Below are 70,933 nucleotides of genomic sequence, written 5' to 3'. Positions count from 1 at the left end.
TCTGCCGTGGGTGAGTGGACACAACCAGATCCACACTGCGCCCTGCCTGCCCGTCTGCCGTGGGTGAGTGGACACAGCCAGATCCGCACTGCGCCCTGCCTGCCCGTCTCCCGTCAGTGAGTGGACACAGCCAAATCCGCACTGCGCCCTGCCTGCCCGTCTCCAGTGGGCGAGTGGACACAGCCAGATCCGCACTGCGCCCTGCCTGCCCGTCTGTCGTGGGCGAGTGGACACAGCCAGATCCGCAATGCGCACAGCCTGACTCTCTGCCGTGGGTGAGTGGACACAGCCAGATCCGCACTGCCCGCTGCCTACCCGTCTCCCGTGGGCGAGTGGACACAGCCAGATCCGCACTGCGCCCTGCCTGCCCGTCTGTCTTGGGCGAGTGGACACAGCCAGATCCGCACTGCGCCCTGCCTGACCGTCTGCCGTTGGTGAGTGGACACAGCCAGATCCGCACTGCGCCCTGCCTGCCCGTCTGCCGTGGGTGAGTGGACACAGCCAGATCCGCACTGCGCCCTGCCTGACCGTCTGCCGTCGGTGAGTGGACACAGCCAGATCCACACTGCGCGCTGCCTACCCGTATCCCGTGGGCGAGTGGACACAGCCAGATCCGCACTGCGCGCTGCCTGCCCGTCTGTCGTGGGCGAGTGGACACAGCCAGATCCGCACTGCGCACTGCCTGACTCTCTGCCGTGGGTGAGTGGACACAGCCAGATCCGCACTGCGCCCTGCCTGCCCGTCTGCCGTGGGTGAGTGGACACAGCCAGATCCACACTGCGCCCTGCCTGCCCGTCTGCCGTGGGTGAGTGGACACAGCCAGATCCGCACTGCGCCCTGCCTGCCCGTCTCCCGTGAGTGAGTGGACACAGCCAGATCCACACTGCGCCCTGCCTGACCGTCTCCCGTGGGTGAGTGGACACAGCCAGATCCGCTCTGCGCCCTGCCTGCCCGTCTGTCGTGGGCGAGTGGACACAGCCAGATCCGCACTGCGCTCTGCCTGACGGCCTGCCGTTGGTGAGTGGACACAGCCAGATCCGCACTGCGCTCAGCCTGACCGTCTGCCGTGGGTGAGTGGACACAGCCAGATCCGCACCTCCCCTGCCTGCCCGTGTGCCGTGGGCAAGTGGACACAGCCAGATCCGCACTGCGCCCTGCCTGACCGTCTGCCGTGGGTGAGTGGACACAGCCAGATCCGCACTGCGCCCTGCCTGACCGCCTGCCATGGGTGAGTAACACAGCCAGATCCGCACTGCGCCCTGCCTGGCCATCTCCCGTGGGCGAGTGGATACAGCCAGATCCGCACTGCGGCCTGCCTGCCCGTCTGCCGTGGGTGAGTGGACACAGCCAGATCCGCACTGCGCACTGTCTGACCGTCTGCCGTGGGTGAGTCGACACAGCCAGATCCGCACTGCGCCCTGCCTGACCGCCTGCCGTGGGTGAGTGGACACAGCCAGATCCGCACTGCGCCCTGCCTGACTGTCTCCCGTGGGTGAGTGGACAGAGCCAGATCCGCACTGCGCCCTGCCTGCCCGTCTGCCGTGGGCGAGTGGACACAGCCAGATCCGCACTGCGCCCTGTCTGACCGTCTGCTGTGGGTGAGTGGACACAGCCAGATCCGCACTGCGCCCTGCCTGACCGTCTCCCGTGGGCGAGTGGACACAGCCAGATCCGCACTGCGCCCTGCCTGCCCGTCTGCCGTGGGTGAGTGGACACAGCCAGATCCGCACTGCGCCTTGCCTGCCCGTCTCCCGTCAGTGAGTGGACACAGCCAGATCCGCACTGCGCCCTGCCTGCCCGTCTGCCGTGGGTGAGTGGACACAGCCAGATCCGCACTGCGCCTTGCCTGCCCATCTCCCGTCGTTGAGTGGACACAGCCAAATCCGCACTGCGCCCTGCCTGCCCGTCTGCCGTTGGTGAGTGGACACAGCCAGATCCACACTGCGCCCTGCCTGCCCGTCTGCCGTGGGTGAGTGGACACAGCCAGATCCGCACTGCGCCCTGCCTGCCCGTCTGCCGTGGGTGAGTGGACACAGCCAGATCCGCACTGCGCCCTGCCTGACCGTCTGCCGTCGGTGAGTGGACACAGCCAGATCCACACTGCGCGCTGCCTACCCGTATCCCGTGGGCGAGTGGACACAGCCAGATCCGCACTGCGCCCTGCCTGCCCGTCTGTCGTGGGCGAGTGGATACAGCCAGATCCGCAATGCGCACTGCCTGACTCTCTGCCGAGGGTGAGTGGACACAGCCAGATCCGCACTGCGCGCTGCCTGCCCGTCTCCCGTGGCCGAGTGGACACAGCCAGATCCGCACTGCGCCCTGCCTGCACGTCTGTCGTGGGCGAGTGGACACAGCCAGATCCGCACTGCGCACTGCCTGACTCTCTGCCGTGGGTGAGTGGACACAGCCAGATCCGCACTGCGCTCTGCCTGACGGCCTGCCGTTTGTAAGTGGACACAGCCAGATCCGCACTGCGCTCAGCCTGACCGTCTGCCGTGGGTGAGTGGACACAGCCAGATCCGCACCTCGCCCTGCCTGCCCGTGTGCCGTGGGCGAGTGGACACAGCCAGATCCGCACTGCGCCCGGCCTGACCGTCTGCCGTGGGTGAGTGGACACAGCCAGATCCGCACTGCGCCCTGCCTGACCGTCTGCCGTCGGTGAGTGGACACAGCCAGATCCACACTGCGCCCTGCCTGCCCGTCTACCGTGTGTGAGTGGACACAGCCAGATCCGCACTGCGCCCTGCCTGACCGTCTGCCGTCGGTGAGTGGACACAACCAGATCAACACTGCGCGCTGCCTACCCGTCTCCCGTGGGCGAGTGGACACAGCCAGATCCGCACTGCGCGCTGCCTGCCCGTCTGACGTGGGCGAGTGGACACAGCCATATCCGCACTACGCCCTGCCTGACCGTCTGCTGTGGGTGAGTGGACACAGCCAGATCCACACTGCGCCCTGCCTGCCCGTCTGCCGTGGGCGAGCGGACACAGCCAGATCCGAACTGCGCTCTGCCTGACCATCTGCCGTGGGTGAGTGGACACAGCCAGATCCGCACTGCGCCCTGCCTGACCGCCTGTCGTGGGTGAGTGGACACAGCCAGATCCGCACTGCGCCCTGCCTGCCCGTCTGCCGTGGGTGAGTGGACACAACCAGATCCACACTGCGCCCTGCCTGCCCGTCTGCCGTGGGTGAGTGGACACAGCCAGATCCGCACTGCGCCCTGACTGCCCGTCTCCCGTCAGTGAGTGGACACAGCCAGATCCGCACTGCGCCCTGCCTGCCCGTCTCCAGTGGGCGAGTGGACACAGCCAGATCCGCACTGCGCCCTGCCTGCCCGTCTGTCGTGGGCGAGTGGACACAGCCAGATCCGCAATGCGCACAGCCTGACTCTCTGCCGTGGGTGAGTGGACACAGCCAGATCCGCACTGCGCGCTGCCTACCCGTCTCCCGTGGGCGAGTGGACACAGCCAGATCCGCACTGCGCCCTGCCTGCCCGTCTGTCTTGGGCGAGTGGACACAGCCAGATCCGCACTGCGCCCTGCCTGACCGTCTGCCGTTGGTGAGTGGACACAGCCAGATCCGCACTGCGCCCTGCCTGCCCGTCTGCCGTGGGTGAGTGGACACAGCCAGATCCGCACTGCGCCCTGCCTGACCGTCTGCCGTCGGTGAGTGGACACAGCCAGATCCACACTGCGCGCTGCCTACCCGTATCCCGTGGGCGAGTGGACACAGCCAGATCCGCACTGCGCGCTGCCTGCCCGTCTGTCGTGGGCGAGTGGACACAGCCAGATCCGCACTGCGCACTGCCTGACTCTCTGCCGTGGGTGAGTGGACACAGCCAGATCCGCACTGCGCCCTGCCTGCCCGTCTGCCGTGGGTGAGTGGACACAGCCAGATCCACACTGCGCCCTGCCTGCCCGTCTGCCGTGGGTGAGTGGACACAGCCAGATCCGCACTGCGCCCTGCCTGCCCGTCTCCCGTCAGTGAGTGGACACAGCCAGATCCACACTGCGCCCTGCCTGACCGTCTCCCGTGGGCGAGTGGACACAGCCAGATCCGCTCTGCGCCCTGCCTGCCCGTCTGTCGTGGGCGAGTGGACACAGCCAGATCCGCACTGCGCTCTGCCTGACGGCCTGCCGTTGGTGAGTGGACACAGCCAGATCCGCACTGCGCTCAGCCTGACCGTCTGCCGTGGGTGAGTGGACACAGCCAGATCCGCACCTCGCCCTGCCTGCCCGTGTGCCGTGGGCGAGTGGACACAGCCAGATCCGCACTGCGCCCTGCCTGACCGTCTGCCGTGGGTGAGTGGACACAGCCAGATCCGCACTGCGCCCTGCCTGACCGCCTGCCATGGGTGAGTAACACAGCCAGATCCGCACTGCGCCCTGCCTGGCCATCTCCCGTGGGCGAGTGGATACAGCCAGATCCGCACTGCGGCCTGCCTGCCCGTCTGCCGTGGGTGAGTGGACACAGCCAGATCCGCACTGCGCACTGTCTGACCGTCTGCCGTGGGTGAGTCGACACAGCCAGATCCGCACTGCGCCCTGCCTGACCGCCTGCCGTGGGTGAGTGGACACAGCCAGATCCGCACTGCGCCCTGCCTGACTGTCTCCCGTGGGTGAGTGGACACAGCCAGATCCGCACTGCGCCCTGCCTGCCCGTCTGCCGTGGGCGAGTGGACACAGCCAGATCCGCACTGCGCCCTGTCTGACCGTCTGCTGTGGGTGAGTGGACACAGCCAGATCCGCACTGCGCCCTGCCTGACCGTCTCCCGTGGGCGAGTGGACACAGCCAGATCCGCACTGCGCCCTGCCTGCCCGTCTGCCGTGGGTGAGTGGACACAGCCAGATCCGCACTGCGCCTTGCCTGCCCGTCTCCCGTCAGTGAGTGGACACAGCAAGATCCGCACTGCGCCCTGCCTGCCCGTCTGCCGTGGGTGAGTGGACACAGCCAGATCCGCACTGCGCCTTGCCTGCCCGTCTCCCGTCGTTGAGTGGACACAGCCAAATCCGCACTGCGCCCTGCCTGCCCGTCTGCCGTTGGTGAGTGGACACAGCCAGATCCACACTGCGCCCTGCCTGCCCGTCTGCCGTGGGTGAGTGGACACAGCCAGATCCGCACTGCGCCCTGCCTGCCCGTCTGCCGTGGGTGAGTGGACACAGCCAGATCCGCACTGCGCCCTGCCTGACCGTCTGCCGTCGGTGAGTGGACACAGCCAGATCCACACTGCGCGCTGCCTACCCGTATCCCGTGGGCGAGTGGACACAGCCAGATCCGCACTGCGCGCTGCCTGCCCGTCTGTCGTGGGCGAGTGGACACAGCCAGATCCGCAATGCGCACTGCCTGACTCTCTGCCGAGGGTGAGTGGACACAGCCAGATCCGCACTGCGCGCTGCCTGCCCGTCTCCCGTGGGCGAGTGGACACAGCCAGATCCGCACTGCGCCCTGCCTGCCCGTCTGTCGTGGGCGAGTGGACACAGCCAGATCCGCACTGCGCACTGCCTGACTCTCTGCCGTGGGTGAGTGGACACAGCCAGATCCGCACTGCGCTCTGCCTGACGGCCTGCCGTTGGTAAGTGGACACAGCCAGATCCGCACTGCGCTCAGCCTGACCGTCTGCCGTGGGTGAGTGGACACAGCCAGATCCGCACCTCGCCCTGCCTGCCCGTGTGCCGTGGGCGAGTGGACACAGCCAGATCCGCACTGCGCCCGGCCTGACCGTCTGCCGTGGGTGAGTGGACACAGCCAGATCCGCACTGCGCCCTGCCTGACCGCCTGCCGTGGGTGAGTAACACAGCCAGATCCACACTGCGCCCTGCCTGGCCATCTCCCGTGGGCGAGTGGATCCAGCCAGATCCGCACTGCGCCCTGCCTGCCCGTCTGCCGTGGGTGAGTGGACACAGCCAGATCCGCACTGCGCACTGTCTGACCGTCTGCCGTGGGTGAGTCGACACAGCCAGATCCGAACTGAGCCCTGCCTGACCGTCTGCCGTGGGTGAGTGGACACAGCCAGATCCGCACTGCGCCCTGCCTGACCGTCTCCCGTTTGTGAGTGGACACAGCCAGATCCGCACTGCGCCCTGCCTGCCCGTCTGCCGTGGGCGAGTGGACACAGCCAGATCCGCACTGCGCCCTGTATGACCGTCTGCTGTGGGTGAGTGGACACAGCCAGATCCGCACTGCGCCCTACCTGACCGTCTCCCGTGGGCGAGTGGACACAGCCAGATCCGCACTGCGCCCTGCCTGCCCGTCTGCCGTGGGTGAGTGGACACAGCCAGATCCGCACTGCGCCTTGCCTGCCCGTCTCCCGTCAGTGAGTGGACACAGCCAGATCCGCACTGCGCCCTGCCTGCCCGTCTGCCGTGGGTGAGTGGACACAGCCAGATCCGCACTGCGCCCTGCCTGCCCGTCTCCCGTCGGTGAGTGGACACAGCCAGATCCGCACTGCGCCCTGCCTGCCCGTCTGTCGTGGGCGAGTGGACACAGCCAGATCCGCAATGCGCACTGCCTGACTCTCTGCCGAGGGTGAGTGGACACAGCCAGATCCGCACTGCGCGCTGCCTGCCCGTCTCCCGTGGGCGAGTGGATACAGCCAGATCCGCACTGCGGCCTGCCTGCTCGTCTGCCGTGGGTGAGTGGACACAGCCAGATACGCACTGCGCACTGTCTGACCGTCTGCCGTGGGTGAGTCGACACAGCCAGATCCGCACTGCGCCCTGCCTGACCGCCTGCCGTGGGTGAGTGGACACAGCCAGATCCGCACTGCGCCCTGCCTGCCCGTCTGTCGTGGGCGAGTGGACACAGCCAGATCCGCACTGCGCACTGCCTGACTCTCTGCCGTGGGTGAGTGGACACAGCCAGATCCGCACTGCGCTCTGCCTGACGGCCTGCCGTTGGTAAGTGGACACAGCCAGATCCGCACTGCTCTCAGCCTGACCGTCTGCCGTGGGTGAGTGGACACAGCCAGATCCGCACCTCGCCCTGCCTGCCCGTGTGCCGTGGGCGAGTGGACACAGCCAGATCCGCACTGCGCCCGGCCTGACCGTCTGCCGTGGGTGAGTGGACACAGCCAGATCCGCACTGCGCCCTGCCTGACCGCCTGCCGTGGGTGAGTAACACAGCCAGATCCACACTGCGCCCTGCCTGGCCATCTCCCGTGGGCGAGTGGATCCAGCCAGATCCGCACTGCGCCCTGCCTGCCCGTCTGCCGTGGGTGAGTGGACACAGCCAGATCCGCACTGCGCACTGTCTGACCGTCTGCCGTGGGTGAGTCGACACAGCCAGATCCGCACTGCGCCCTGCCTGACCGTCTGCCGTGGGTGAGTGGACACAGCCAGATCCGCACTGCGCCCTGCCTGACCGTCTCCCGTTTGTGAGTGGACACAGCCAGATCCGCACTGCGCCCTGCCTGCCCGTCTGCCGTGGGCGAGTGGACACAGCCAGATCCGCACTGCGCCCTGTATGACCGTCTGCTGTGGGTGAGTGGACACAGCCAGATCCGCACTGCGCCCTACCTGACCGTCTCCCGTGGGCGAGTGGACACAGCCAGATCCGCACTGCGCCCTGCCTGCCCGTCTGCCGTGGGTGAGTGGACACAGCCAGATCCGCACTGCGCCTTGCCTGCCCGTCTCCCGTCAGTGAGTGGACACAGCCAGATCCGCACTGCGCCCTGCCTGCCCGTCTGCCGTGGGTGAGTGGACACAGCCAGATCCGCACTGCGCCCTGCCTGCCCGTCTCCCGTCGGTGAGTGGACACAGCCAGATCCGCACTGCGCCCTGCCTGCCCGTCTGTCGTGGGCGAGTGGACACAGCCAGATCCGCAATGCGCACTGCCTGACTCTCTGCCGAGGGTGAGTGGACACAGCCAGATCCGCACTGCGCGCTGCCTGCCCGTCTCCCGTGGGCGAGTGGATACAGCCAGATCCGCACTGCGGCCTGCCTGCTCGTCTGCCGTGGGTGAGTGGACACAGCCAGATACGCACTGCGCACTGTCTGACCGTCTGCCGTGGGTGAGTCGACACAGCCAGATCCGCACTGCGCCCTGCCTGACCGCCTGCCGTGGGTGAGTGGACACAGCCAGATCCGCACTGCGCCCTGCCTGCCCGTCTGCCGTGGGCGAGTGGACACAGCCAGATCCGCACTGCGCCCTGTCTGACCGTCTGCTGTGGGTGAGTGGACACAGCCAGATCCGCACTGCGCCCTGCCTGACCGTCTCCCGTGGGCGAGTGGACACAGCCAGATCCGCACTGCGCCCTGCCTGCCCGTCTGCCGTGGGTGAGTGGACACAGCCAGATCCGCACTGCGCCTTGCCTGCCCATCTCCCGTCGTTGAGTGGACACAGCCAAATCCGCACTGCGCCCTGCCTGCCCGTCTGCCGTTGGTGAGTGGACACAGCCAGATCCACACTGCTCCCTGCCTGCCCGTCTGCCGTGGGTGAGTGGACACAGCCAGATCCGCACTGCACCCTGCCTGCCCGTCTGCCGTGGGTGAGTGGACACAGCCAGATCCGCACTGCGCCCTGCCTGACCGTCTGCCGTCGGTGAGTGGACACAGCCAGATCCACACTGCGCGCTGCCTACCCGTATCCCGTGGGCGAGTGGACACAGCCAGATCCGCACTGCGCGCTGCCTGCCCGTCTGTCGTGGGCGAGTGGACACAGCCAGATCCGCAATGCGCACTGCCTGACTCTCTGCCGAGGGTGAGTGGACACAGCCAGATCCGCACTGCGCGCTGCCTGCCCGTCTCCCGTGGGCGAGTGGACACAGCCAGATCCGCACTGCGCCCTGCCTGCCCGTCTGTCGTGGGCGAGTGGACACAGCCAGATCCGCACTGCGCACTGCCTGACTCTCTGCCGTGGGTGAGTGGACACAGCCAGATCTGCACTGCGCTCTGCCTGACGGCCTGCCGTTGGTGAGTGGACACAGCCAGATCCGCACTGCGCTCAGCCTGACCGTCTGCCGTGGGTGAGTGGACACAGCCAGATCCGCACCTCGCCCTGCCTGCCCGTGTGCCGTGGGCGAGTGGACACAGCCAGATCCGCACTGCGCCCTGCCTGACCGTCTGCCGTGGGTGAGTGGACACAGCCAGATCCGCACTGCGCCCTGCCTGACCGCCTGCCGTGGGTGAGTAACACAGCCAGATCCGCACTGCGCCCTGCCTGGCCATCTCCCGTGGGCGAGTGGATCCAGCCAGATCCGCACTGCGCCCTGCCTGCCCGTCTGCCGTGGGTGAGTGGACACAGCCAGATCCGCACTGCGCACTGTCTGACCGTCTGCCGTGGGTGAGTCGACACAGCCAGATCCGCACTGCGCCCTGCCTGACCGTCTGCCGTGGGTGAGTGGACACAGCCAGATCCGCACTGCGCCCTGCCTGACCGTCTCCCGTGGGTGAGTGGACACAGCCAGATCCGCACTGCGCCCTGCCTGCCCGTCTGCCGTGGGCGAGTGGACACAGCCAGATCCGCACTGCGCCCTGTCTGACCGTCTGCCGTGGGTGAGTGGACACAGCCAGATCCGCACTGCGCCCTGCCTGACCGTCTCCCGTGGGCGAGTGGACACAGCCAGATCCGCACTGCGCCCTGCATGCCCGTCTGCCGTGGGTGAGTGGACACAGCCAGATCCGCACTGCGCCTTGCCTGCCCGTCTCCCGTCAGTGAGTGGACACAGCCAGATCCGCACTGCGCCCTGCCTGCCCGTCTGCCGTGGGTGAGTGGACACAGCCAGATCCGCACTGCGCCCTGCCTGCCCGACTCCCGTCGGTGAGTGGACACAGCCAGATCCGCACTGCGCCCTGCCTGCCCGTCTCCCGTGGGCGAGTGGACACAGCCAGATCCGCACTGCGCCCTGCCTGACCGTCTGCCGTCGGTGAGTGGATACAGCCAGATCCACACTGCGCCCTGCCTGCCCGTCTACCGTGTGTGAGTGGACACAGCCAGATCCGCACTGCGCCCTGCCTGACCGTCTGCCGTCGGTGAGTGGACACAACCAGATCAACACTGCGCGCTGCCTACCCGTCTCCCGTGGGCGAGTGGACACAGCCAGATCCGCACTGCGCGCTGCCTGCCCGTCTGACGTGGGCGAGTGGACACAGCCATATCCGCACTACGCCCTGCCTGACCGTCTGCTGTGGGTGAGTGGACACAGCCAGATCCACACTGCGCCCTGCCTGCCCGTCTGCCGTGGGCGAGCGGACACAGCCAGATCCGAACTGCGCTCTGCCTGACCGTCTGCCGTGGGTGAGTGGACACAGCCAGATCCGCACTGCGCCCTGCCTGACCGCCTGTCGTGTGTGAGTGGACACAGCCAGATCCGCACTGCGCCCTGCCTGCCCGTCTGCCGTGGGTGAGTGGACACAACCAGATCCACACTGCGCCCTGCCTGCCCGTCTGCCGTGGGTGAGTGGACACAGCCAGATCCGCACTGCGCCCTGCCTGCCCGTCTCCCGTCAGTGAGTGGACACAGCCAGATCCGCACTGCGCCCTGCCTGCCCGTCTCCAGTGGGCGAGTGGACACAGCCAGATCCGCACTGCGCCCTGCCTGCCCGTCTGTCGTGGGCGAGTGGACACAACCAGATCCGCAATGCGCACAGCCTGACTCTCTGCCGTGGGTGAGTGGACACAACCAGATCAACACTGCGCGCTGCCTACCCGTATCCCGTGGGCGAGTGGACACAGCCAGATCCGCACTGCGCCCTGCCTGCCCGTCTGCCGTGGGTGAGTGGACACAGCCAGATCCGCACTGCGCACTGTCTGACCGTCTGCCGTGGGTGAGTCGACACAGCCAGATCCGCACTGCGCCCTGCCTGACCGCCTGCCGTGGGTGAGTGGACACAGCCAGATCCGCACTGCGCCCTGCCTGACCGTCTCCCGTGGGTGAGTGGACACAGCCAGATCCGCACTGCGCCCTGCCTGCCCGTCTGCCGTGGGCGAGTGGACACAGCCAGATCCGCACTGCGCCCTGTCTGACCGTCTGCTGTGGGTGAGTGGACACAGCCAGATCCGCACTGCGCCCTGCCTGACCGTCTCCCGTGGGCGAGTGGACACAGCCAGATCCGCACTGCGCCCTGCCTGCCCGTCTGCCGTGGGTGAGTGGACACAGCCAGATCCGCACTGCGCCCTGCCTGCCCATCTCCCGTCGTTGAGTGGACACAGCCAAATCCGCACTGCGCCCTGCCTGCCCGTCTGCCGTTGGTGAGTGGACACAGCCAGATCCACACTGCGCCCTGCCTGCCCGTCTGCCGTGGGTGAGTGGACACAGCCAGATCCGCACTGCACCCTGCCTGCCCGTCTGCCGTGGGTGAGTGGACACAGCCAGATCCGCACTGCGCCCTGCCTGACCGTCTGCCGTCGGTGAGTGGACACAGCCAGATCCGCACTGCGCCTTGCCTGCCCGTCTCCCGTCAGTGAGTGGAAACAGCCAGATCCGCACTGCGCCCTGCCTGCCCGTCTGCCGTGGGTGGGTGGACACAGCCAGATCCGCACTGCGCACTGTCTGACCGTCTGCCGTGGGTGAGTCGACACAGCCAGATCCGCACTGCGCCCTGCCTGACCGTCTGCCGTGGGTGAGTGGACACAGCCAGATCCGCACTGCGCCCTGCCTGACCGTCTCCCGTGGGTGAGTGGACACAGCCAGATCCGCACTGCGCCCTGCCTGCCCGTCTGCCGTGGGCGAGTGGACACAGCCAGATCCGCACTGCGCCCTGTCTGACCGTCTGCTGTGGGTGAGTGGACACAGCCAGATCCGCACTGCGCCCTGCCTGACCGTCTCCCGTGGGCGAGTGGACACAGCCAGATCCGCACTGCGCCCTGCCTGCCCGTCTGCCGTGGGTGAGTGGACACAGCCAGATCCGCACTGCGCCCTGCCTGCCCGTCTGCCGTGGGCGAGTGGACACAGCCAGATCCGCACTGCGCCCTGTCTGACCGTCTGCTGTGGGTGAGTGGACACAGCCAGATCCGCACTGCGCCCTGCCTGACCGTCTCCCGTGGGCGAGTGGACACAGCCAGATCCGCACTGCGCCCTGCCTGCCCGTCTGCCGTGGGTGAGTGGACACAGCCAGATCCGCACTGCGCACTGTCTGACCGTCTGCCGTGGGTGAGTCGACACAGCCAGATCCGCACTGCGCCCTGCCTGACCGTCTGCCGTGGGTGAGTGGACACAGCCAGATCCGCACTGCGCCCTGCCTGACCGTCTCCCGTTTGTGAGTGGACACAGCCAGATCCGCACTGCGCCCTGCCTGCCCGTCTGCCGTGGGCGAGTGGACACAGCCAGATCCGCACTGCGCCCTGTATGACCGTCTGCTGTGGGTGAGTGGACACAGCCAGATCCGCACTGCGCCCTGCCTGACCGTCTCCCGTGGGCGAGTGGACACAGCCAGATCCGCACTGCGCCCTGCCTGCCCGTCTGCCGTGGGTGAGTGGACACAGCCAGATCCGCACTGCGCCTTGCCTGCCCGTCTCCCGTCAGTGAGTGGACACAGCCAGATCCGCACTGCGCCCTGCCTGCCCGTCTGCCGTGGGTGAGTGGACACAGCCAGATCCGCACTGCGCCCTGCCTGCCCGTCTCCCGTCGGTGAGTGGACACAGCCAGATCCGCACTGCGCCCTGCCTGCCCGTCTGTCGTGGATGAGTGGACACAGCCAGATCCGCACTGCGCCCTGCCTGACCGCCTGCCGTGGGTGAGTAACACAGCCAGATCCGCACTGCGCCCTGCCTGGCCATCTCCCGTGGGCGAGTGGATACAGCCAGATCCGCACTGCGGCCTGCCTGCCCGTCTGCCGTGGGTGAGTGGACACAGCCAGATACGCACTGCGCACTGTCTGACCGTCTGCCGTGGGTGAGTCGACACAGCCAGATCCGCACTGCGCCCTGCCTGACCGCCTGCCGTGGGTGAGTGGACACAGCCAGATCCGCACTGCGCCCTGCCTGCCCGTCTGCCGTGGGCGAGTGGACACAGCCAGATCCGCACTGCGCCCTGTCTGACCGTCTGCTGTGGGTGAGTGGACACAGCCAGATCCGCACTGCGCCCTGCCTGACCGTCTCCCGTGGGCGAGTGGACACAGCCAGATCCGCACTGCGCCCTGCCTGCCCGTCTGCCGTGGGTGAGTGGACACAGCCAGATCCGCACTGCGCCTTGCCTGCCCATCTCCCGTCGTTGAGTGGACACAGCCAAATCCGCACTGCGCCCTGCCTGCCCGTCTGCCGTTGGTGAGTGGACACAGCCAGATCCACACTGCGCCCTGCCTGCCCGTCTGCCGTGGGTGAGTGGACACAGCCAGATCCGCACTGCACCCTGCCTGCCCGTCTGCCGTGGGTGAGTGGACACAGCCAGATCCGCACTGCGCCCTGCCTGACCGTCTGCCGTCGGTGAGTGGACACAGCCAGATCCGCACTGCGCCCTGCCTGACCGTCTGCCGTCGGTGAGTGGACAAAGCCAGATCCACACTGCGCGCTGCCTACCCGTATCCCGTGGGCGAGTGGACACAGCCAGATCCGCACTGCGCGCTGCCTGCCCGTCTGTCGTGGGCGAGTGGACACAGCCAGATCCGCAATGCGCACTGCCTGACTCTCTGCCGAGGGTGAGTGGACACAGCCAGATCTGCACTGCGCGCTGCCTGCCCGTCTCCCGTGGGCGAGTGGACACAGCCAGATCCGCACTGCGCCCTGCCTGCCCGTCTGTCGTGGGCGAGTGGACACAGCCAGATCCGCACTGCGCACTGCCTGACTCTCTGCCGTGGGTGAGTGGACACAGCCAGATCCGCACTGCGCTCTGCCTGACGGCCTGCCGTTGGTGAGTGGACACAGCCAGATCCGCACTGCGCTCAGCCTGACCGTCTGCCGTGGGTGAGTGGACACAGCCAGATCCGCACCTCGCCCTGCCTGCCCGTGTGCCGTGGGCGAGTGGACACAGCCAGATCCGCACTGCGCCCTGCCTGACCGTCTGCCGTGGGTGAGTGGACACAGCCAGATCCGCACTGCGCCCTGCCTGACCGCCTGCCGTGGGTGAGTAACACAGCCAGATCCGCACTGCGCCCTGCCTGGCCATCTCCCGTGGGCGAGTGGATCCAGCCAGATCCGCACTGCGCCCTGCCTGCCCGTCTGCCGTGGGTGAGTGGACACAGCCAGATCCGCACTGCGCACTGTCTGACCGTCTGCCGTGGGTGAGTCGACACAGCCAGATCCGCACTGCGCCCTGCCTGACCGTCTGCCGTGGGTGAGTGGACACAGCCAGATCCGCACTGCGCCCTGCCTGACCGTCTCCCGTGGGTGAGTGGACACAGCCAGATCCGCACTGCGCCCTGCCTGCCCGTCTGCCGTGGGCGAGTGGACACAGCCAGATCCGCACTGCGCCCTGTCTGACCGTCTGCTGTGGGTGAGTGGACACAGCCAGATCCGCACTGCGCCCTGCCTGACCGTCTCCCGTGGGCGAGTGGACACAGCCAGATCCGCACTGCGCCCTGCCTGCCCGTCTGCCGTGGGTGAGTGGACACAGCCAGATCCGCACTGCGCCTTGCCTGCCCGTCTCCCGTCAGTGAGTGGACACAGCCAGATCCGCACTGCGCCCTGCCTGCCCGTCTGCCGTGGGTGAGTGGACACAGCCAGATCCGCACTGCGCCCTGCCTGCCCGTCTCCCGTCGGTGAGTGGACACAGCCAGATCCGCACTGCGCCCTGCCTGCCCGTCTCCCGTGGGCGAGTGGACACAGCCAGATCCGCACTGCGCCCTGCCTGACCGTCTGCCGTCGGTGAGTGGATACAGCCAGATCCACACTGCGCCCTGCCTGCCCGTCTACCGTGTGTGAGTGGACACAGCCAGATCCGCACTGCGCCCTGCCTGACCGTCTGCCGTCGGTGAGTGGACACAACCAGATCAACACTGCGCGCTGCCTACCCGTCTCCCGTGGGCGAGTGGACACAGCCAGATCCGCACTGCGCGCTTCCTGCCCGTCTGACGTGGGCGAGTGGACACAGCCATATCCGCACTACGCCCTGCCTGACCGTCTGCTGTGGGTGAGTGGACACAGCCAGATCCACACTGCGCCCTGCCTGCCCGTCTGCCGTGGGCGAGCGGACACAGCCAGATCCGAACTGCGCTCTGCCTGACCGTCTGCCGTGGGTGAGTGGACACAGCCAGATCCGCACTGCGCCCTGCCTGACCGCCTGTCGTGTGTGAGTGGACACAGCCAGATCCGCACTGCGCCCTGCCTGCCCGTCTGCCGTGGGTGAGTGGACACAACCAGATCCACACTGCGCCCTGCCTGCCCGTCTGCCGTGGGTGAGTGGACACAGCCAGATCCGCACTGCGCCCTGCCTGCCCGTCTCCCGTCAGTGAGTGGACACAGCCAGATCCGCACTGCGCCCTGCCTGCCCGTCTCCAGTGGGCGAGTGGACACAGCCAGATCAGCACTGCGCCCTGCCTGCCCGTCTGTCGTGGGCGAGTGGACACAGCCAGATCCGCAATGCGCACAGCCTGACTCTCTGCCGTGGGTGAGTGGACACAGCCAGATCCGCACTGCGCGCTGCCTACCCGTCTCCCGTGGGCGAGTGGACACAGCCAGATCCGCACTGCGCCCTGCCTGCCCGTCTGTCTTGGGCGAGTGGACACAGCCAGATCCGCACTGCGCCCTGCCTGACCGTCTGCCGTTGGTGAGTGGACACAGCCAGATCCGCACTGCGCCCTGCCTGACCGCCTGCCGTGGGTGAGTAACACAGCCAGATCCGCACTGCGCCCTGCCTGGCCATCTCCCGTGGGCGAGTGGATACAGCCAGATCCGCACTGCGGCCTGCCTGCCCGTCTGCCGTGGGTGAGTGGACACAGCCAGATACGCACTGCGCACTGTCTGACCGTCTGCCGTGGGTGAGTCGACACAGCCAGATCCGCACTGCGCCCTGCCTGACCGCCTGCCGTGGGTGAGTGGACACAGCCAGATCCGCACTGCGCCCTGCCTGCCCGTCTGCCGTGGGCGAGTGGACACAGCCAGATCCGCACTGCGCCCTGTCTGACCGTCTGCTGTGGGTGAGTGGACACAGCCAGATCCGCACTGCGCCCTGCCTGACCGTCTCCCGTGGGCGAGTGGACACAGCCAGATCCGCACTGCGCCCTGCCTGCCCGTCTGCCGTGGGTGAGTGGACACAGCCAGATCCGCACTGCGCCTTGCCTGCCCATCTCCCGTCGTTGAGTGGACACAGCCAAATCCGCACTGCGCCCTGCCTGCCCGTCTGCCGTTGGTGAGTGGACACAGCCAGATCCACACTGCGCCCTGCCTGCCCGTCTGCCGTGGGTGAGTGGACACAGCCAGATCCGCACTGCACCCTGCCTGCCCGTCTGCCGTGGGTGAGTGGACACAGCCAGATCCGCACTGCGCCCTGCCTGACCGTCTGCCGTCGGTGAGTGGACACAGCCAGATCCGCACTGCGCCCTGCCTGACCGTCTGCCGTCGGTGAGTGGACAAAGCCAGATCCACACTGCGCGCTGCCTACCCGTATCCCGTGGGCGAGTGGACACAGCCAGATCCGCACTGCGCGCTGCCTGCCCGTCTGTCGTGGGCGAGTGGACACAGCCAGATCCGCAATGCGCACTGCCTGACTCTCTGCCGAGGGTGAGTGGACACAGCCAGATCTGCACTGCGCGCTGCCTGCCCGTCTCCCGTGGGCGAGTGGACACAGCCAGATCCGCACTGCGCCCTGCCTGCCCGTCTGTCGTGGGCGAGTGGACACAGCCAGATCCGCACTGCGCACTGCCTGACTCTCTGCCGTGGGTGAGTGGACACAGCCAGATCCGCACTGCGCTCTGCCTGACGGCCTGCCGTTGGTGAGTGGACACAGCCAGATCCGCACTGCGCTCAGCCTGACCGTCTGCCGTGGGTGAGTGGACACAGCCAGATCCGCACCTCGCCCTGCCTGCCCGTGTGCCGTGGGCGAGTGGACACAGCCAGATCCGCACTGCGCCCTGCCTGACCGTCTGCCGTGGGTGAGTGGACACAGCCAGATCCGCACTGCGCCCTGCCTGACCGCCTGCCGTGGGTGAGTAACACAGCCAGATCCGCACTGCGCCCTGCCTGGCCATCTCCCGTGGGCGAGTGGATCCAGCCAGATCCGCACTGCGCCCTGCCTGCCCGTCTGCCGTGGGTGAGTGGACACAGCCAGATCCGCACTGCGCACTGTCTGACCGTCTGCCGTGGGTGAGTCGACACAGCCAGATCCGCACTGCGCCCTGCCTGACCGTCTGCCGTGGGTGAGTGGACACAGCCAGATCCGCACTGCGCCCTGCCTGACCGTCTCCCGTGGGTGAGTGGACACAGCCAGATCCGCACTGCGCCCTGCCTGCCCGTCTGCCGTGGGCGAGTGGACACAGCCAGATCCGCACTGCGCCCTGTCTGACCGTCTGCTGTGGGTGAGTGGACACAGCCAGATCCGCACTGCGCCCTGCCTGACCGTCTCCCGTGGGCGAGTGGACACAGCCAGATCCGCACTGCGCCCTGCCTGCCCGTCTGCCGTGGGTGAGTGGACACAGCCAGATCCGCACTGCGCCTTGCCTGCCCGTCTCCCGTCAGTGAGTGGACACAGCCAGATCCGCACTGCGCCCTGCCTGCCCGTCTGCCGTGGGTGAGTGGACACAGCCAGATCCGCACTGCGCCCTGCCTGCCCGTCTCCCGTCGGTGAGTGGACACAGCCAGATCCGCACTGCGCCCTGCCTGCCCGTCTCCCGTGGGCGAGTGGACACAGCCAGATCCGCACTGCGCCCTGCCTGACCGTCTGCCGTCGGTGAGTGGATACAGCCAGATCCACACTGCGCCCTGCCTGCCCGTCTACCGTGTGTGAGTGGACACAGCCAGATCCGCACTGCGCCCTGCCTGACCGTCTGCCGTCGGTGAGTGGACACAACCAGATCAACACTGCGCGCTGCCTACCCGTCTCCCGTGGGCGAGTGGACACAGCCAGATCCGCACTGCGCGCTTCCTGCCCGTCTGACGTGGGCGAGTGGACACAGCCATATCCGCACTACGCCCTGCCTGACCGTCTGCTGTGGGTGAGTGGACACAGCCAGATCCACACTGCGCCCTGCCTGCCCGTCTGCCGTGGGCGAGCGGACACAGCCAGATCCGAACTGCGCTCTGCCTGACCGTCTGCCGTGGGTGAGTGGACACAGCCAGATCCGCACTGCGCCCTGCCTGACCGCCTGTCGTGTGTGAGTGGACACAGCCAGATCCGCACTGCGCCCTGCCTGCCCGTCTGCCGTGGGTGAGTGGACACAACCAGATCCACACTGCGCCCTGCCTGCCCGTCTGCCGTGGGTGAGTGGACACAGCCAGATCCGCACTGCGCCCTGCCTGCCCGTCTCCCGTCAGTGAGTGGACACAGCCAGATCCGCACTGCGCCCTGCCTGCCCGTCTCCAGTGGGCGAGTGGACACAGCCAGATCCGCACTGCGCCCTGCCTGCCCGTCTGTCGTGGGCGAGTGGACACAGCCAGATCCGCAATGCGCACAGCCTGACTCTCTGCCGTGGGTGAGTGGACACAGCCAGATCCGCACTGCGCGCTGCCTACCCGTCTCCCGTGGGCGAGTGGACACAGCCAGATCCGCACTGCGCCCTGCCTGCCCGTCTGTCTTGGGCGAGTGGACACAGCCAGATCCGCACTGCGCCCTGCCTGACCGTCTGCCGTTGGTGAGTGGACACAGCCAGATCCGCACTGCGCCCTGCCTGCCCGTCTGCCGTGGGTGAGTGGACACAGCCAGATCCGCACTGCGCCCTGCCTGACCGTCTGCCGTCGGTGAGTGGACACAGCCAGATCCACACTGCGCGCTGCCTACCCGTATCCCGTGGGCGAGTGGACACAGCCAGATCCGCACTGCGCCCTGCCTGCCCGTCTCCAGTGGGCGAGTGGACACAGCCAGATCCGCACTGCGCCCTGCCTGCCCGTCTGTCTTGGGCGAGTGGACACAGCCAGATCCGCACTGCGCCCTGCCTGACCGTCTGCCGTTGGTGAGTGGACACAGCCAGATCCGCACTGCGCCCTGCCTGCCCGTCTGCCGTGGGTGAGTGGACACAGCCAGATCCGCACTGCGCCCTGCCTGACCGTCTGCCGTCGGTGAGTGGACACAGCCAGATCCACACTGCGCGCTGCCTACCCGTATCCCGTGGGCGAGTGGACACAGCCAGATCCGCACTGCGCCCTGCCTGCCCGTCTGCCGTGGGTGAGTGGACACAGCCAGATCCGCACTGCGCACTGTCTGACCGTCTGCCGTGGGTGAGTCGACACAGCCAGATCCGCACTGCGCCCTGCCTGACCGCCTGCCGTGGGTGAGTGGACACAGCCAGATCCGCACTGCGCCCTGCCTGACCGTCTCCCGTGGGTGAGTGGACACAGCCAGATACGCACTGCGCACTGTCTGACCGTCTGCCGTGGGTGAGTCGACACAGCCAGATCCGCACTGCGCCCTGCCTGACCGCCTGCCGTGGGTGAGTGGACACAGCCAGATCCGCACTGCGCCCTGCCTGCCCGTCTGCCGTGGGCGAGTGGACACAGCCAGATCCGCACTGCGCCCTGTCTGACCGTCTGCTGTGGGTGAGTGGACACAGCCAGATCCGCACTGCGCCCTGCCTGACCGTCTCCCGTGGGCGAGTGGACACAGCCAGATCCGCACTGCGCCCTGCCTGCCTGTCTGCCGTGGGTGAGTGGACACAGCCAGATCCGCACTGCGCCTTGCCTGCCCATCTCCCGTCGTTGAGTGGACACAGCCAAATCCGCACTGCGCCCTGCCTGCCCGTCTGCCGTTGGTGAGTGGACACAGCTAGATCCACACTGCGCCCTGCCTGCCCGTCTGCCGTGGGTGAGTGGACACAGCCAGATCCGCACTGCACCCTGCCTGCCCGTCTGCCGTGGGTGAGTGGACACAGCCAGATCCGCACTGCGCCCTGCCTGACCGTCTGCCGTCGGTGAGTGGACACAGCCAGATCCACACTGCGCGCTGCCTACCCGTATCCCGTGGGCGAGTGGACACAGCCAGATCCGCACTGCGCGCTGCCTGCCCGTCTGTCGTGGGCGAGTGGACACAGCCAGATCCGCAATGCGCACTGCCTGACTCTCTGCCGAGGGTGAGTGGACACAGCCAGATCCGCACTGCGCGCTGCCTGCCCGTCTCCCGTGGGCGAGTGGACACAGCCAGATCCGCACTGCGCCCTGCCTGCCCGTCTGTCGTGGGCGAGTGGACACAGCCAGATCCGCACTGCGCACTGCCTGACTCTCTGCCGTGGGTAAGTGGACACAGCCAGATCCGCACTGCGCTCTGCCTGACGGCCTGCCGTTGGTGAGTGGACACAGCCAGATCCGCACTGCGCTCAGCCTGACCATCTGCCGTGGGTGAGTGGACACAGCCAGATCCGCACCTCGCCCTGCCTGCCCGTGTGCCGTGGGCGAGTGGACACAGCCAGATCCGCACTGCGCCCTGCCTGACCGTCTGCCGTGGGTGAGTGGACACAGCCAGATCCGCACTGCGCCCTGCCTGACCGCCTGCCGTGGGTGAGTAACACAGCCAGATCCGCACTGCGCCCTGCCTGGCCATCTCCCGTGGGCGAGTGGATCCAGCCAGATCCGCACTGCGCCCTGCCTGCCCGTCTGCCGTGGGTGAGTGGACACAGCCAGATCCGCACTGCGCACTGTCTGACCGTCTGCCGTGGGTGAGTCGACACAGCCAGATCCGCACTGCGCCCTGCCTGACCGTCTGCCGTGGGTGAGTGGACACAGCCAGATCCGCACTGCGCCCTGCCTGACCGTCTCCCGTGGGTGAGTGGACACAGCCAGATCCGCACTGCGCCCTGCCTGCCCGTCTGCCGTGGGCGAGTGGACACAGCCAGATCCGCACTGCGCCCTGTCTGACCGTCTGCTGTGGGTGAGTGGACACAGCCAGATCCGCACTGCGCCCTGCCTGACCGTCTCCCGTGGGCGAGTGGACACAGCCAGATCCGCACTGCGCCCTGCCTGCCCGTCTGCCGTGGGTGAGTGGACACAGCCAGATCCGCACTGCGCCTTGCCTGCCCGTCTCCCGTCAGTGAGTGGACACAGCCAGATCCGCACTGCGCCCTGCCTGCCCGTCTGCCGTGGGTGAGTGGACACAGCCAGATCCGCACTGCGCACTGCCTGACTCTCTGCCGTGGGTGAGTGGACACAGCCAGATCCGCACTGCGCTCTGCCTGACGGCCTGCCGTTGGTAAGTGGACACAGCCAGATCCGCACTGCGCTCAGCCTGACCGTCTGCCGTGGGTCAGTGGACACAGCCAGATCCACACCTCGCCCTGCCTGCCCGTGTGCCGTGGGCGAGTGGACACAGCCAGATCCGCACTGCGCCCGGCCTGACCGTCTGCCGTGGGTGAGTGGACACAGCCAGATCCGCACTGCGCCCTGCCTGACCGCCTGCCGTGGGTGAGTAACACAGCCAGATCCGCACTGCGCCCTGCCTGGCCATCTCCCGTGGGCGAGTGGATCCAGCCAGATCCGCACTGCGCCCTGCCTGCCCGTCTGCCGTGGGTGAGTGGACACAGCCAGATCCGCACTGCGCACTGTCTGACCGTCTGCCGTGGGTGAGTCGACACAGCCAGATCCGCACTGCGCCCTGCCTGACCGTCTGCCGTGGGTGAGTGGACACAGCCAGATCCGCACTGCGCCCTGCCTGACCGTCTCCCGTTTGTGAGTGGACACAGCCAGATCCGCACTGCGCCCTGCCTGCCCGTCTGCCGTGGGCGAGTGGACACAGCCAGATCCGCACTGCGCCCTGTATGACCGTCTGCTGTGGGTGAGTGGACACAGCCAGATCCGCACTGCGCCCTGCCTGACCGTCTCCCGTGGGCGAGTGGACACAGCCAGATCCGCACTGCGCCCTGCCTGCCCGTCTGCCGTGGGTGAGTGGACACAGCCAGATCCGCACTGCGCCTTGCCTGCCCGTCTCCCGTCAGTGAGTGGACACAGCCAGATCCGCACTGCGCCCTGCCTGCCCGTCTGCCGTGGGTGAGTGGACACAGCCAGATCCGCACTGCGCCCTGCCTGCCCGTCTCCCGTCGATGAGTGGACACAGCCAGATCCGCACTGCGCCCTGCCTGCCCGTCTGTCGTGGGTGAGTGGACACAGCCAGATCCGCACTGCGCCCTGCCTGACCGCCTGCCGTGGGTGAGTAACACAGCCAGATCCGCACTGCGCCCTGCCTGGCCACCTCCCGTGGGCGAGTGGATACAGCCAGATCCGCACTGCGGCCTGCCTGCCCGTCTGCCGTGGGTGAGTGGACACAGCCAGATACGCACTGCGCACTGTCTGACCGTCTGCCGTGGGTGAGTCGACACAGCCAGATCCGCACTGCGCCCTGCCTGACCGCCTGCCGTGGGTGAGTGGACACAGCCAGATCCGCACTGCGCCCTGCCTGCCCGTCTGCCGTGGGCGAGTGGACACAGCCAGATCCGCACTGCGCCCTGTCTGACCGTCTGCTGTGGGTGAGTGGACACAGCCAGATCCGCACTGCGCCCTGCCTGACCGTCTCCCGTGGGTGAGTGGACACAGCCAGATCCGCACTGCGCCCTGCCTGCCCGTCTGCCGTGGGTGAGTGGACACAGCCAGATCCGCACTGCGCCTTGCCTGCCCATCTCCCGTCGTTGAGTGGACACAGCCAAATCCGCACTGCGCCCTGCCTGCCCGTCTGCCGTTGGTGAGTGGACACAGCCAGATCCACACTGCGCCCTGCCTGCCCGTCTGCCGTGGGTGAGTGGACACAGCCAGATCCGCACTGCGCCCTGCCTGCCCGTCTGCCGTGGGTGAGTGGACACAGCCAGTCCGCACTGCGCCCTGCCTGACCGTCTGCCGTCGGTGAGTGGACACAGCCAGATCCACACTGCGCGCTGCCTACCCGTATCCCGTGGGCGAGTGGACACAGCCAGATCCGCACTGCGCGCTGCCTGCCCGTCTGTCGTGGGCGAGTGGACACAGCCAGATCCGCAATGCGCACTGCCTGACTCTCTGCCGAGGGTGAGTGGACACAGCCAGATCCGCACTGCGCGCTGCCTGCCCGTCTCCCGTGGGCGAGTGGACACAGCCAGATCCGCACTGCGCCCTGCCTGCCCGTCTGTCGTGGGCGAGTGGACACAGCCAGATCCGCACTGCGCACTGCCTGACTCTCTGCCGTGGGTGACTGGACACAGCCAGATCCGCACTGCGCTCTGCCTGACGGCCTGCCGTTGGTGAGTGGACACAGCCAGATCCGCACTGCGCTCAGCCTGACCGTCTGCCGTGGGTGAGTGGACACAGCCAGATCCGCACCTCGCCCTGCCTGCCCGTGTGCCGTGGGCGAGTGGACACAGCCAGATCCGCACTGCGCCCTGCCTGACCGTCTGCCGTGGGTGAGTGGACACAGCCAGATCCGCACTGCGCCCTGCCTGACCGCCTGCCGTGGGTGAGTAACACAGCCAGATCCGCACTGCGCCCTGCCTGGCCATCTCCCGTGGGCGAGTGGATCCAGCCAGATCCGCACTGCGCCCTGCCTGCCCGTCTGCCGTGGGTGAGTGGACACAGCCAGATCCGCACTGCGCACTGTCTGACCGTCTGCCGTGGGTGAGTCGACACAGCCAGATCCGCACTGCGCCCTGCCTGACCGTCTGCCGTGGGTGAGTGGACACAGCCAGATCCGCACTGCGCCCTGCCTGACCGTCTCCCGTTTGTGAGTGGACACAGCCAGATCCGCACTGCGCCCTGCCTGCCCGTCTGCCGTAGGCGAGTGGACACAGCCAGATCCGCACTGCGCCCTGTCTGACCATCTGCTGTGGGTGAGTGGACACAGCCAGATCCGCACTGCGCCCTGCCTGACCGTCTCCCGTGGGCGAGTGGACACAGCCAGATCCGCACTGCGCCCTGCCTGCCCGTCTGCCGTGGGTGAGTGGACACAGCCAGATCCGCACTGCGCCTTGCCTGCCCGTCTCCCGTCAGTGAGTGGACACAGCCAGATCCGCACTGCGCCCTGCCTGCCCGTCTGCCGTGGGTGAGTGGACACAGCCAGATCCGCACTGCGCACTGCCTGACTCTCTGCCGTGGGTGAGTGGACACAGCCAGATCCGCACTGCGCTCTGCCTGACGGCCTGCCGTTGGTAAGTGGACACAGCCAGATCCGCACTGCGCTCAGCCTGACCGTCTGCCGTGGGTGAGTGGACACAGCCAGATCCGCACCTCGCCCTGCCTGCCCGTGTGCCGTGGGCGAGTGGACACAGCCAGATCCGCACTGCGCCCGGCCTGACCGTCTGCCGTGGGTGAGTGGACACAGCCAGATCCGCACTGCGCCCTGCCTGACCGCCTGCCGTGGGTGAGTAACACAGCCAGATCCGCACTGCGCCCTGCCTGGCCATCTCCCGTGGGCGAGTGGATCCAGCCAGATCCGCACTGCGCCCTGCCTGCCCGTCTGCCGTGGGTGAGTGGACACAGCCAGATCCGCACTGCGCACTGTCTGACCATCTGCCGTGGGTGAGTCGACACAGCCAGATCCGCACTGCGCCCTGCCTGACCGTCTGCCGTGGGTGAGTGGACACAGCCAGATCCGCACTGCGCCCTGCCTGACCGTCTCCCGTTTGTGAGTGGACACAGCCAGATCCGCACTGCGCCCTGCCTGCCCGTCTGCCGTGGGCGAGTGGACACAGCCAGATCCGCACTGCGCCCTGTATGACCGTCTGCTGTGGGTGAGTGGACACAGCCAGATCCGCACTGCGCCCTGCCTGACCGTCTCCCGTGGGCGAGTGGACACAGCCAGATCCGCACTGCGCCCTGCCTGCCCGTCTGCTGTGGGTGAGTGGAAACAGCCAGATCCGCACTGCGCCTTGCCTGCCCGTCTCCCGTCAGTGAGTGGACACAGCCAGATCCGCACTGCGCCCTGCCTGCCCGTCTGCCGTGGGTGAGTGGACACAGCCAGATCCGCACTGCGCCCTGCCTGCCCGTCTCCCGTCGGTGAGTGGACACAGCCAGATCCGCACTGCGCCCTGCCTGCCCGTCTGTCGTGGGTGAGTGGACACAGCCAGATCCGCACTGCGCCCTGCCTGACCGCCTGCCGTGGGTGAGTAACACAGCCAGATCCGCACTGCGCCCTGCCTGGCCATCTCCCGTGGGCGAGTGGATACAGCCAGATCCGCACTGCGGCCTGCCTGCCCGTCTGCCGTGGGTGAGTGGACACAGCCAGATACGCACTGCGCACTGTCTGACCGTCTGCCGTGGGTGAGTCGACACAGCCAGATCCGCACTGCGCCCTGCCTGACCGCCTGCCGTGGGTGAGTGGACACAGCCAGATCCGCACTGCGCCCTGCCTGCCCGTCTGCCGTGGGCGAGTGGACACAGCCAGATCCGCACTGCGCCCTGTCTGACCGTCTGCTGTGGGTGAGTGGACACAGCCAGATCCGCACTGCGCCCTGCCTGACCGTCTCCCGTGGGCGAGTGGACACAGCCAGATCCTCACTGCGCCCTGCCTGCCCGTCTGCCGTGGGTGAGTGGACACAGCCAGATCCGCACTGCGCCTTGCCTGCCCGTCTCCCGTCGTTGAGTGGACACAGCCAAATCCGCACTGCGCCCTGCCTGCCCGTCTGCCGTTGGTGAGTGGACACAGCCAGATCCACACTGCGCCCTGCCTGCCCGTCTGCCGTGGGTGAGTGGACACAGCCAGATCCGCACTGCACCCTGCCTGCCCGTCTGCCGTGGGTGAGTGGACACAGCCAGATCCGCACTGCGCCCTGCCTGACCGTCTGCCGTCGGTGAGTGGACACAGCCAGATCCACACTGCGCGCTGCCTACCCGTATCCCGTGGGCGAGTGGACACAGCCAGATCCGCACTGCGCGCTGCCTGCCCGTCTGTCGTGGGCGAGTGGACACCGCCAGATCCGCAATGCGCACTGCCTGACTCTCTGCCGAGGGTGAGTGGACACAGCCAGATCCGCACTGCGCGCTGCCTGCCCGTCTCCCGTGGGCGAGTGGACACAGCCAGATCCGCACTGCGCCCTGCCTGCCCGTCTGTCGTGGGCGAGTGGACACAGCCAGATCCGCACTGCGCACTGCCTGACTCTCTGCCGTGGGTGAGTGGACACAGCCAGATCCGCACTGCGCTCTGCCTGACGGCCTGCCGTTGGTGAGTGGACACAGCCAGATCCGCACTGCGCTCAGCCTGACCGTCTGCCGTGGGTGAGTGGACACAGCCAGATCCGCACCTCGCCCTGCCTGCCCGTGTGCCGTGGGCGAGTGGACACAGCCAGATCCGCACTGCGCCCTGCCTGACCGTCTGCCGTGGGTGAGTGGACACAGCCAGATCCGCACTGCGCCCTGCCTGACCGCCTGCCGTGGGTGAGTAACACAGCCAGATCCGCACTGCGCCCTGCCTGGCCATCTCCCGTGGGCGAGTGGATCCAGCCAGATCCGCACTGCGCCCTGCCTGCCCGTCTGCCGTGGGTGAGTGGACACAGCCAGATCCGCACTGCGCACTGTCTGACCGTCTGCCGTGGGTGAGTCGACACAGCCAGATCCGCACTGCGCCCTGCCTGACCGTCTGCCGTGGGTGAGTGGACACAGCCAGATCCGCACTGCGCCCTGCCTGACCGTCTCCCGTGGGTGAGTGGACACAGCCAGATCCGCACTGCGCCCTGCCTGCCCGTCTGCCGTGGGCGAGTGGACACAGCCAGATCCGCACTGCGCCCTGTCTGACCGTCTGCTGTGGGTGAGTGGACACAGCCAGATCCGCACTGCGCCCTGCCTGACCGTCTCCCGTGGGCGAGTGGACACAGCCAGATCCGCACTGCGCCCTGCCTGCCCGTCTGCCGTGGGTGAGTGGACACAGCCAGATCCGCACTGCGCCTTGCCTGCCCGTCTCCCGTCAGTGAGTGGACACAGCCAGATCCGCACTGCGCCCTGCCTGCCCGTCTGCCGTGGGTGAGTGGACACAGCCAGATCCGCACTGCGCCTTGCCTGCCCATCTCCCGTCGTTGAGTGGACACAGTCAAATCCGCACTGCGCCCTGCCTGCCCGTCTGCCGTTGGTGAGTGGACACAGCCAGATCCACACTGCGCCCTGCCTGCCCGTCTGCCGTGGGTGAGTGGACACAGCCAGATCCGCACTGCGCCCTGCCTGCCCGTCTGCCGTGGATGAGTGGACACAGCCAGTCCGCACTGCGCCCTGCCTGACCGTCTGCCGTCGGTGAGTGGACACAGCCAGATCCACACTGCGCGCTGCCTACCCGTATCCCGTGGGCGAGTGGACACAGCCAGATCCGCACTGCGCGCTGCCTGCCCGTCTGTCGTGGGCGAGTGGACACAGCCAGATCCGCAATGCGCACTGCCTGACTCTCTGCCGAGGGTGAGTGGACACAGCCAGATCCGCACTGCGCGCTGCCTGCCCGTCTCCCGTGGGCGAGTTGACACAGCCAGATCCGCACTGCGCCCTGCCTGCCCGTCTGTCGTGGGCGAGTGGACACAGCCAGATCCGCACTGCGCACTGCCTGACTCTCTGCCGTGGGTGAGTGGACACAGCCAGATCCGCACTGCGCTCTGCCTGACGGCCTGCCGTTGGTAAGTGGACACAGCCAGATCCGCACTGCGCTCAGCCTGACCGTCTGCCGTGGGTGAGTGGACACAGCCAGATCCGCACCTCGCCCTGCCTGCCCGTGTGCCGTGGGCGAGTGGACACAGCCAGATCCGCACTGCGCCCTGCCTGACCGTCTGCCGTGGGTGAGTGGACACAGCCAGATCCGCACTGCGCCCTGCCTGACCGCCTGCCGTGGGTGAGTAACACAGCCAGATCCGCACTGCGCCCTGCCTGGCCAACTCCCGTGGGCGAGTGGATCCAGCCAGATCCGCACTGCGCCCTGCCTGCCCGTCTGCCGTGGGTGAGTGGACACAGCCAGATCCGCACTGCGCACTGTCTGACCGTCTGCCGTGGGTGAGTCGACACAGCCAGATCCGCACTGCGCCCTGCCTGACCGTCTGCCGTGGGTGAGTGGACACAGCCAGATCCGCACTGCGCCCTGCCTGACCGTCTCCCGTTTGTGAGTGGACACAGCCAGATCCGCACTGCGCCCTGCCTGCCCGTCTGCCGTGGGCGAGTGGACACAGCCAGATCCGCACTGCGCCCTGTATGACCGTCTGCTGTGGGTGAGTGGACACAGCCAGATCCGCACTGCGCCCTGCCTGACCGTCTCCCGTGGGCGAGTGGACACAGCCAGATCCGCACTGCGCCCTGCCTGCCCGTCTGCCGTGGGTGAGTGGACACAGCCAGATCCGCACTGCGCCTTGCCTGCCCGTCTCCCGTCAGTGAGTGGACACAGCCAGATCCGCACTGCGCCCTGCCTGCCCGTCTGCCGTGGGTGAGTGGACACAGCCAGATCCGCACTGCGCCCTGCCTGCCCGTCTCCCGTCGGTGAGTGGACACAGCCAGATCCGCACTGCGCCCTGCCTGCCCGTCTGTCGTGGGTGAGTGGACACAGGCAGATCCGCACTGCGCCCTGCCTGACCGCCTGCCGTGGGTGAGTAACACAGCCAGATCCGCACTGCGCCCTGCCTGGCCATCTCCCGTGGGCGAGTGGATACAGCCAGATCCGCACTGCGGCCTGCCTGCCCGTCTGCCGTGGGTGAGTGGACACAGCCAGATACGCACTGCGCCTTGCCTGCCCATCTCCCGTCGTTGAGTGGACACAGCCAAATCCGCACTGCGCCCTGCCTGCCCGTCTGCCGTTGGTGAGTGGACACAGCCAGATCCACACTGTGCCCTGCCTGCCCGTCTGCCGTGGGTCAGTGGACACAGCCAGATCCGCACTGCACCCTGCCTGCCCGTCTGCCGTGGGCGAGTGGACACAGCCAGATCCGCACTGCGCCCTGTCTGACCGTCTGCCGTGGGTGAGTGGACACAGCCAGATCCGCACTGCACCCTGCCCTCCCGTCTGCCGTGGGTGAGTGGACACAGCCAGATCCGCACTGCGCCCTGCCTGACCGTCTGCCGTCGGTGAGTGGACACAGCCAGATCCACACTGCGCGCTGCCTACCCGTATCCCGTGGGCGAGTGGACACAGCCAGATCCGCACTGCGCGCTGCCTGCCCGTCTGTCGTGGGCGAGTGGACACAGCCAGATCCGCAATGCGCACTGCCTGACTCTCTGCCGAGGGTGAGTGGACACAGCCAGATCCGCACTGCGCGCTGCCTGCCCGTCTCCCGTGGGCGAGTGGACACAGCCAGATCCGCACTGCGCCCTGCCTGCCCGTCTGTCGTGGGCGAGTGGACACAGCCAGATCCGCACTGCGCACTGCCTGACTCTCTGCCGTGGGTGAGTGGACACAGCCAGATCCGCACTGCGCTCTGCCTGACGGCCTGCCGTTGGTGAGTGGACACAGCCAGATCCGCACTGCGCTCAGCCTGACCGTCTGCCGTGGGTGAGTGGACACAGCCAGATCCGCACCTCGCCCTGCCTGCCCGTGTGCCGTGGGCGAGTGGACACAGCCAGATCCGCACTGCGCCCTGCCTGACCGTCTGCCGTGGGTGAGTGGACACAGCCAGATCCGCACTGCGCCCTGCCTGACCGTCTGCCGTGGGTGAGTGGACACAGCCAGATCCGCACCTCGCCCTGCCTGCCCGTGTGCCGTGGGCGAGTGGACACAGCCAGATCCGCACTGCGCCCTGCCTGCCCGTCTGCCGTGGGTGAGTGGACACAGCCAGATCCGCACTGCACCCTGCCTGCCCGTCTGCCGTGGGTGAGTGGACACAGCCAGATCCGCACTGCGCCCTGCCTGACCGTCTGCCGTCGGTGAGTGGACACAGCCAGATCCACACTGCGCGCTGCCTACCCGTATCCCGTGGGCGAGTGGACACAGCCAGATCCGCACTGCGCGCTGCCTGCCCGTCTGTCGTGGGCGAGTGGACACAGCCAGATCCGCAATGCGCACTGCCTGACTCTCTGCCGAGGGTGAGTGGACACAGCCAGATCCGCACTACTCGCTGCCTGCCCGTCTCCCGTGGGCGAGTGGACACAGCCAGATCCGCACTGCGCCCTGCCTGCCCGTCTGTCGTGGGCGAGTGGACACAGCCAGATCCGCACTGCGCACTGCCTGACTCTCTGCCGTGGGTGAGTGGACACAGCCAGATCCGCACTGCGCTCTGCCTGACGGCCTGCCGTTGGTGAGTGGACACAGCCAGATCCGCACTGCGCTCAGCCTGACCGTCTGCCGTGGGTGAGTGGACACAGCCAGATCCGCACCTCGCCCTGCCTGCCCGTGTGCCGTGGGCGAGTGGACACAGCCAGATCCGCACTGCGCCCTGCCTGACCGTCTGCCGTGGGTGAGTGGACACAGCCAGATCCGCACTGCGCCCTGCCTGACCGCCTGCCGTGGGTGAGTAACACAGCCAGATCCGCACTGCGCCCTGCCTGGCCATCTCCCGTGGGCGAGTGGATCCAGCCAGATCCGCACTGCGCCCTGCCTGCCCGTCTGCCGTGGGTGAGTGGACACAGCCAGATCCGCACTGCGCACTGTCTGACCGTCTGCCGTGGGTGAGTCGACACAGCCAGATCCGCACTGCGCCCTGCCTGACCGTCTGCCGTGGGTGAGTGGACACAGCCAGATCCGCACTGCGCCCTGCCTGACCGTCTCCCGTGGGTGAGTGGACACAGCCAGATCCGCACTGCGCCCTGCCTGCCCGTCTGCCGTGGGCGAGTGGACACAGCCAGATCCGCACTGCGCCCTGTCTGACCGTCTGCTGTGGGTGAGTGGACACAGCCAGATCCGCACTGCGCCCTGCCTGACCGTCTCCCGTGGGCGAGTGGACACAGCCAGATCCGCACTGCGCCCTGCCTGCCCGTCTGCCGTGGGTGAGTGGACACAGCCAGATCCGCACTGCGCCTTGCCTGCCCGTCTCCCGTCAGTGAGTGGACACAGCCAGATCCGCACTGCGCCCTGCCTGCCCGTCTGCCGTGGGTGAGTGGACACAGCCAGATCCGCACTGCGCCTTGCCTGCCCATCTCCCGTCGTTGAGTGGACACAGCCAAATCCGCACTGCGCCCTGCCTGCCCGTCTGCCGTTGGTGAGTGGACACAGCCAGATCCACACTGCGCCCTGCCTGCCCGTCTGCCGTGGGTGAGTGGACACAGCCAGATCCGCACCTCGCCCTGCCTGCCCGTGTGCCGTGGGCGAGTGGACACAGCCAGATCCGCACTGCGCCCTGCCTGACCGTCTGCCGTGGGTGAGTGGACACAGCCAGATCCGCACTGCGCCCTGCCTGACCGCCTGCCGTGGGTGAGTAACACAGCCAGATCCGCACTGCGCCCTGCCTGGCCATCTCCCGTGGGCGAGTGGATCCAGCCAGATCCGCACTGCGCCCTGCCTGCCCGTCTCCCGTGGGTGAGTGGACACAGCCAGATCCGCACTGCGCACTGTCTGACCGTCTGCCGTGGGTGAGTCGACACAGCCAGATCCGCACTGCGCCCTGCCTGACCGTCTGCCGTGGGTGAGTGGACACAGCCAGATCCGCACTGCGCCCTGCCTGACCGTCTCCCGTTTGTGAGTGGACACAGCCAGATCCGCACTGCGCCCTGCCTGCCCGTCTGCCGTGGGCGAGTGGACACAGCCAGATCCGCACTGCGCCCTGTATGACCGTCTGCTGTGGGTGAGTGGACACAGCCAGATCCGCACTGCGCCCTGCCTGACCGTCTCCCGTGGGCGAGTGGACACAGCCAGATCCGCACTGCGCCCTGCCTGCCCGTCTGCCGTGGGTGAGTGGACACAGCCAGATCCGCACTGCGCCTTGCCTGCCCGTCTCCCGTCAGTGAGTGGACACAGCCAGATCCGCACTGCGCCCTGCCTGCCCGTCTGCCGTGGGTGAGTGGACACAGCCAGATCCGCACTGCGCCCTGCCTGCCCGTCTCCCGTCGGTGAGTGGACACAGCCAGATCCGCACTGCGCCCTGCCTGCCCGTCTGTCGTGGGTGAGTGGACACAGGCAGATCCGCACTGCGCCCTGCCTGACCGCCTGCCGTGGGTGAGTAACACAGCCAGATCCGCACTGCGCCCTGCCTGGCCATCTCCCGTGGGCGAGTGGATACAGCCAGATCCGCACTGCGGCCTGCCTGCCCGTCTGCCGTGGGTGAGTGGACACAGCCAGATACGCACTGCGCACTGTCTGACCGTCTGCCGTGGGTGAGTCGACACAGCCAGATCCGCACTGCGCCCTGCCTGACCGCCTGCCGTGGGTGAGTGGACACAGCCAGATCCGCACTGCGCCCTGCCTGCCCGTCTGCCGTGGGCGAGTGGACACAGCCAGATCCGCACTGCGCCCTGTCTGACCGTCTGCTGTGGGTGAGTGGACACAGCCAGATCCGCACTGCGCCCTGCCTGACCGTCTGCCGTGGGTGAGTGGACACAGCCAGATCCGCACTGCGCCTTGCCTGCCCATCTCCCGTCGTTGAGTGGACACAGCCAAATCCGCACTGCGCCCTGCCTGCCCGTCTGCCGTTGGTGAGTGGACACAGCCAGATCCACACTGTGCCCTGCCTGCCCGTCTGCCGTGGGTCAGTGGACACAGCCAGATCCGCACTGCACCCTGCCTGCCCGTCAGCCGTGGGCGAGTGGACACAGCCAGATCCGCACTGCGCCCTGTCTGACCGTCTGCCGTGGGTGAGTGGACACAGCCAGATCCGCACTGCACCCTGCCCTCCCGTCTGCCGTGGGTGAGTGGACACAGCCAGATCCGCACTGCGCCCTGCCTGACCGTCTGCCGTCGGTGAGTGGACACAGCCAGATCCACACTGCGCGCTGCCTACCCGTATCCCGTGGGCGAGTGGACACAGCCAGATCCGCACTGCGCGCTGCCTGCCCGTCTGTCGTGGGCGAGTGGACACAGCCAGATCCGCAATGCGCACTGCCTGACTCTCTGCCGAGGGTGAGTGGACACAGCCAGATCCGCACTGCGCGCTGCCTGCCCGTCTCCCGTGGGCGAGTGGACACAGCCAGATCCGCACTGCGCCCTGCCTGCCCGTCTGTCGTGGGCGAGTGGACACAGCCAGATCCGCACTGCGCACTGCCTGACTCTCTGCCGTGGGTGAGTGGACACAGCCAGATCCGCACTGCGCTCTGCCTGACGGCCTGCCGTTGGTGAGTGGACACAGCCAGATCCGCACTGCGCTCAGCCTGACCGTCTGCCGTGGGTGAGTGGACACAGCCAGATCCGCACCTCGCCCTGCCTGCCCGTGTGCCGTGGGCGAGTGGACACAGCCAGATCCGCACTGCGCCCTGCCTGACCGTCTGCCGTGGGTGAGTGGACACAGCCAGATCCGCACTGCGCCCTGCCTGACCGCCTGCCGTGGGTGAGTAACACAGCCAGATCCGCACTGCGCCCTGCCTGGCCATCTCCCGTGGGCGAGTGGATCCAGCCAGATCCGCACTGCGCCCTGCCTGCCCGTCTGCCGTGGGTGAGTGGACACAGCCAGATCCGCACTGCGCACTGTCTGACCGTCTGCCGTGGGTGAGTCGACACAGCCAGATCCGCACTGCGCCCTGCCTGACAGTCTGCCGTGGGTGAGTGGACACAGCCATATCCGCACTGCGCCCTGCCTGACCGTCTCCCGTGGGTGAGTGGACACAGCCAGATCCGCACTGCGCCCTGCCTGCCCGTCTGCCGTGGGCGAGTGGACACAGCCAGATCCGCACTGCGCCCTGTCTGACCGTCTGCTGTGGGTGAGTGGACACAGCCAGATCCGCACTGCGCCCTGCCTGACCGTCTCCCGTGGGCGAGTGGACACAGCCAGATCCGCACTGCGCCCTGCCTGCCCGTCTGCCGTGGGTGAGTGGACACAGCCAGATCCGCACTGCGCCTTGCCTGCCCGTCTCCCGTCAGTGAGTGGACACAGCCAGATCCGCACTGCGCCCTGCCTGCCCGTCTGCCGTGGGTGAGTGGACACAGCCAGATCCGCACTGCGCCCTGCCTGCCCGTCTCCCGTCGGTGAGTGGACACAGCCAGATCCGCACTGCGCCCTGCCTGCCCGTCTCCCGTGGGCGAGTGGACACAGCCAGATCCGCACTGCGCCCTGCCTGACCGTCTGCCGTCGGTGAGTGGACACAGCCAGATCCACACTGCGCCCTGCCTGCCCGTCTACCGTGTGTGAGTGGACACAGCCAGATCCGCACTGCGCCCTGCCTGACCGTCTGCCGTCGGTGAGTGGACACAACCAGATCAACACTGCGCGCTGCCTACCCGTCTCCCGTGGGCGAGTGGACACAGCCAGATCCGCACTGCGCGCTGCCTGCCCGTCTGACGTGGGCGAGTGGACACAGCCATATCCGCACTACGCCCTGCCTGACCGTCTGCTGTGGGTGAGTGGACACAGCCAGATCCACACTGCGCCCTGCCTGCCCGTCTGCCGTGGGTGAGTGGACACAGCCAGATCCGCACTGCGCCCTGCCTGCCCGTCTCCCGTCAGTGAGTGGACACAGCCAGATCCGCACTGCGCCCTGCCTGCCCGTCTCCAGTGGGCGAGTGGACACAGCCAGATCCGCACTGCGCCCTGCCTGCCCGTCTGTCGTGGGCGAGTGGACACAGCCAGATCCGCAATGCGCACAGCCTGACTCTCTGCCGTGGGTGAGTGGACACAGCCAGATCCGCACTGCGCGCTGCCTACCCGTCTCCCGTGGGCGAGTGGACACAGCCAGATCCGCACTGCGCCCTGCCTGCCCGTCTGTCGTGGGCGAGTGGACACAGCCAGATCCGCACTGCGCACTGCCTGACTCTCTGCCGTGGGTGAGTGGACACAGCCAGATCCGCACTGCGCTCTGCCTGACCGCCTGCCGTTGGTGAGTGGACACAGCCAGATCCGCACTGCGCTCTGCCTGACCGTCTGCCGTGGGTGAGTGGACACAGCCAGATCCGCACCTCGCCCTGCCTGCCCGTCTGCCGTGGCGAGTGGACACAGCCAGATCCGCACTGCGCCCTGCCTGACCGCCTGCCGTGGGTGAGTGGACACAGCCAGATCCGCACTGCGCCCTGCCTGACCGCCTGCCGTGGGTGAGTGGACACAGCCAGATCCGCACTGCGCCCTGCCTGCCCGTCTCCCGTGGGCGAGTGGACACAGCCAGATCCGCACTGCGCCCTGCCTGCCCGTCTGCCATGGGTGAGTGGACACAGCCAGATCCACACTGCGCCCTGCCTGCCCCTCTGCCGTGGGCGAGTGGACACAGCCAGATCCACACTGCGCCCTGCCTGCCCGTCTGCCGTGGGTGAGTGGACACAGCCAGATCCGCACTGCGCCCTGCCTGACCGTCTCCCGTGAGTGAGTGGACACAGCCAGCTCCGCACTGCGCCTTACCTGCCCGGCTCACCTGGGTGAGTAGACACAGCCAGATCCGCACTGCGCCCTACCTGCCCGTCTCCCGTGGGTGAGTGGACACAGCCAGATCTGCACTGCACCCTGCCTGACCGTCCTTCGTGGGTGAGTGGACACCGCCAGATCTGCACTGCGCCCTGCCTGCCCGTCTCCCGTGTGTGAGTGGACACAGCCAGATCCGCACTGCGCCTGCCTGCCCGTCTCCCGTCAGTGAGTGGACACAGCCAGATCCGCATTGCGCCCTGCCTGACCGCCTGCCGTGGGCGAGTGGACTCAGCCAGATCCGAACTGCGCCCTGCCTGACCGTCTGCCGTGGGTGAGTGGACACAGCCAGATCCGCACTGCGCCCTGCCTAACCGCCTTCCGTGGGTGGGTGGACACAGCCAGATCCGCCCTGCGCCCTGCCTGCCCGTCTCCCCTGGGCGAGTGGACACAGCCAGATCCGCACTGCGCTCTGCCTGCCCGTCTGCCGTGGGCGAGTGGACACAGCCAGATCCGCACTGCGCCCTGCCTGCCCGTCTCCCGGGGGCGAGTGGACACAGCCAGATCCGCACTGCGCCCTGCCTGCCCTTCTGCCGTGGGTGAGTGGACACAGCCAGATCCGCACTGCGCCCTTCCTGATCGTCTGCCGTCGGTGAGTGGACACAGCCAGATCCGCACTGCGCCCTGCCTGCCCGTCTGCCGTGGGCGATTGGACACAGCCCGATCCGCACTGCGCCCTGCCTGACTGTCTGCCGTGGGTGAGTGGACACAGCCAGATCCGCACTGCGCCCTGCCTGCCCGTCTGCCGTGGGCGAGTGGACACAGCCAGATCCGCACTGCGCCCTGCCTGACGGTCTGCCATGGGTGAGTGGACACAGCCAGATCGACACAGCGCCCTGCCTGCCCCTCTGCCGTGGGCGAGTGGACACAGCCAGATCCGCACTGTGCCCTGCCTGACCGTCTGCCGTGGGTGAGTGGACACAGCCAGAACCGCACTGCGCCCTGCCTGCCCGTCTCCCGTGGGCGAGTGGACACAGCCAGATCCGCACTGCGCCCTGCCTGCCCGTCTGCCGTGGGTGAGTGGACACAGCCAGATACGCACTGCGCACTGTCTGACCGTCTGCCGTGGGTGAGTCGACACAGCCAGATCCGCACTGCGCCCTGCCTGACCGCCTGCCGTGGGTGAGTGGACACAGCCAGATCTGCACTGCGCCCTGCCTGCCCGTCTCCAGTGGGCGAGTGGACACAGCCAGATCCGCACTGCGCTCTGCCTGCCCGTCTGCCGTGGGCGAGTGGACACAGCCAGATCCGCACTGCGCCCTGCCTGCCCGTCTCCCGGGGACGAGTGGACACAGCCAGATCCGCACTGCGCCCTGCCTGCCCTTCTGCCATGGGTGAGTGGACACAGCCAGATCCGCACTGCGCCCTGCCTGACAGTCTGCCGTCGGTGAGTGGACACAGCCAGATCCGCACTGCGCCCTGCCTTCCCGTCTGCCATGGGCGATTGGACACAGCCCGATCCGCACTGCGCCCTGCCTGACCGTCTGCCGTGGGTGAGTGGACACAGCCAGATCCGCACTGCGCCCTGCCTGCCCGTCTGCCGTGGGCGAGTGGACACAGCCAGATCCGCACTGCGCCCTGCCTGACGGTCTGCCGTGGGTGAGTGGACACAGCCAGATCCACACAGCGCCCTGCCTGCCCCTCTGCCGTGGGCGAGTGGACACAGCCAGATCCGCACTGCGCCCTGCCAGACCGTCTCCCGTGGGTGATTGAACACAGCCAGAACCGCACTGCGCCCTGCCTGCCCGTCTCCCGTGGGCGAGTGGACACAGCCAGATCCGCACTGCGCCCTGCCTGCCCGTCTCCAGTGGGCGAGTGGACACAACCAGATCCGGACTGCGGCCTGCCTGACCGTCTGCCGTGGGTGAGTGGACACAGCCAGATCCGCACTGCGCCCTGCCTGACCGCCTGCCGTGGGTGAGTGGACACAGCCAGATCCGCACTGCGCCCTGCATGCCCGTCACCCGTGGGCGAGTGGACACAGCCAGATCCGCACTGCGCCCTGCCGGACCGCCTGCCGTGGGTGAGTGGACACAGCCAGATCCGCACTGCGCCCTGCCTGGCCATCTCAGGTGGGCGAGTGGACACAGCCAGATCCGCACTGCGCCCTGCCTGCCCGTCTCCCGTCGGTGAGTGGACACAGCCAGATCCGCACTGCGCCCTGCCTGCCCGTCTCCCGTGGGCGAGTGGACACAGCCAGATCCGCACTGCGCCCTGCCTGACCGTCTGCCGTCGGTGAGTGGACACAGCCAGATCCGCACTGCGCCTTGCCTGCCCGTCTGCCGTGGGTGAGTGGACACAGCCAGATCCGCACTGCGCCCTGCCTGACCGTCTCCCGTGGGCGAGTGGACACAGCCAGATCCGCACTGCGCCCTGCCTGCCCGTCTGCCGTGGGTGAGTGGACACAGCCAGATCCGCACTGCGCCTTGCCTGCCCGCCTCCCGTCAGTGAGTGGACACAGCCAGATCCGCACTGCGCCCTGCCTGCCCGTCTGCCGTGGGTGAGTGGACACAGCCAGATCCGCACTGCGCCTTGCCTGCCCATCTCCCGTCGTTGAGTGGACACAGCCAAATCCGCACTGCGCCCTGCCTGCCCGTCTGCCGTTGGTGAGTGGACACAGCCAGATCCACACTGCGCCCTGCCTGCCCGTCTGCCGTGGGTGAGTGGACACAGCCAGATCCGCACTGCGCCCTGCCTGCCCGTCTGCCGTGGGTGAGTGGACACAGCCAGATCCGCACTGCGCCCTGCCTGACCGTCTGCCGTCGGTGAGTGGACACAGCCAGATCCACACTGCGCGCTGCCTACCCGTATCCCGTGGGCGAGTGGACACAGCCAGATCCGCACTGCGCGCTGCCTGCCCGTCTGTCGTGGGCGAGTGGACACAGCCAGATCCGCAATGCGCACTGCCTGACTCTCTGCCGAGGGTGAGTGGACACAGCCAGATCCGCACTGCGCGCTGCCTGCCCGTCTCCCGTGGGCGAGTGGACACAGCCAGATCCGCACTGCGCCCTGCCTGCCCGTCTGTCGTGGGCGAGTGGACACAGCCAGATCCGCACTGCGCACTGCCTGACTCTCTGCCGTGGGTGAGTGGACACAGCCAGATCCGCACTGCGCTCTGCCTGACGGCCTGCCGTTGGTAAGTGGACACAGCCAGATCCGCACTGCGCTCAGCCTGACCGTCTGCCGTGGGTGAGTGGACACAGCCAGATCCGCACCTCGCCCTGCCTGCCCGTGTGCCGTGGGCGAGTGGACACAGCCAGATCCGCACTGCGCCCGGCCTGACCGTCTGCCGTGGGTGAGTGGACACAGCCAGATCCGCACTGCGCCCTGCCTGACCGCCTGCCGTGGGTGAGTAACACAGCCAGATCCGCACTGCGCCCTGCCTGGCCATATCCCGTGGGCGAGTGGATCCAGCCAGATCCGCACTGCGCCCTGCCTGCCCGTCTGCCGTGTGTGAGTGGACACAGCCAGATCCGCACTGCGCACTGTCTGACCGTCTGCCGTGGGTGAGTCGACACAGCCAGATCCGCACTGCGCCCTGCCTGACCGTCTGCCGTGGGTGAGTGGACACAGCCAGATCCGCACTGCGCCCTGCCTGACCGTCTCCCGTTTGTGAGTGGACACAGCCAGATCCGCACTGCGCCCTGCCTGCCCGTCTGCCGTGGGCGAGTGGACACAGCCAGATCCGCACTGCGCCCTGTATGACCGTCTGCTGTGGGTGAGTGGACACAGCCAGATCCGCACTGCGCCCTGCCTGACCGTCTCCCGTGGGCGAGTGGACACAGCCAGATCCGCACTGCGCCCTGCCTGCCCGTCTGCCGTGGGTGAGTGGACACAGCCAGATCCGCACTGCGCCTTGCCTGCCCGTCTCCCGTCAGTGAGTGGACACAGCCAGATCCGCACTGCGCCCTGCCTGCCCGTCTGCCGTGGGTGAGTGGACACAGCCAGATCCGCACTGCGCCCTGCCTGCCCGTCTCCCGTCGGTGAGTGGACACAGCCAGATCCGCACTGCGCCCTGCCTGCCCGTCTGTCGTGGGTGAGTGGACACAGCCAGATCCGCACTGCGCCCTGCCTGACCGCCTGCCGTGGGTGAGTAACACAGCCAGATCCGCACTGCGCCCTGCCTGGCCATCTCCCGTGGGCGAGTGGATACAGCCAGATCCGCACTGCGGCCTGCCTGCCCGTCTGCCGTGGGTGAGTGGACACAGCCAGATACGCACTGCGCACTGTCTGACCGTCTGCCGTGGGTGAGTCGACACAGCCAGATCCGCACTGCGCCCTGCCTGACCGCCTGCCGTGGGTGAGTGGACACAGCCAGATCCGCACTGCGCCCTGCCTGCCCGTCTGCCGTGGGCGAGTGGACACAGCCAGATCCGCACTGCGCCCTGTCTGACCGTCTGCTGTGGGTGAGTGGACACAGCCAGATCCGCACTGCGCCCTGCCTGACCGTCTCCCGTGGGCGAGTGGACACAGCCAGATCCGCACTGCGCCCTGCCTGCCCGTCTGCCGTGGGTGAGTGGACACAGCCAGATCCGCACTGCGCCTTGCCTGCCCATCTCCCGTCGTTGAGTGGACACAGCCAAATCCGCACTGCGCCCTGCCTGCCCGTCTGCCGTTGGTGAGTGGACACAGCCAGATCCACACTGCGCCCTGCCTGCCCGTCTGCCGTGGGTGAGTGGACACAGCCAGATCCGCACTGCACCCTGCCTGCCCGTCTGCCGTGGGTGAGTGGACACAGCCAGATCCGCACTGCGCCCTGCCTGACCGTCTGCCGTCGGTGAGTGGACACAGCCAGATCCACACTGCGCGCTGCCTACCCGTATCCCGTGGGCGAGTGGACACAGCCAGATCCGCACTGCGCGCTGCCTGCCCGTCTGTCGTGGGCGAGTGGACACAGCCAGATCCGCAATGCGCACTGCCTGACTCTCTGCCGAGGGTGAGTGGACACAGCCAGATCCGCACTACGCGCTGCCTGCCCGTCTCCCGTGGGCGAGTGGACACAGCCAGATCCGCACTGCGCCCTGCCTGCCCGTCTGTCGTGGGCGAGTGGACACAGCCAGATCCGCACTGCGCACTGCCTGACTCTCTGCCGTGGGTGAGTGGACACAGCCAGATCCGCACTGCGCTCTGCCTGACGGCCTGCCGTTGGTGAGTGGACACAGCCAGATCCGCACTGCGCTCAGCCTGACCGTCTGCCGTGGGTGAGTGGACACAGCCAGATCCGCACCTCGCCCTGCCTGCCCGTGTGCCGTGGGCGAGTGGACACAGCCAGATCCGCACTGCGCCCTGCCTGACCGTCTGCCGTGGGTGAGTGGACACAGCCAGATCCGCACTGCGCCCTGCCTGACCGCCTGCCGTGGGTGAGTAACACAGCCAGATCCGCACTGCGCCCTGCCTGGCCATCTCCCGTGGGCGAGTGGATCCAGCCAGATCCGCACTGCGCCCTGCCTTCCCGTCTGCCGTGGGTGAGTGGACACAGCCAGATCCGCACTGCGCACTGTCTGACCGTCTGCCGTGGGTGAGTCGACACAGCCAGATCCGCACTGCGCCCTGCCTGACCGTCTGCCGTGGGTGAGTGGACACAGCCAGATCCGCACTGTGCCCTGCCTGACCGTCTCCCGTGGGTGAGTGGACACAGCCAGATCCGCACTGCGCCCTGCCTGCCCGTCTGCCGTGGGCGAGTGGACACAGCCAGATCCGCACTGCGCCCTGTCTGACCGTCTGCTGTGGGTGAGTGGACACAGCCAGATCCGCACTGCGCCCTGCCTGACCGTCTCCCGTGGGCGAGTGGACACAGCCAGATCCGCACTGCGCCCTGCCTGCCCGTCTGCCGTGGGTGAGTGGACACAGCCAGATCCGCACTGCGCCTTGCCTGCCCGTCTCCCGTCAGTGAGTGGACACAGCCAGATCCGCACTGCGCCCTGCCTGCCCGTCTGCCGTGGGTGAGTGGACACAGCCAGATCCGCACTGCGCCTTGCCTGCCCATCTCCCGTCGTTGAGTGGACACAGCCAAATCCGCACTGCGCCCTGCCTGCCCGTCTGCCGTTGGTGAGTGGACACAGCCAGATCCACACTGCGCCCTGCCTGCCCGTCTGCCGTGGGTGAGTGGACACAGCCAGATCCGCACTGCGCCCTGCCTGCCCGTCTGCCGTGGGTGAGTGGACACAGCCAGTCCGCACTGCGCCCTGCCTGACCGTCTGCCGTCGGTGAGTGGACACAGCCAGATCCACACTGCGCGCTGCCTACCCGTATCCCGTGGGCGAGTGGACACAGCCAGATCCGCACTGCGCGCTGCCTGCCCGTCTGTCGTGGGCGAGTGGACACAGCCAGATCCGCAATGCGCACTGCCTGACTCTCTGCCGAGGGTGAGTGGACACAGCCAGATCCGCACTGCGCGCTGCCTGCCCGTCTCCCGTGGGCGAGTGGACACAGCCAGATCCGCACTGCGCCCTGCCTGCCCGTCTGTCGTGGGCGAGTGGACACAGCCAGATCCGCACTGCGCACTGCCTGACTCTCTGCCGTGGGTGAGTGGACACAGCCAGATCCGCACTGCGCTCTGCCTGACGGCCTGCCGTTGGTGAGTGGACACAGCCAGATCCGCACTGCGCTCAGCCTGACCGTCTGCCGTGGGTGAGTGGACACAGCCAGATCCGCACCTCGCCCTGCCTGCCCGTGTGCCGTGGGCGAGTGGACACAGCCAGATCCGCACTGCGCCCTGCCTGACCGTCTGCCGTGGGTGAGTGGACACAGCCAGATCCGCACTGCGCCCTGCCTGACCGCCTGCCGTGGGTGAGTAACACAGCCAGATCCGCACTGCGCCCTGCCTGGCCATCTCCCGTGGGCGAGTGGATCCAGCCAGATCCGCACTGCGCCCTGCCTGCCCGTCTGCCGTGGGTGAGTGGACACAGCCAGATCCGCACTGCGCACTGTCTGACCGTCTGCCGTGGGTGAGTCGACACAGCCAGATCCGCACTGCGCCCTGCCTGACCGTCTGCCGTGGGTGAGTGGACACAGCCAGATCCGCACTGCGCCCTGCCTGACCGTCTCCCGTGGGTGAGTGGACACAGCCAGATCCGCACTGCGCCCTGCCTGCCCGTCTGCCGTGGGCGAGTGGACACAGCCAGATCCGCACTGCGCCCTGTCTGACAGTCTGCTGTGGGTGAGTGGACACAGCCAGATCCGCACTGCGCCCTGCCTGACCGTCTCCCGTGGGCGAGTGGACACAGCCAGATCCGCACTGCGCCCTGCCTGCCCGTCTGCCGTGGGTGAGTGGACACAGCCAGATCCGCACTGCGCCTTGCCTGCCCGTCTCCCGTCAGTGAGTGGACACAGCCAGATCCGCACTGCGCCCTGCCTGCCCGTCTGCCGTGGGTGAGTGGACACAGCCAGATCCGCACTGCGCCTTGCCTGCCCATCTCCCGTCATTGAGTGGACACAGCCAAATCCGCACTGCGCCCTGCCTGCCCGTCTGCCGTTGGTGAGTGGACACAGCCAGATCCACACTGCGCCCTGCCTGCCCGTCTGCCGTGGGTGAGTGGACACAGCCAGATCCGCACTGCGCCCTGCCTGCCCGTCTGCCGTGGGTGAGTGGACACAGCCAGTCCGCACTGCGCCCTGCCTGACCGTCTGCCGTCGGTGAGTGGACACAGCCAGATCCACACTGCGCGCTGCCTACCCGTATCCCGTGGGCGAGTGGACACAGCCAGATCCGCACTGCGCGCTGCCTGCCCGTCTGTCGTGGGCGAGTGGACACAGCCAGATCCGCAATGCGCACTGCCTGACTCTCTGCCGAGGGTGAGTGGACACAGCCAGATCCGCACTGCGCGCTGCCTGCCCGTCTCCCGTGGGCGAGTGGACACAGCCAGATCCGCACTGCGCCCTGCCTGCCCGTCTGTCGTGGGCGAGTGGACACAGCCAGATCCGCACTGCGCACTGCCTGACTCTCTGCCGTGGGTGAGTGGACACAGCCAGATCCGCACTGCGCTCTGCCTGACGGCCTGCCGTTGGTAAGTGGACACAGCCAGATCCGCACTGCGCCCAGCCTGACCGTCTGCCGTGGGTGAGTGGACACAGCCAGTTCCGCACCTCGCCCTGCCTGCCCGTGTGCCGTGGGCGAGTGGACACAGCCAGATCCGCACTGCGCCCTGCCTGACCGTCTGCCGTGGGTGAGTGGACACAGCCAGATCCGCACTGCGCCCTGCCTGACCGCCTGCCGTGGGTGAGTAACACAGCCAGATCCCCACTGCGCCCTGCCTGGCCATCTCCCGTGGGCGAGTGGATCCAGCCAGATCCGCACTGCGCCCTGCCTGCCGGTCTGCCGTGGGTGAGTGGACACAGCCAGATCCGCACTGCGCACTGTCTGACCGTCTGCCGTGGGTGAGTCGACACAGCCAGATCCGCACTGCGCCCTGCCTGACCGTCTGCCGTGGGTGAGTGGACACAGCCAGATCCGCACTGCGCCCTGCCTGACCGTCTCCCGTGGGTGAGTGGACACAGCCAGATCCGCACTGCGCCCTGCCTGCCCGTCTGCCGTGGGCGAGTGGACACAGCCAGATCCGCACTGCGCCCTGTCTGACCGTCTGCTGTGGGTGAGTGGACACAGCCAGATCCGCACTGCGCCCTGCCTGACCGTCTCCCGTGGGCGAGTGGACACAGCCAGATCCGCACTGCGCCCTGCCTGCCCGTCTGCCGTGGGTGAGTGGACACAGCCAGATCCGCACTGCGCCTTGCCTGCCCGTCTCCCGTCAGTGAGTGGACACAGCCAGATCCGCACTGCGCCCTGCCTGCCCGTCTGCCGTGGGTGAGTGGACACAGCCAGATCCGCACTGCGCCTTGCCTGCCCATCTCCCGTCGTTGAGTGGACACAGCCAAATCCGCACTGCGCCCTGCCTGCCCGTCTGCCGTTGGTGAGTGGACACAGCCAGATCCACACTGCGCCCTGCCTGCCCGTCTGCCGTGGGTGAGTGGACACAGCCAGATCCGCACTGCGCCCTGCCTGCCCGTCTGCCGTGGGTGAGTGGACACAGCCAGTCCGCACTGCGCCCTGCCTGACCGTCTGCCGTCGGTGAGTGGACACAGCCAGATCCACACTGCGCGCTGCCTACCCGTATACCGTGGGCGAGTGGACACAGCCAGATCCGCACTGCGCGCTGCCTGCCCGTCTGTCGTGGGCGAGTGGACACAGCCAGATCCGCAATGCGCACTGCCTGACTCTCTGCCGAGGGTGAGTGGACACAGCCAGATCCGCACTGCGCGCTGCCTGCCCGTCTCCCGTGGGCGAGTGGACACAGCCAGATCCGCACTGCGCCCTGCCTGCCCGTCTGTCGTGGGCGAGTGGACACAGCCAGATCCGCACTGCGCACTGCCTGACTCTCTGCCGTGGGTGAGTGGACACAGCCAGATCCGCACTGCGCTCTGCCTGACGGCCTGCCGTTGGTAAGTGGACACAGCCAGATCCGCACTGCGCTCAGCCTGACCGTCTGCCGTGGGTGAGTGGACACAGCCAGATCCGCACCTCGCCCTTCCTGCCCGTGTGCCGTGGCCGAGTGCACACAGCCAGATCCGCACTGCGCCCTGCCTGACCGTCTGCCGTGGGTGAGTGGACACAGCCAGATCCGCACTGCGCCCTGCCTGACCGCCTGCCGTGGGTGAGTAACACAGCCAGATCCGCACTGCGCCCTGCCTGGCCATCTCCCGTGGGCGTGTGGATCCAGCCAGATCCGCACTGCGCCCTGCCTGCCCGTCTGCCGTGGGTGAGTGGACACAGCCAGATCCACACTGCGCACTGTCTGACCGTCTGCCGTGGGTGAGTCGACACAGCCAGATCCGCACTGCGCCCTGCCTGACCGTCTGCCGTGGGTGAGTGGACACAGCCAGATCCGCACTGCGCCCTGCCTGACCGTCTCCCGTTTGTGAGTGGACACAGCCAGATCCGCACTGCTCCCTGCCTGCCCGTCTGCCGTAGGCGAGTGGACACAGCCAGATCCGCACTGCGCCCTGTATGACCGTCTGCTGTGGGTGAGTGGACACAGCCAGATCCGCACTGCGCCCTGCCTGACCGTCTCCCGTGGGCGAGTGGACACAGCCAGATCCGCACTGCGCCCTGCCTGCCCGTCTGCCGTGGGTGAGTGGACACAGCCAGATCCGCACTGCGCCTTGCCTGCCCGTCTCCCGTCAGTGAGTGGACACAGCCAGATCCGCACTGCGCCCTGCCTGCCTGTCTGCCGTGGGTGAGTGGACACAGCCAGATCCGCACTGCGCCTTGCCTGCCCATCTCCCGTCGTTGAGTGGACACAGCCAAATCCGCACTGCGCCCTGCCTGCCCGTCTGCCGTTGGTGAGTGGACACAGCTAGATCCACACTGCGCCCTGCCTGCCCGTCTGCCGTGGGTGAGTGGACACAGCCAGATCCGCACTGCACCCTGCCTGCCCGTCTGCCGTGGGTGAGTGGACACAGCCAGATCCGCACTGCGCCCTGCCTGACCGTCTGCCGTCGGTGAGTGGACACAGCCAGATCCACACTGCGCGCTGCCTACCCGTATCCCGTGGGCGAGTGGACACAGCCAGATCCGCACTGCGCGCTGCCTGCCCGTCTGTCGTGGGCGAGTGGACACAGCCAGATCCGCAATGCGCACTGCCTGACTCTCTGCCGAGGGTGAGTGGACACAGCCAGATCCGCACTGCGCGCTGCCTGCCCGTCTCCCGTGGGCGAGTGGACACAGCCAGATCCGCACTGCGCCCTGCCTGCCCGTCTGTCGTGGGCGAGTGGACACAGCCAGATCCGCACTGCGCACTGCCTGACTCTCTGCCGTGGGTGAGTGGACACAGTCAGATCCGCACTGCGCTCTGCCTGACGGCCTGCCGTTGGTGAGTGGACACAGCCAGATCCGCACTGCGCTCAGCCTGACCGTCTGCCGTGGGTGAGTGGACACAGCCAGATCCGCACCTCGCCCTGCCTGCCCGTGTGCCGTGGGCGAGTGGACACAGCCAGATCCGCACTGCGCCCTGCCTGACCGTCTGCCGTGGGTGAGTGGACACAGCCAGATCCGCACTGCGCCCTGCCTGACCGCCTGCCGTGGGTGAGTAACACAGCCAGATCCGCACTGCGCCCTGCCTGGCCATCTCCCGTGGGCGAGTGGATCCAGCCAGATCCGCACTGCGCCCTGCCTGCCCGTCTGCCGTGGGTGAGTGGACACAGCCAGATCCGCACTGCGCACTGTCTGACCGTCTGCCGTGGGTGAGTCGACACAGCCAGATCCGCACTGCGCCCTGCCTGACCGTCTGCCGTGGGTGAGTGGACACAGCCAGATCCGCACTGCGCCCTGCCTGACCGTCTCCCGTGGGTGAGTGGACACAGCCAGATCCGCACTGCGCCCTGCCTGCCCGTCTGCCGTGGGCGAGTGGACACAGCCAGATCCGCACTGCGCCCTGTCTGACCGTCTGCTGTGGGTGAGTGGACACAGCCAGATCCGCACTGCGCCCTGCCTGACCGTCTCCCGTGGGCGAGTGGACACAGCCAGATCCGCACTGCGCCCTGCCTGCCCGTCTGCCGTGGGTGAGTGGACACAGCCAGATCCGCACTGCGCCTTGCCTGCCCGTCTCCCGTCAGTGAGTGGACACAGCCAGATCCGCACTGCGCCCTGCCTGCCCGTCTGCCGTGGGTGAGTGGACACAGCCAGATCCGCACTGCGCACTGCCTGACTCTCTGCCGTGGGTGAGTGGACACAGCCAGATCCGCACTGCGCTCTGCCTGACGGCCTGCCGTTGGTAAGTGGACACAGCCAGATCCGCACTGCGCTCAGCCTGACCGTCTGCCGTGGGTGAGTGGACACAGCCAGATCCACACCTCGCCCTGCCTGCCCGTGTGCCGTGGGCGAGTGGACACAGCCAGATCCGCACTGCGCCCGGCCTGACCGTCTGCCGTGGGTGAGTGGACACAGCCAGATCCGCACTGCGCCCTGCCTGACCGCCTGCCGTGGGTGAGTAACACAGCCAGATCCGCACTGCGCCCTGCCTGGCCATCTCCCGTGGGCGAGTGGATCCAGCCAGATCCGCACTGCGCCCTGCCTGCCCGTCTGCCGTGGGTGAGTGGACACAGCCAGATCCGCACTGCGCACTGTCTGACCGTCTGCCGTGGGTGAGTCGACACAGCCAGATCCGCACTGCGCCCTGCCTGACCGTCTGCCGTGGGTGAGTGGACACAGCCAGATCCGCACTGCGCCCTGCCTGACCGTCTCCCGTTTGTGAGTGGACACAGCCAGATCCGCACTGCGCCCTGCCTGCCCGTCTGCCGTGGGCGAGTGGACACAGCCAGATCCGCACTGCGCCCTGTATGACCGTCTGCTGTGGGTGAGTGGACACAGCCAGATCCGCACTGCGCCCTGCCTGACCGTCTCCCGTGGGCGAGTGGACACAGCCAGATCCACACTGCGCCCTGCCTGCCCGTCTGCCGTGGGTGAGTGGACACAGCCAGATCCGCACTGCGCCTTGCCTGCCCGTCTCCCGTCAGTGAGTGGACACAGCCAGATCCGCACTGCGCCCTGCCTGCCCGTCTGCCGTGGGTGAGTGGACACAGCCAGATCCGCACCTCGCCCTGCCTGCCCGTGTGCCGTGGGCGAGTGGACACAGCCAGATCCGCACTGCGCCCTGCCTGACCGTCTGCCGTGGGTGAGTGGACACAGCCAGATCCGCACTGCGCCCTGCCTGACCGCCTGCCGTGGGTGAGTAACACAGCCAGATCCGCACTGCGCCCTGCCTGGCCATCTCCCGTGGGCGAGTGGATCCAGCCAGATCCGCACTGCGCCCTGCCTGCCCGTCTGCCGTGGGTGAGTGGACACAGCCAGATCCGCACTGCGCACTGTCTGACCGTCTGCCGTGGGTGAGTCGACACAGCCAGATCCGCACTGCGCCCTGCCTGACCGTCTGCCGTGGGTGAGTGGACACAGCCAGATCCGCACTGCGCCCTGCCTGACCGTCTCCCGTGGGTGAGTGGACACAGCCAGATCCGCACTGCGCCCTGCCTGCCCGTCTGCCGTGGGCGAGTGGACACAGCCAGATCCGCACTGCGCCCTGTCTGACCGTCTGCTGTGGGTGAGTGGACACAGCCAGATCCGCACTGCGCCCTGCCTGACCGTCTCCCGTGGGCGAGTGGACACAGCCAGATCCGCACTGCGCCCTGCCTGCCCGTCTGCCGTGGGTGAGTGGACACAGCCAGATCCGCACTGCGCCTTGCCTGCCCGTCTCCCGTCAGTGAGTGGACACAGCCAGATCCGCACTGCGCCCTGCCTGCCCGTCTGCCGTGGGTGAGTGGACACAGCCAGATCCGCACTGCGCCTTGCCTGCCCATCTCCCGTCGTTGAGTGGACACAGCCAAATCCGCACTGCGCCCTGCCTGCCCGTCTGCCGTTGGTGAGTGGACACAGCCAGATCCACACTGCGCCCTGCCTGCCCGTCTGCCGTGGGTGAGTGGACACAGCCAGATCCGCACTGCGCCCTGCCTGCCCGTCTGCCGTGGGTGAGTGGACACAGCCAGTCCGCACTGCGCCCTGCCTGACCGTCTGCCGTCGGTGAGTGGACACAGCCAGATCCACACTGCGCGCTGCCTACCCGTATCCCGTGGGCGAGTGGACACAGCCAGATCCGCACTGCGCGCTGCCTGCCCGTCTGTCGTGGGCGAGTGGACACAGCCAGATCCGCAATGCGCACTGCCTGACTCTCTGCCGAGGGTGAGTGGACACAGCCAGATCCGCACTGCGCGCTGCCTGCCCGTCTCCCATGGGCGAGTGGACACAGCCAGATCCGCACTGCGCCCTGCCTGCCCGTCTGTCGTGGGCGAGTGGACACAGCCAGATCCGCACTGCGCACTGCCTGACTCTCTGCCGTGGGTGAGTGGACACAGCCAGATCCGCACTGCGCTCTGCCTGACGGCCTGCCGTTGGTAAGTGGACACAGCCAGATCCGCACTGCGCTCAGCCTGACCGTCTGCCGTGGGTGAGTGGACACAGCCAGATCCGCACCTCGCCCTGCCTGCCCGTGTGCCGTGGGCGAGTGGACACAGCCAGATCCGCACTGCGCCCTGCCTGACCGTCTGCCGTGGGTGAGTGGACACAGCCAGATCCGCACTGCGCCCTGCCTGACCGCCTGCCGTGGGTGAGTAACACAGCCAGATCCGCACTGCGCCCTGCCTGGCCATCTCCCGTGGGCGAGTGGATCCAGCCAGATCCGCACTGCGCCCTGCCTGCCCGTCTGCCGTGGGTGAGTGGACACAGCCAGATCCGCACTGCGCACTGTCTGACCGTCTGCCGTGGGTGAGTCGACACAGCCAGATCCGCACTGCGCCCTGCCTGACCGTCTGCCGTGGGTGAGTGGACACAGCCAGATCCGCACTGCGCCCTGCCTGACCGTCTCCCGTTTGTGAGTGGACACAGCCAGATCCGCACTGCGCCCTGCCTGCCCGTCTGCCGTAGGCGAGTGGACACAGCCAGATCCGCACTGCGCCCTGTATGACCGTCTGCTGTGGGTGAGTGGACACAGCCAGATCCGCACTGCGCCCTGCCTGACCGTCTCCCGTTTGTGAGTGGACACAGCCAGATCCGCACTGCGCCCTGCCTGCCCGTCTGCCGTTGGCGAGTGGACACAGCCAGATCCGCACTGCGCCCTGTATGACCGTCTGCTGTGGGTGAGTGGACACAGCCAGATCCGCACTGCGCCCTGCCTGACCGTCTCCCGTGGGCGAGTGGACACAGCCAGATCCGCACTGCGCCCTGCCTGCCCGTCTGCCGTGGGTGAGTGGACACAGCCAGATCCGCACTGCGCCTTGCCTGCCCGTCTCCCGTCAGTGAGTGGACACAGCCAGATCCGCACTGCGCCCTGCCTGCCCGTATGCCGTGGGTGAGTGGACACAGCTAGATCCGCACTGCGCCCTGCCTGCCCGTCTGCCGTGGGTGAGTGGACACAGCCAGATCCGCACTGCGCCTTGCCTGCCCGTCTCCCGTCAGTGAGTGGACACAGCCAGATCCGCACTGCGCCCTGCCTGACCGCCTGCCGTGGGTGAGTAACACAGCCAGATCCGCACTGCGCCCTGCCTGGCCATCTCCCGTGGGCGAGTGGATACAGCCAGATCCGCACTGCGGCCTGCCTGCCCGTCTGCCGTGGGTGAGTGGACACAGCCAGATACGCACTGCGCACTGTCTGACCGTCTGCCGTGGGTGAGTCGACACAGCCAGATCCGCACTGCGCCCTGCCTGACCGCCTGCCGTGGGTGAGTGGACACAGCCAGATCCGCACTGCGCCCTGCCTGCCCGTCTGCCGTGGGCGAGTGGACACAGCCAGATCCGCACTGCGCCCTGTCTGACCGTCTGCTGTGGGTGAGTGGACACAGCCAGATCCGCACTGCGCCCTGCCTGACCGTCTCCCGTGGGCGAGTGGACACAGCCAGATCCGCACTGCGCCCTGCCTGCCCGTCTGCCGTGGGTGAGTGGACACAGCCAGATCCGCACTGCGCCTTGCCTGCCCATCTCCCGTCGTTGAGTGGACACAGCCAAATCCGCACTGCGCCCTGCCTGCCCGTCTGCCGTTGGTGAGTGGACACAGCTAGATCCACACTGCGCCCTGCCTGCCCGTCTGCCGTGGGTGAGTGGACACAGCCAGATCCGCACTGCACCCTGCCTGCCCGTCTGCCGTGGGTGAGTGGACACAGCCAGATCCGCACTGCGCCCTGCCTGACCGTCTGCCGTCGGTGAGTGGACACAGCCAGATCCACACTGCGCGCTGCCTACCCGTATCCCGTGGGCGAGTGGACACAGCCAGATCCGCACTGCGCGCTGCCTGCCCGTCTGTCGTGGGCGAGTGGACACAGCCAGATCCGCAATGCGCACTGCCTGACTCTCTGCCGAGGGTGAGTGGACACAGCCAGATCCGCACTGCGCGCTGCCTGCCCGTCTCCCGTGGGCGAGTGGACACAGCCAGATCCGCACTGCGCCCTGCCTGCCCGTCTGTCGTGGACGAGTGGACACAGCCAGATCCGCACTGCGCACTGCCTGACTCTCTGCCGTGGGTGAGTGGACACAGCCAGATCCGCACTGCGCTCTGCCTGACGGCCTGCAGTTGGTGAGTGGACACAGCCAGATCCGCACTGCGCTCAGCCTGACCGTCTGCCGTGGGTGAGTGGACACAGCCAGATCCGCACCTCGCCCTGCCTGCCCATGTGCCGTGGGCGAGTGGACACAGCCAGATCCGCACTGCGCCCTGCCTGACCGTCTGCCGTGGGTGAGTGGACACAGCCAGATCCGCACTGCGCCCTGCCTGACCGCCTGCCGTGGGTGAGTAACACAGCCAGATCCGCACTGCGCCCTGCCTGGCCATCTCCCGTGGGCGAGTGGATCCAGCCAGATCCGCACTGCGCCCTGCCTGCCCGTCTGCCGTGGGTGAGTGGACACAGCCAGATCCGCACTGCGCACTGTCTGACCGTCTGCCGTGGGTGAGTCGACACAGCCAGATCCGCACTGCGCCCTGCCTGACCGTCTGCCGTGGGTGAGTGGACACAGCCAGATCCGCACTGCGCCCTGCCTGACCGTCTCACGTGGGTGAGTGGACACAGCCAGATCCGCACTGCGCCCTGCCTGCCCGTCTGCCGTGGGCGAGTGGACACAGCCAGATCCGCACTGCGCCCTGTCTGACCGTCTGCTGTGGGTGAGTGGACACAGCCAGATCCGCACTGCGCCCTGCCTGACCGTCTCCCGTGGGCGAGTGGACACAGCCAGATCCGCACTGCGCCCTGCCTGCCCGTCTGCCGTGGGTGAGTGGACACAGCCAGATCCGCACTGCGCCTTGCCTGCCCGTCTCCCGTCAGTGAGTGGACACAGCCAGATCCGCACTGCGGCCTGCCTGCCCGTCTGCCGTGGGTGAGTGGACACAGCCAGATCCGCACTGCGCACTGCCTGACTCTCTGCCGTGGGTGAGTGGACACAGCCAGATCCGCACTGCGCTCTGCCTGACGGCCTGCCGTTGGTAAGTGGACACAGCCAGATCCGCACTGCGCTCAGCCTGACCGTCTGCCGTGGGTCAGTGGACACAGCCAGATCCACACCTCGCCCTGCCTGCCCGTGTGCCGTGGGCGAGTGGACACAGCCAGATCCGCACTGCGCCCGGCCTGACCGTCTGCCGTGGGTGAGTGGACACAGCCAGATCCGCACTGCGCCCTGCCTGACCGCCTGCCGTGGGTGAGTAACACAGCCAGATCCGCACTGCGCCCTGCCTGGCCATCTCCCGTGGGCGAGTGGATCCAGCCAGATCCGCACTGCGCCCTGCCTGCCCGTCTGCCGTGGGTGAGTGGACACAGCCAGATCCGCACTGCGCACTGTCTGACCGTCTGCCGTGGGTGAGTCGACACAGCCAGATCCGCACTGCGCCCTGCCTGACCGTCTGCCGTGGGTGAGTGGACACAGCCAGATCCGCACTGCGCCCTGCCTGACCGTCTCCCGTTTGTGAGTGGACACAGCCAGATCCGCACTGCGCCCTGCCTGCCCGTCTGCCGTGGGCGAGTGGACACAGCCAGATCCGCACTGCGCCCTGTATGACCGTCTGCTGTGGGTGAGTGGACACAGCCAGATCCGCACTGCGCCCTGCCTGACCGTCTCCCGTGGGCGAGTGGACACAGCCAGATCCGCACTGCGCCCTGCCTGCCCGTCTGCCGTGGGTGAGTGGACACAGCCAGATCCGCACTGCGCCTTGCCTGCCCGTCTCCCGTCAGTGAGTGGACACAGCCAGATCCGCACTGCGCCCTGCCTGCCCGTCTGCCGTGGGTGAGTGGACACAGCTAGATCCGCACTGCGCCCTGCCTGCCCGTCTCCCGTCGGTGAGTGGACACAGCCAGATCCGCACTGCGCCCTGCCTGCCCGTCTGTCGTGGGTGAGTGGACACAGCCAGATCCGCACTGCGCCCTGCCTGACCGCCTGCCGTGGGTGAGTAACACAGCCAGATCCGCACTGCGCCCTGCCTGGCCATCTCCCGTGGGCGAGTGGATACAGCCAGATCCGCACTGCGGCCTGCCTGCCCGTCTGCCGTGGGTGAGTGGACACAGCCAGATACGCACTGCGCACTGTCTGACCGTCTGCCGTGGGTGAGTCGACACAGCCAGATCCGCACTGCGCCCTGCCTGACCGCCTGCCGTGGGTGAGTGGACACAGCCAGATCCGCACTGCGCCCTGCCTGCCCGTCTGCCGTGGGAGAGTGGACACAGCCAGATCCGCACTGCGCCCTGTCTGACCGTCTGCTGTGGGTGAGTGGACACAGCCAGATCCGCACTGCGCCCTGCCTGACCGTCTCCCGTGGGCGAGTGGACACAGCCAGATCCGCACTGCGCCCTGCCTGCCCGTCTGCCGTGGGTGAGTGGACACAGCCAGATCCGCACTGCGCCTTGCCTGCCCGTCTCCCGTCGTTGAGTGGACACAGCCAAATCCGCACTGCGCCCTGCCTGCCCGTCTGCCGTTGGTGAGTGGACACAGCCAGATCCACACTGCGCCCTGCCTGCCCGTCTGCCGTGGGTGAGTGGACACAGCCAGATCCGCACTGCACCCTGCCTGCCCGTCTGCCGTGGGTGAGTGGACACAGCCAGATCCGCACTGCGCCCTGCCTGACCGTCTGCCGTCGGTGAGTGGACACAGCCAGATCCGCACTGCGCGCTGCCTACCCGTATCCCGTGGGCGAGTGGACACAGCCAGATCCGCACTGCGCGCTGCCTGCCCGTCTGTCGTGGGCGAGTGGACACAGCCAGATCCGCAATGCGCACTGCCTGACTCTCTGCCGAGGGTGAGTGGACACAGCCAGATCCGCACTGCGCGCTGCCTGCCCGTCTCCCGTGGGCGAGTGGACACAGCCAGATCCGCACTGCGCCCTGCCTGCCCGTCTGTCGTGGGCGAGTGGACACAGCCAGATCCGCACTGCGCACTGCCTGACTCTCTGCCGTGGGTGAGTGGACACAGCCAGATCCGCACTGCGGTCTGCCTGACGGCCTGCCGTTGGTGAGTGGACACAGCCAGATCCGCACTGCGCTCAGCCTGACCGTCTGCCGTGGGTGAGTGGACACAGCCAGATCCGCACCTCGCCCTGCCTGCCCGTGTGCCGTGGGCGAGTGGACACAGCCAGATCCGCACTGCGCCCTGCCTGACCGTCTGCCGTGGGTGAGTGGACACAGCCAGATCCGCACTGCGCCCTGCCTGACCGCCTGCCGTGGGTGAGTAACACAGCCAGATCCGCACTGCGCCCTGCCTGGCCATCTCCCGTGGGCGAGTGGATCCAGCCAGATCCGCACTGCGCCCTGCCTGCCCGTCTGCCGTGGGTGAGTGGACACAGCCAGATCCGCACTGCGCACTGTCTGACCGTCTGCCGTGGGTGAGTCGACACAGCCAGATCCGCACTGCGCCCTGCCTGACCGTCTGCCGTGGGTGAGTGGACACAGCCAGATCCGCACTGCGCCCTGCCTGACCGTCTCCCGTGGGTGAGTGGACACAGCCAGATCCGCACTGCGCCCTGCCTGCCCGTCTGCCGTGGGCGAGTGGACACAGCCAGATCCGCACTGCGCCCTGTCTGACCGTCTGCTGTGGGTGAGTGGACACAGCCAGATCCGCACTGCGCCCTGCCTGACCGTCTCCCGTGGGCGAGTGGACACAGCCAGATCCGCACTGCGCCCTGCCTGCCCGTCTGCCGTGGGTGAGTGGACACAGCCAGATCCGCACTGCGCCTTGCCTGCCCGTCTCCCGTCAGTGAGTGGACACAGCCAGATCCGCACTGCGCCCTGCCTGCCCGTCTGCCGTGGGTGAGTGGACACAGCCAGATCCGCACTGCGCCTTGCCTGCCCATCTCCCGTCGTTGAGTGGACACAGCCAAATCCGCACTGCGCCCTGCCTGCCCGTCTGCCGTTGGTGAGTGGACACAGCCAGATCCACACTGCGCCCTGCCTGCCCGTCTGCCGTGGGTGAGTGGACACAGCCAGATCCGCACTACGCCCTGCCTCCCCGTCTGCCGTGGGTGAGTGGACACAGCCAGTCCGCACTGCGCCCTGCCTGACCGTCTGCCGTCAGTGAGTGGACACAGCCAGATCCACACTGCGCGCTGCCTACCCGTATCCCTTGGGCGAGTGGACACAGCCAGATCCGCACTGCGCGCTGCCTGCCCGTCTGTCGTGGGCGAGTGGACACAGCCAGATCCGCAATGCGCACTGCCTGACTCTCTGCCGAGTGTGAGTGGACACAGCCAGATCCGCACTGCGCGCTGCCTGCCCGTCTCCCGTGGGCGAGTGGACACAGCCAGATCCGCACTGCGCCCTGCCTGCCCGTCTGTCGTGGGCGAGTGGACACAGCCAGATCCGCACTGCGCACAGCCTGACTCTCTGCCGTGGGTGAGTGGACACAGCCAGATCCGCACTGCGCTCTGCCTGACGGCCTGCCGTTGGTAAGTGGACACAGCCAGATCCGCACTGCGCTCAGCCTGACCGTCTGCCGTGGGTGAGTGGACACAGCCAGATCCGCACCTCGCCCTGCCTGCCCGTGTGCCGTGGGCGAGTGGACACAGCCAGATCTGCACTGCGCCCTGCCTGACCGTCTGCCGTGGGTGAGTGGACACAGCCAGATCCGCACTGCGCCCTGCCTGACCGCCTGCCGTGGGTGAGTAACACAGCCAGATCCGCACTGCGCCCTGCCTGGCCATCTCCCGTGGGCGAGTGGATCCAGCCAGATCCGCACTGCGCCCTGCCTGCCCGTCTGCCGTGGGTGAGGGGACACAGCCAGATCCGCACTGCGCACTGTCTGACCGTCTGCCGTGGGTGAGTCGACACAGCCAGATCCGCACTGCGCCCTGCCTGACCGTCTGCCGTGGGTGAGTGGACACAGCCAGATCCGCACTGCGCCCTGCCTGACCGTCTCCCGTTTGTGAGTGGACACAGCCAGATCCGCACTGCGCCCTGCCTGCCCGTCTGCCGTGGGCGAGTGGACACAGCCAGATCCGCACTGCGCCCTGTATGACCGTCTGCTGTGGGTGAGTGGACACAGCCAGATCCGCACTGCGCCCTGCCTGACCGTCTCCCGTGGGCGAGTGGACACAGCCAGATCCGCACTGCGCCCTGCCTGCCCGTCTGCCGTGGGTGAGTGGACACAGCCAGATCCGAACTGCGCCTTGCCTGCCCGTCTCCCGTCAGTGAGTGGACACAGCCAGATCCGCACTGCGCCCTGCCTGCCCGTCTGCCGTGGGTGAGTGGACACAGCCAGATCCGCACTGCGCCCTGCCTGCCCGTCTCCCGTCGGTGAGTGGACACAGCCAGATCCGCACTGCGCCCTGCCTGCCCGTCTGTCGTGGGTGAGTGGACACAGCCAGATCCGCACTGCGCCCTGCCTGCCCGTCTGTCGTGGGCGAGTGGACACAGCCAGATCCGCACTGCGCACAGCCTGACTCTCTGCCGTGGGTGAGTGGACACAGCCAGATCCGCACTGCGCTCTGCCTGACGGCCTGCCGTTGGTAAGTGGACACAGCCAGATCCGCACTGCGCTCAGCCTGACCGTCTGCCGTGGGTGAGTGGACACAGCCAGATCCGCACCTCGCCCTGCCTGCCCGTGTGCCGTGGGCGAGTGGACACAGCCAGATCTGCACTGCGCCCTGCCTGACCGTCTGCCGTGGGTGAGTGGACACAGCCAGATCCGCACTGCGCCCTGCCTGACCGCCTGCCGTGGGTGAGTAACACAGCCAGATCCGCACTGCGCCCTGCCTGGCCATCTCCCGTGGGCGAGTGGATCCAGCCAGATCCGCACTGCGCCCTGCCTGCCCGTCTGCCGTGGGTGAGGGGACACAGCCAGATCCGCACTGCGCACTGTCTGACCGTCTGCCGTGGGTGAGTCGACACAGCCAGATCCGCACTGCGCCCTGCCTGACCGTCTGCCGTGGGTGAGTGGACACAGCCAGATCCGCACTGCGCCCTGCCTGACCGTCTCCCGTTTGTGAGTGGACACAGCCAGATCCGCACTGCGCCCTGCCTGCCCGTCTGCCGTGGGCGAGTGGACACAGCCAGATCCGCACTGCGCCCTGTATGACCGTCTGCTGTGGGTGAGTGGACACAGCCAGATCCGCACTGCGCCCTGCCTGACCGTCTCCCGTGGGCGAGTGGACACAGCCAGATCCGCACTGCGCCCTGCCTGCCCGTCTGCCGTGGGTGAGTGGACACAGCCAGATCCGAACTGCGCCTTGCCTGCCCGTCTCCCGTCAGTGAGTGGACACAGCCAGATCCGCACTGCGCCCTGCCTGCCCGTCTGCCGTGGGTGAGTGGACACAGCCAGATCCGCACTGCGCCCTGCCTGCCCGTCTCCCGTCGGTGAGTGGACACAGCCAGATCCGCACTGCGCCCTGCCTGCCCGTCTGTCGTGGGTGAGTGGACACAGCCAGATCCGCACTGCGCCCTGCCTGACCGCCTGCCGTGGGTGAGTAACACAGCCAGATCCGCACTGCGCCCTGCCTGGCCATCTCCCGTGGGCGAGTGGATACAGCCAGATCCGCACTGCGGCCTGCCTGCCCGTCTGCCGTGGGTGAGTGGACACAGCCAGATACGCACTGCGCACTGTCTGACCGTCTGCCGTGGGTGAGTCGACACAGCCAGATCCGCACTGCGCCCTGCCTGACCGCCTGCCGTGGGTGAGTGGACACAGCCAGATCCGCACTGCGCCCTGCCTGCCCGTCTGCCGTGGGAGAGTGGACACAGCCAGATCCGCACTGCGCCCTGTCTGACCGTCTGCTGTGGGTGAGTGGACACAGCCAGATCCGCACTGCGCCCTGCCTGACCGTCTCCCGTGGGCGAGTGGACACAGCCAGATCCGCACTGCGCCCTGCCTGCCCGTCTGCCGTGGGTGAGTGGACACAGCCAGATCCGCACTGCGCCTTGCCTGCCCGTCTCCCGTCGTTGAGTGGACACAGCCAAATCCGCACTGCGCCCTGCCTGCCCGTCTGCCGTTGGTGAGTGGACACAGCCAGATCCACACTGCGCCCTGCCTGCCCGTCTGCCGTGGGTGAGTGGACACAGCCAGATCCGCACTGCACCCTGCCTGCCCGTCTGCCGTGGGTGAGTGGACACAGCCAGATCCGCACTGCGCCCTGCCTGACCGTCTGCCGTCGGTGAGTGGACACAGCCAGATCCACACTGCGCGCTGCCTACCCGTATCCCGTGGGCGAGTGGACACAGCCAGATCCGCACTGCGCGCTGCCTGCCCGTCTGTCGTGGGCGAGTGGACACAGCCAGATCCGCAATGCGCACTGCCTGACTCTCTGCCGAGGGTGAGTGGACACAGCCAGATCCGCACTGCGCGCTGCCTGCCCGTCTCCCGTGGGCGAGTGGACACAGCCAGATCCGCACTGCGCCCTGCCTGCCCGTCTGTCGTGGGCGAGTGGACACAGCCAGATCCGCACTGCGCACTGCCTGACTCTCTGCCGTGGGTGAGTGGACACAGCCAGATCCGCACTGCGGTCTGCCTGACGGCCTGCCGTTGGTGAGTGGACACAGCCAGATCCGCACTGCGCTCAGCCTGACCGTCTGCCGTGGGTGAGTGGACACAGCCAGATCCGCACCTCGCCCTGCCTGCCCGTGTGCCGTGGGCGAGTGGACACAGCCAGATCCGCACTGCGCCCTGCCTGACCGTCTGCCGTGGGTGAGTGGACACAGCCAGATCCGCACTGCGCCCTGCCTGACCGCCTGCCGTGGGTGAGTAACACAGCCAGATCCGCACTGCGCCCTGCCTGGCCATCTCCCGTGGGCGAGTGGATCCAGCCAGATCCGCACTGCGCCCTGCCTGCCCGTCTGCCGTGGGTGAGTGGACACAGCCAGATCCGCACTGCGCACTGTCTGACCGTCTGCCGTGGGTGAGTCGACACAGCCAGATCCGCACTGCGCCCTGCCTGACCGTCTGCCGTGGGTGAGTGGACACAGCCAGATCCGCACTGCGCCCTGCCTGACCGTCTCCCGTGGGTGAGTGGACACAGCCAGATCCGCACTGCGCCCTGCCTGCCCGTCTGCCGTGGGCGAGTGGACACAGCCAGATCCGCACTGCGCCCTGTCTGACCGTCTGCTGTGGGTGAGTGGACACAGCCAGATCCGCACTGCGCCCTGCCTGACCGTCTCCCGTGGGCGAGTGGACACAGCCAGATCCGCACTGCGCCCTGCCTGCCCGTCTGCCGTGGGTGAGTGGACACAGCCAGATCCGCACTGCGCCTTGCCTGCCCGTCTCCCGTCAGTGAGTGGACACAGCCAGATCCGCACTGCGCCCTGCCTGCCCGTCTGCCGTGGGTGAGTGGACACAGCCAGATCCGCACTGCGCCTTGCCTGCCCATCTCCCGTCGTTGAGTGGACACAGCCAAATCCGCACTGCGCCCTGCCTGCCCGTCTGCCGTTGGTGAGTGGACACAGCCAGATCCACACTGCGCCCTGCCTGCCCGTCTGCCGTGGGTGAGTGGACACAGCCAGATCCGCACTACGCCCTGCCTCCCCGTCTGCCGTGGGTGAGTGGACACAGCCAGTCCGCACTGCGCCCTGCCTGACCGTCTGCCGTCAGTGAGTGGACACAGCCAGATCCACACTGCGCGCTGCCTACCCGTATCCCTTGGGCGAGTGGACACAGCCAGATCCGCACTGCGCGCTGCCTGCCCGTCTGTCGTGGGCGAGTGGACACAGCCAGATCCGCAATGCGCACTGCCTGACTCTCTGCCGAGTGTGAGTGGACACAGCCAGATCCGCACTGCGCGCTGCCTGCCCGTCTCCCGTGGGCGAGTGGACACAGCCAGATCCGCACTGCGCCCTGCCTGCCCGTCTGTCGTGGGCGAGTGGACACAGCCAGATCCGCACTGCGCACAGCCTGACTCTCTGCCGTGGGTGAGTGGACACAGCCAGATCCGCACTGCGCTCTGCCTGACGGCCTGCCGTTGGTAAGTGGACACAGCCAGATCCGCACTGCGCTCAGCCTGACCGTCTGCCGTGGGTGAGTGGACACAGCCAGATCCGCACCTCGCCCTGCCTGCCCGTGTGCCGTGGGCGAGTGGACACAGCCAGATCTGCACTGCGCCCTGCCTGACCGTCTGCCGTGGGTGAGTGGACACAGCCAGATCCGCACTGCGCCCTGCCTGACCGCCTGCCGTGGGTGAGTAACACAGCCAGATCCGCACTGCGCCCTGCCTGGCCATCTCCCGTGGGCGAGTGGATCCAGCCAGATCCGCACTGCGCCCTGCCTGCCCGTCTGCCGTGGGTGAGGGGACACAGCCAGATCCGCACTGCGCACTGTCTGACCGTCTGCCGTGGGTGAGTCGACACAGCCAGATCCGCACTGCGCCCTGCCTGACCGTCTGCCGTGGGTGAGTGGACACAGCCAGATCCGCACTGCGCCCTGCCTGACCGTCTCCCGTTTGTGAGTGGACACAGCCAGATCCGCACTGCGCCCTGCCTGCCCGTCTGCCGTGGGCGAGTGGACACAGCCAGATCCGCACTGCGCCCTGTATGACCGTCTGCTGTGGGTGAGTGGACACAGCCAGATCCGCACTGCGCCCTGCCTGACCGTCTCCCGTGGGCGAGTGGACACAGCCAGATCCGCACTGCGCCCTGCCTGCCCGTCTGCCGTGGGTGAGTGGACACAGCCAGATCCGAACTGCGCCTTGCCTGCCCGTCTCCCGTCAGTGAGTGGACACAGCCAGATCCGCACTGCGCCCTGCCTGCCCGTCTGCCGTGGGTGAGTGGACACAGCCAGATCCGCACTGCGCCCTGCCTGCCCGTCTCCCGTCGGTGAGTGGACACAGCCAGATCCGCACTGCGCCCTGCCTGCCCGTCTGTCGTGGGTGAGTGGACACAGCCAGATCCGCACTGCGCCCTGCCTGACCGCCTGCCGTGGGTGAGTAACACAGCCAGATCCGCACTGCGCCCTGCCTGGCCATCTCCCGTGGGCGAGTGGATACAGCCAGATCCGCACTGCGGCCTGCCTGCCCGTCTGCCGTGGGTGAGTGGACACAGCCAGATACGCACTGCGCACTGTCTGACCGTCTGCCGTGGGTGAGTCGACACAGCCAGATCCGCACTGCGCCCTGCCTGACCGCCTGCCGTGGGTGAGTGGACACAGCCAGATCCGCACTGCGCCCTGCCTGCCCGTCTGCCGTGGGCGAGTGGACACAGCCAGATCCGCACTGCGCCCTGTCTGACCGTCTGCTGTGGGTGAGTGGACACAGCCAGATCCGCACTGCGCCCTGCCTGACCGTCTCCCGTGGGCGAGTGGACACAGCCAGATCCGCACTGCGCCCTGCCTGCCCGTCTGCCGTGGGTGAGTGGACACAGCCAGATCCGCACTGCGCCTTGCCTGCCCGTCTCCCGTCGTTGAGTGGACACAGCCAAATCCGCACTGCGCCCTGCCTGCTCGTCTGCCGTTGGTGAGTGGACACAGCCAGATCCACACTGCGCCCTGCCTGCCCGTCTGCCGTGGGTGAGTGGACACAGCCAGACCCGCACTGCACCCTGCCTGCCCGTCTGCCGTGGGTGAGTGGACACAGCCAGATCCGCACTGCGCCTTGCCTGACCGTCTGCCGTCGGTGAGTGGACACAGCCGGATCCACACTGCGCGCTGCCTACCCGTATCCCGTGGGCGAGTGGACACAGCCAGATCCGCACTGCGCGCTGCCTGCCCGTCTGTCGTGGGCGAGTGGACACAGCCAGATCCGCAATGCGCACTGCCTGACTCTCTGCCGAGGGTGAGTGGACACAGCCAGATCCGCACTGCGCGCTGCCTGCCCGTCTCCCGTGGGCGAGTGGACACAGCCAGATCCGCACTGCGCCCTGCCTGCCCGTCTGTCGTGGGCGAGTGGACACAGCCAGATCCGCACTGCGCACTGCCTGACTCTCTGCCGTGGGTGAGTGGACACAGCCAGATCCGCACTGCGCTCTGCCTGACGGCCTGCCGTTGGTGAGTGGACACAGCCAGATCCGCACTGCGCTCAGCCTGACCGTCTGCCGTGGGTGAGTGGACACAGCCAGATCCGCACCTCGCCCTGCCTGCCCGTGTGCCGTGGGCGAGTGGACACAGCCAGATCCGCACTGCGCCCTGCCTGACCGTCTGCCGTGGGTGAGTGGACACAGCCAGATCCGCACTGCGCCCTGCCTGACCGCCTGCCGTGGGTGAGTAACACAGCCAGATCCGCACTGCGCCCTGCCTGGCCATCTCCCGTGGGCGAGTGGATCCAGCCAGATCCGCACTGCGCCCTGCCTGCCCGTCTGCCGTGGGTGAGTGGACACAGCCAGATCCGCACTGCGCACTGTCTGACCGTCTGCCGTGGGTGAGTCGACACAGCCAGATCCGCACTGCGCCCTGCCTGACCGTCTGCCGTGGGTGAGTGGACACAGCCAGATCCGCACTGCGCCCTGCCTGACCGTCTCCCGTGGGTGAGTGGACACAGCCAGATCCGCACTGCGCCCTGCCTGCCCGTCTGCCGTGGGCGAGTGGACACAGCCAGATCCGCACTGCGCCCTGTCTGACCGTCTGCTGTGGGTGAGTGGACACAGCCAGATCCGCACTGCGCCCTGCCTGACCGTCTCCCGTGGGCGAGTGGACACAGCCAGATCCGCACTGCGCCCTGCCTGCCCGTCTGCCGTGGGTGAGTGGACACAGCCAGATCCGCACTGCGCCTTGCCTGCCCGTCTCCCGTCAGTGAGTGGACACAGCCAGATCCGCACTGCGCCCTGCCTGCCCGTCTGCCGTGGGTGAGTGGACACAGCCAGATCCGCACTGCGCCCTGCCTGCCCGTCTCCCGTCGGTGAGTGGACACAGCCAGATCCGCACTGCGCCCTGCCTGCCCGTCTCCCGTGGGCGAGTGGACACAGCCAGATCCGCACTGCGCCCTGCCTGACCGTCTGCCGTCGGTGAGTGGACACAGCCAGATCCACACTGCGCCCAGCCTGCCCGTCTACCGTGTGTGAGTGGACACAGCCAGATCCGCACTGCGCCCTGCCTGACCGTCTGCCGTCGGTGAGTGGACACAACCAGATCAACACTGCGCGCTGCCTACCCGTCTCCCGTGGGCGAGTGGACACAGCCAGATCCGCACTGCGCGCTGCCTGCCCGTCTGACGTGGGCGAGTGGACACAGCCATATCCGCACTACGCCCTGCCTGACCGTCTGCCGTGGGTGAGTGGACACAGCCAGATCCGCACTGCGCCCTGCCTGCCCGTCTCCCGTGGGCGAGTGGACACAGCCAGATCCGCACTGCGCCCTGCCTGACCGTCTGCCATGGGTGAGTGGACACAGCCAGATCCACACTGCGCCCTGCCTGCCCCTCTGCCGTGGGCGAGTGGACACAGCCAGATCCACACTGCGCCCTGCCTGCCCGTCTGCCGTGGGTGAGTGGACACAGCCAGATCCGCACTGCGCCCTGCCTGACCGTCTCCCGTGAGTGAGTGGACACAGCCAGCTCCGCACTGCGCCTTACCTGCCCGGCTCACCTGGGTGAGTAGACACAGCCAGATCCGCACTGCGCCCTACCTGCCCGTCTCCCGTGGGTGAGTGGACACAGCCAGATCTGCACTGCACCCTGCCTGACCGTCCTTCGTGGGTGAGTGGACACCGCCAGATCTGCACTGCGCCCTGCCTGCCAGTCTCCCGTGTGTGAGTGGACACAGCCAGATCCGCACTGCGCCTGCCTGCCCGTCTCCCGTCAGTGAGTGGACACAGCCAGATCCGCACTGCGCCCTGCCTGACCGCCTGCCGTGGGCGAGTGGACTCAGCCAGATCCGAACTGCGCCCTGCCTGACCGTCTGCCGTGGGTGAGTGGACACAGCCAGATCCGCACTGCGCCCTGCCTAACCGCCTTCCGTGGGTGGGTGGACACAGCCAGATCCGCCCTGCGCCCTGCCTGCCCGTCTCCCCTGGGCGAGTGGACACAGCCAGATCCGCACTGCGCTCTGCCTGCCCGTCTGCCGTGGGCGAGTGGACACAGCCAGATCCGCACTGCGCCCTGCCTGCCCGTCTCCCGGGGGCGAGTGGACACAGCCAGATCCGCACTGCGCCCTGCCTGCCCTTCTGCCGTGGGTGAGTGGACACAGCCAGATCCTCACTGCGCCCTTCCTGATCGTCTGCCGTCGGTGAGTGGACACAGCCAGATCCGCACTGCGCCCTGCCTGCCCGTCTGCCGTGGGCGATTGGACACAGCCCGATCCGCACTGCGCCCTGCCTGACTGTCTGCCGTGGGTGAGTGGACACAGCCAGATCCGCACTGCGCCCTGCCTGCCCGTCTGCCGTGGGTGAGTGGACACAGCCAGATCCACACAGCGCCCTGCCTGCCCCTCTGCCGTGGGCGAGTGGACACAGCCAGATCCGCACTGTGCCCTGCCTGACCGTCTGCCGTGGGTGAGTGGACACAGCCATAACCGCACTGCGCCCTGCCTGCCCGTCTCCCGTGGGCGAGTGGACACAGCCAGATCCGCACTGCGCCCTGCCTGCCCGTCTCCCGTGGGCGAGTGGACACAGCCAGATCCACACTGCGCCCTGCCTGCCCGTCTCCAGTGGGCGAGTGGACACAGCCAGATCCGCACTGCGCTCTGCCTGCCCGTCTGCCGTGGGCGAGTGGACACAGCCAGATCCGCACTGCGCCCTGCCTGCCCGTCTCCCGGGGACGAGTGGACACAGCCAGATCCGCACTGCGCCCTGCCTGCCCTTCTGCCGTGGGTGAGTGGACACAGCCAGATCCGCACTGCGCCCTGCCTGACAGTCTGCCGTCGGTGAGTGGACACAGCCAGATCCGCACTGCGCCCTGCCTGCCCGTCTGCCGTGGGCGATTCGACACAGCCCGATCCGCACTGCGCCCTGCCTGACCGTCTGCCGTGGGTGAGTGGACACAGCCAGATCCGCACTGCGCCCTGCCTGCCCGTCTGCCGTGGGCGAGTGGACACAGCCAGATCCGCACTGCGCCCTGCCTGACGGTCTGCCGTGGGTGAGTGGACACAGCCAGATCCACACAGCGCCCTGCCTGCCCCTCTGCCGTGGGCGAGTGGACACAGCCAGATCCGCACTGCGCCCTGCCTGACCGTCTCCCGTGGGTGAGTGGACACAGCCAGAACCGCACTGCGCCCTGCCTGCCCGTCTCCCGTGGGCGAGTGGACACAGCCAGATCCGCACTGCGCCCTGCCTGCCCGTCTCCAGTGGGCGAGTGGACACAGCCAGATCCGGACTGCGGCCTGCCTGCCCGTCTGCCGTGGGCGAGTGGACACAGCCAGATCCGCACTGCGCCCTGCCTGACCGTCTGCCGTGGGTGAGTGGACACAGCCAGATCCGCACTGCGCCCTGCCTGACCGCCTGCCGTGGGTGAGTGGACACAGCCAGATCCGCACTGCGCCCTGCATGCCCGTCACCCGTGGGCGAGTGGACACAGCCAGATCCGCACTGCGCCCTGCCTGACCGCCTGCCGTGGGTGAGTGGACACAGCCAGATCCGCACTGCGCCCTGCCTGGCCATCTCCCGTGGGCGAGTGGACACAGCCAGATCCACACTGCGCCCTGCCTGCCCGTCTCCCGTCGGTGAGTGGACACAGCCAGATCCGCACTGCGCCCTGCCTGCCCGTCTGCCGTGGGTGAGTGGACACAGCCAGATCCGCACTGCGCCCTGCCTGCCCGGCTCCCGTAAGTGAGTGGACACAGCCAGATCCGCACTGCGCCCTGCCTGCCCGTCTCCAGTGGGCGAGTGGACACAGCCAGATCCGCACTGCGCCCTGCCTGCCCGTCTGTCGTGGGCGAGTGGACACAGCCAGATCCGCACTGCGCCCTGCCTGGCCATCTCCCGTGGGCGAGTGGACACAGCGAGATCCGCACTGCGCCCTGCCTGCCCGTCTCCCGTCGGTGAGTGGACACAGCCAGATCCGCACTGCGCCCTGCCTGCCCGTCTCCCGTGGGCGAGTGGACACAGCCAGATCCGCACTGCGCCCTGCCTGACCGTCTGCCGTCGGTGAGTGGACACAGCCAGATCCACACTGCGCCCTGCCTGCCCGTCTACCGTGTGTGAGTGGACACAGCCAGATCCGCACTGCGCCCTGCCTGACCGTCTGCCGTCGGTGAGTGGACACAACCAGATCAACACTGCGCGCTGCCTACCCGTCTCCCGTGGGCGAGTGGACACAGCCAGATCCGCACTGCGCGCTGCCTGCCCGTCTGACGTGGGCGAGTGGACACAGCCATATCCGCACTACGCCCTGCCTGACCGTCTGCTGTGGGTGAGTGGACACAGCCAGATCCACACTGCGCCCTGCCTGCCCGTCTGCCGTGGGCGAGCGGACACAGCCAGATCCGAACTGCGCTCTGCCTGACCATCTGCCGTGGGTGAGTGGACACAGCCAGATCCGCACTGCGCCCTGCCTGACCGCCTGTCGTGGGTGAGTGGACACAGCCAGATCCGCACTGCGCCCTGCCTGCCCGTCTGCCGTGGGTGAGTGGACACAACCAGATCCACACTGCGCCCTGCCTGCCCGTCTGCCGTGGGTGAGTGGACACAGCCAGATCCGCACTGCGCCCTGCCTGCCCGTCTCCCGTCAGTGAGTGGACACAGCCAGATCCGCACTGCGCCCTGCCTGCCCGTCTCCAGTGGGCGAGTGGACACAGCCAGATCCGCACTGCGCCCTACCTGCCCGTCTGTCGTGGGCGAGTGGACACAGCCAGATCCGCAATGCGCACAGCCTGACTCTCTGCCGTGGGTGAGTGGACACAGCCAGATCCGCACTGCGCGCTGCCTACCCGTCTCCCGTGGGCGAGTGGACACAGCCAGATCCGCACTGCGCCCTGCCTGCCCGTCTGTCTTGGGCGAGTGGACACAGCCAGATCCGCACTGCGCCCTGCCTGACCGTCTGCCGTTGGTGAGTGGACACAGCCAGATCCGCACTGCGCCCTGCCTGCCCGTCTGCCGTGGGTGAGTGGACACAGCCAGATCCGCACTGCGCCCTGCCTGACCGTCTGCCGTCGGTGAGTGGACACAGCCAGATCCACACTGCGCGCTGCCTACCCGTATCCCGTGGGCGAGTGGACACAGCCAGATCCGCACTGCGCGCTGCCTGCCCGTCTGTCGTGGGCGAGTGGACACAGCCAGATCCGCACTGCGCACTGCCTGACTCTCTGCCGTGGGTGAGTGGACACAGCCAGATCCGCACTGCGCCCTGCCTGCCCGTCTGCCGTGGGTGAGTGGACACAGCCAGATCCACACTGCGCCCTGCCTGCCCGTCTGCCGTGGGTGAGTGGACACAGCCAGATCCGCACTGCGCCCTGCCTGCCCGTCTCCCGTCAGTGAGTGGACACAGCCAGATCCACACTGCGCCCTGCCTGACCGTCTCCCGTGGGCGAGTGGACACAGCCAGATCCGCTCTGCGCCCTGCCTGCCCGTCTGTCGTGTGCGAGTGGACACAGCCAGATCCGCAATGCGCACTGCCTGACTCTCTGCCGAGGGTGAGTGGACACAGCCAGATCCGCACTGCGCGCTGCCTGCCCGTCTCCCGTGGGCGAGTGGACACAGCCAGATCCGCACTGCGCCCTGCCTGCCCGTCTGTCGTGGGCGAGTGGACACAGCCAGATCCGCACTGCGCACTGCCTGACTCTCTGCCGTGGGTGAGTGGACACAGCCAGATCCGCACTGCGCTCTGCCTGACGGCCTGCCGTTGGTGAGTGGACACAGCCAGATCCGCACTGCGCTCAGCCTGACCGTCTGCCGTGGGTGAGTGGACACAGCCAGATCCGCACCTCGCCCTGCCTGCCCGTGTGCCGTGGGCGAGTGGACACAGCCAGATCCGCACTGCGCCCTGCCTGACCGTCTGCCGTGGGTGAGTGGACACAGCCAGATCCGCACTGCGCCCTGCCTGACCGCCTGCCATGGGTGAGTAACACAGCCAGATCCGCACTGCGCCCTGCCTGGCCATCTCCCGTGGGCGAGTGGATACAGCCAGATCCGCACTGCGGCCTGCCTGCCCGTCTGCCGTGGGTGAGTGGACACAGCCAGATCCGCACTGCGCACTGTCTGACCGTCTGCCGTGGGTGAGTCGACACAGCCAGATCCGCACTGCGCCCTGCCTGACCGCCTGCCGTGGGTGAGTGGACACAGCCAGATCCACACTGCGCCCTGCCTGCCCGTCTCCCGTGGGTGAGTGGACACAGCCAGATCCGCACTGCGCCCTGCCTGCCCGTCTGCCGTGGGCGAGTGGACACAGCCAGATCTGCACTGCGCCCTGTCTGACCGTCTGCTGTGGGTGAGTGGACACAGCCAGATCCGCACTGCGCCATGCCTGACCGTCTCCCGTGGGCGAGTGGACACAGCCAGATCCGCACTGCGCCCTGCCTGCCCGTCTGCCGTGGGTGAGTGGACACAGCCAGATCCGCACTGCGCCTTGCCTGCCCGTCTCCCGTCAGTGAGTGGACACAGCCAGATCCGCACTGCGCCCTGCCTGCCCGTCTGCCGTGGGTGAGTGGACACAGCCAGATCCGCACTGCGCCTTGCCTGCCCATCTCCCGTCGTTGAGTGGACACAGCCAAATCCGCACTGCGCCCTGCCTGCCCGTCTGCCGTTGGTGAGTGGACACAGCCAGATCCACACTGCGCCCTGCCTGCCCGTCTGCCGTTGGTGAGTGGACACAGCCAGATCCGCACTGCGCCCTGCCTGCCCGTCTGCCGTGGGTGAGTGGACACAGCCAGATCCGCACTGCGCCCTGCCTGACCGTCTGCCGTCGGTGAGTGGACACAGCCAGATCCACACTGCGCGCTGCCTACCCGTATCCCGTGGGCGAGTGGACACAGCCAGATCCGCACTGCGCGCTGCCTGCCCGTCTGTCGTGGGCGAGTGGACACAGCCAGATCCGCAATGCGCACTGCCTGACTCTCTGCCGAGGGTGAGTGGACACAGCCAGATCCGCACTGCGCGCTGCCTGCCCGTCTCCCGTGGGCGAGTGGACACAGCCAGATCCGCACTGCGCCCTGCCTGCCCGTCTGTCGTGGGCGAGTGGACACAGCCAGATCCGCACTGCGCACTGCCTGACTCTCTGCCGTGGGTGAGTGGACACAGCCAGATCCGCACTGCGCTCTGCCTGACGTCCTGCCGTTGGTAAGTGGACACAGCCAGATCCGCACTGCGCTCAGCCTGACCGTCTGCCGTGGGTGAGTGGACACAGCCAGATCCGCACCTCGCCCTGCCTGCCCGTGAGCCGTGGGCGAGTGGACACAGCCAGATCCGCACTGCGCCCTGCCTGACCGTCTGCCGTGGGTGAGTGGACACAGCCAGATCCGCACTGCGCCCTGCCTGACCGCCTGCCGTGGGTGAGTAACACAGCCAGATCCGCACTGCGCCCTGCCTGGCCATCTCCCGTGGGCGAGTGGATCCAGCCAGATCCGCACTGCGCCCTGCCTGCCCGTCTGCCGTGGGTGAGTGGACACAGCCAGATCCGCACTGCGCACTGTCTGACCGTCTGCCGTGGGTGAGTCGACACAGCCAGATCCGCACTGCGCCCTGCCTGACCGTCTGCCGTCTGTGAGTGGACACAGCCAGATCCGCACTGCGCCCTGCCTGACCGTCTCCCGTTTGTGAGTGGACACAGCCAGATCCGCACTGCGCCCTGCCTGCCCGTCTGCCGTGGGCGAGTGGACACAGCCAGATCCGCACTGCGCACTGTATGACCGTCTGCTGTGGGTGAGTGGACACAGCCAGATCCGCACTGCGCCCTGCCTGACCGTCTCCCGTGGGCGAGTGGACACAGCCAGATCCGCACTGCGCCCTGCCTGCCTGTCTGCCGTGGGTGAGTGGACACAGCCAGATCCGCACTGCGCCTTGCCTGCCCATCTCCCGTCGTTGAGTGGACACAGCCAGATCCGCACTGCGCCCTGCCTGCCCGTCTGCCGTTGGTGAGTGGACACAGCCAGATCCACACTGCGCCCTGCCTGCCCGTCTGCCGTGGGTGAGTGGACACAGCCAGATCCGCACTGCACCCTGCCTGCCCGTCTGCCGTGGGTGAGTGGACACAGCCAGATCCGCACTGCGCCCTGCCTGACCGTCTGCCGTCGGTGAGTGGACACAGCCAGATCCACACTGCGCGCTGCCTACCCGTATCCCGTGGGCGAGTGGACACAGCCAGATCCGCACTGCGCGCTGCCTGCCCGTCTGTCGTGGGCGAGTGGACACAGCCAGATCCGCAATGCGCACTGCCTGACTCTCTGCCGAGGGTGAGTGGACACAGCCAGATCCGCACTGCGCGCTGCCTGCCCGTCTCCCGTGGGCGAGTGGACACAGCCAGATCCGCACTGCGCCCTGCCTGCCCGTCTGTCGTGGGCGAGTGGACACAGCCAGATCCGCACTGCGCACTGCCTGACTCTCTGCCGTGGGTGAGTGGACACAGCCAGATCCGCACTGCGCTCTGCCTGACGGCCTGCCGTTGGTGAGTGGACACAGCCAGATCCGCACTGCGCTCAGCCTGACCGTCTGCCGTGGGTGAGTGGACACAGCCAGATCCGCACCTCGCCCTGCCTGCCCGTGTGCCGTGGGCGAGTGGACACAG

The sequence above is a fragment of the Microcebus murinus genome, chromosome 8 (genome assembly GCF_040939455.1).
Source record: "Microcebus murinus isolate Inina chromosome 8, M.murinus_Inina_mat1.0, whole genome shotgun sequence".
Classification (NCBI taxonomy): Eukaryota; Metazoa; Chordata; class Mammalia; order Primates; family Cheirogaleidae; genus Microcebus; species Microcebus murinus.
The sequence above is the reverse complement of the archived record's forward strand: the minus strand, read 5'-3'. Positions refer to the sequence as shown.